The 60948-nt window shown below is 40.4% G+C and overlaps 6 protein-coding genes and 1 pseudogene across 9 annotated transcripts; 1 reads left to right on the forward strand and 6 right to left on the reverse strand.

Annotated features, from left to right (window-relative positions):
* Positions 1 to 12628: 12628 nt before the first annotated feature.
* LOC103970269 (uncharacterized) lies at positions 12629 to 24990 on the reverse strand. The gene is made up of 13 exons (XM_009383986.3): positions 24834 to 24990; positions 24665 to 24760; positions 24205 to 24282; positions 17512 to 17592; positions 17211 to 17430; positions 17073 to 17131; positions 16536 to 16585; positions 16334 to 16421; positions 15994 to 16248; positions 15810 to 15902; positions 15239 to 15343; positions 14967 to 15083; positions 12629 to 12974 (listed from the first exon to the last, which is right to left on the reverse strand). Exons 1-13 carry the CDS (start codon positions 24906 to 24908, stop codon positions 12909 to 12911), a joined length of 1383 nt encoding a protein of 460 aa, XP_009382261.2. The 5' UTR covers positions 24909 to 24990; the 3' UTR covers positions 12629 to 12908.
* A 469-nt stretch (positions 24991 to 25459) lies between these two features.
* Positions 25460 to 26300, reverse strand: LOC103970827 (uncharacterized). The gene has a single exon (XM_009384759.3). It carries the CDS (start codon positions 26294 to 26296, stop codon positions 25646 to 25648), a length of 651 nt encoding a protein of 216 aa, XP_009383034.2. The 5' UTR covers positions 26297 to 26300; the 3' UTR covers positions 25460 to 25645.
* A 1480-nt stretch (positions 26301 to 27780) lies between these two features.
* LOC103970837 (protein RGF1 INDUCIBLE TRANSCRIPTION FACTOR 1-like) lies at positions 27781 to 30656 on the reverse strand. Its single transcript, XM_009384768.3, has 4 exons — positions 30281 to 30656; positions 28675 to 28749; positions 28444 to 28584; positions 27781 to 28356 (listed from the first exon to the last, which is right to left on the reverse strand). Exons 1-4 carry the CDS (start codon positions 30476 to 30478, stop codon positions 28060 to 28062), a joined length of 711 nt encoding a protein of 236 aa, XP_009383043.2. The 5' UTR covers positions 30479 to 30656; the 3' UTR covers positions 27781 to 28059.
* Positions 30657 to 31272: 616 nt separating this feature from the next.
* LOC135631520 (glyceraldehyde-3-phosphate dehydrogenase GAPCP1, chloroplastic-like) lies at positions 31273 to 34917 on the reverse strand (annotated as a pseudogene).
* A 626-nt stretch (positions 34918 to 35543) lies between these two features.
* On the reverse strand, positions 35544 to 38112 carry LOC108951157 (glyceraldehyde-3-phosphate dehydrogenase GAPCP2, chloroplastic-like). Its single transcript, XM_018822057.2, has 4 exons — positions 37971 to 38112; positions 37501 to 37571; positions 37346 to 37384; positions 35544 to 35771 (listed from the first exon to the last, which is right to left on the reverse strand). Exons 1-4 carry the CDS (start codon positions 38024 to 38026, stop codon positions 35599 to 35601), a joined length of 339 nt encoding a protein of 112 aa, XP_018677602.2. The 5' UTR covers positions 38027 to 38112; the 3' UTR covers positions 35544 to 35598.
* Positions 38113 to 44213: 6101 nt separating this feature from the next.
* Positions 44214 to 50230, reverse strand: LOC135631946 (probable potassium transporter 11). 3 transcript variants are annotated; one of them, XM_065140116.1, is made up of 10 exons: positions 49837 to 50230; positions 49598 to 49741; positions 48237 to 48462; positions 47359 to 47604; positions 46652 to 46702; positions 46132 to 46392; positions 45981 to 46033; positions 45793 to 45907; positions 45462 to 45716; positions 44214 to 45268 (listed from the first exon to the last, which is right to left on the reverse strand). In XM_065140116.1, the coding sequence occupies exons 2-10, from the start codon at positions 49715 to 49717 to the stop codon at positions 44253 to 44255; spliced, it is 2343 nt and encodes a 780-aa protein (XP_064996188.1). In that variant the 5' UTR covers positions 49718 to 49741; positions 49837 to 50230; the 3' UTR covers positions 44214 to 44252. The 3 variants fall into 3 exon arrangements, with proteins under 3 accessions (XP_064996188.1, XP_064996187.1, XP_064996189.1); XM_065140115.1 differs by having other exon boundaries at positions 49598 to 49754; XM_065140117.1 differs by lacking the exons at positions 48237 to 48462; positions 49598 to 49741; positions 49837 to 50230 and adding an exon at positions 47764 to 48228.
* A 7070-nt stretch (positions 50231 to 57300) lies between these two features.
* Positions 57301 to 60667, forward strand: LOC135631083 (MADS-box transcription factor 29-like). 2 transcript variants are annotated; one of them, XM_065138481.1, is made up of 7 exons: positions 57301 to 57632; positions 58393 to 58462; positions 58552 to 58713; positions 58973 to 59014; positions 59093 to 59134; positions 59214 to 59428; positions 59807 to 60667. In XM_065138481.1, coding segments are annotated over exons 1-7 (720 nt in total). In that variant the 5' UTR covers positions 57301 to 57444; the 3' UTR covers positions 59808 to 60667. The 2 variants fall into 2 exon arrangements, with proteins under 2 accessions (XP_064994553.1, XP_064994552.1); XM_065138480.1 differs by having other exon boundaries at positions 57302 to 57632; positions 59778 to 60667.
* Positions 60668 to 60948: the final 281 nt, after the last annotated feature.

A 60948-nucleotide genomic window follows, 5' to 3' on the forward strand; every position in this document is an offset into this window, starting at 1 on the left:
CCTCAGAGTAGGCCTGGAGTTTTGAGGAGCGTCGTCGCAACCCTGCTGTGTGGATCACCGCTAGAGAGGAGGACGCTTGACCTCCTTCACCCTCTCCTAAGGATCTGCAAGGAAACAGGGATATACGATCTCCCTAGGTGACACAATCTCTATACGCAGTTTTTTGTGTTTTTTGCGGATTTTGCGCACCAATCTTCGCACGACGATGAACATCTTTTTGGGAATCGGGGATTTTTGTTTTCTTGTTCTTCCGCTGCGCATATGATGTCACCCCCATTAATTTCCCAACAGTGGTATCAGAGCCAGGTTGTTCGTGCGAATGATTGGTTTTGAACTGCGTGTGTTGTGTTTAGGAAGAATTTTGACGTCAAAATCATTGACGCAAAAGCGAGGAAGGGCAGCAACTGTTGCTGCCCTCGATCTGCATGCCTGCAGCCACCTGCAGCGGCAGCCGCAGCCAGGCAGCACAGCGCCGTCGCATGCGCAAGCGCTGTGCCTGCAGCCACTGAGCCCACGGGCAAAGGCGCCGCGGGGCAGCAGCGCGGGCTGAGGCACCGCAGGGCAGCGGCGCCTGTGGCCGCTGCTCCCACGGGCAAAAACACCCGCGGGGGCGCCCACCTGCAGCGGCAACGCCGCCAGTGGGCGTGCCGTCCGCAGGCGAGGGCAGCGCCCCGCCCCTCGCCGCACAGGCCGCCGCCGACATGGTGGCGGCGGCAACAGCAGAGAAAGGGAGAGAGGACATTAAGGTTTTCTGGGCAAAAGACAGTTTTGCCCCTCGGAATTTGAGAAATTCCAGTTTCTGTCTTTTGTCCAAATTATGAAAATACCCTTAGGAATTGAGAAATTCCCTACATGTCCCTGATTTCAGAAAAATATTAGTTAATTAAAAGGTTTAGTTGATTATTATTTTTATTATTATCTAGTAGTCCTACATGATGATGATTATTTATACATGTGATGTATGATGTGTGGACGGATGATCATGGACCGTGTGATGTGTGTACTTGTGATTATTATTATTGAGGTCTGCGAACCTCCATTATATTTCTCGTTTATTGTCGGGCCTACGTGCCTATGATTAAGTTGTAATCACATGAGGAGGCGTAGCGGGAGCGTGGATGCGATAGCGGGACCCACGAGACGGACGATCGTGATGCATGGAGATGCATCAAGATGTCGACAGAATCGACGAGGACGAGATGGACGATCACAGGGCATGGAGATGCACCGTTGCACACATATATCTTGATGTAAGTGATTAGGCCTACTGGCTCGGGCCTAATAATATTAGGTTGTGGTCCATGATTATCTGATGTGATTGCTTATACACATACTAGATATGTATATATATTTGCATGCGATGTAGATATATATTAAATATGTATATGTGTGACATGTCATATTAGGAGACCAAATTATAGAAACATCTTTCGATAATATTAAGTCGGTAAACGTGAGGCAATTAGATTGACCCACGTGGCCTTCCATCGTTATGAGTAGGAACCGATTCCCGGTGTAGGTTGAGTTGGTCGAGTCCCTCGAGACTCACCTATATCGCGATTCGCTATCTTGCTTACGACATAGAGATGTCACCGGTGACCTGAGGGCATGGTATGCTTGGTCGAGTCCCTCGAGGGTATATCATCAAATCAGACTCATCTTGTAACGAAGGTGTTGACTTAACCGAGCATCATGGTTGGTCGAGTCCCTCGAGGCCATGGTGATTCGGAGGCCGAACAGGACGGGAATCACAAGGAGTTGTGATCGGCAAGAGTTGCCTACCTTTTAGGCTTAGTGTGATTGGTCGAGTCCCTCGAGGTTACACTAAGACGCTGATTGGATCCTGATCCCCACTAAAAGTCTGCCGGAGACTTCCGTTTTACGTGCTGAGGGTGTCGCGTGACTCGATAGTAAAATAGTGGGAGCATATTAAGATAGAAGTCCATATCTTGATTGTTTATTTCTTGCAAAATCTGCATGTTATTCATTTCTGCTACATCTTTATTTTCAGAAAATATCGCTTTCAAATCCCTTACGTGGCATACTTGATGTCAACCGCCTCACTGGTCCAAATTATACGGATTGGCTCCGTAACTTGAGAATTGTTCTCACAGCGGAGAAAATCGTGTACGTCCTTGATACAGTGATGCCTACGCCCGAAGAAGGGGCAAACGAGGATGAGATCGCTCGCTACGTGAAGTACATTGATGACTCCACTCTTGCTCAGTGCTATATGTTGGGCTCTATGACTCCTGAGTTATAGAGACAACATGAAAAGATGGATGCCAGATCCATTCTCCTACATGTTCGCAAATTGTTTGAGGAACAGGGAAGGGCTCAACAATATGAGATATCCAAGAGCATTTTCCACGCTAGGATGACTGAGGGGACACCGGTTCAGAACCATGTCCTAAAGATGATTGAGTGGATAGAGAAACTCACAGGTCTAGGAATGGTCCTAGAGGATAACTTGTGTGTGGACATTGTGCTTGAGTCCCTACCAGATTCCTTTTCATAGTTCATAATGAATTTTAATATGAACAAGCTTGAGGTGACTCTCCCAGAGCTCCTCAATATGTTGAGGGAGGTAGAGAGTACTATTAAGAAAGAGAAGCCAGTTCTCTACACTGGTGAGACCAGAAAGAAAAGAAAAGCAGAAAGGTCCCTTAAGAAGGGAAAGGGCAAGGGCAGACCAGGTAAAGCAAAAGTTGCTAAGAAAGACCCAGTAAAGGACAAAGGCCAATGCTTCCACTGTGGTAAAGATGGACACTGGAAGAGGAACTACAAAGAGTACCTTGCAGAAAAGGCGAAACAAAAGCTTGATGAAGCTTCAGGTACATTCATGATTAGTCTCCATTTGTCAGACTCTTATGATAACACATGGGTATTGGATACCGGTAGTGCTTATCATATATGCAATTCGTTGCAGGTTCTGGCAAGGCCTAGGAGACTAGAGAGAGGCGAGATGGACCTCAAGATGGGTAATGGAGCAAAAGTTGCTGTATTAGCTGTTGGCGAGGTCTCCCTACATCTGCCTAGTGGAGCTTTTATTGCATTAGATGCATGTTATTTTGTTCCTTCTATTATCAAAAACATTATCTCCATTTCATGTTTAATAGTTAGTGGATATAAATTTGTTTTTGAGAACAATGGTTGTTCAATATTATTAGATGATAAGATCATCACGAAAGGAACATTGCATAATGGTTTATTTATGTTAGACACTACTCCACATATCATGAATGTAAATGTGTCTAAGAGGAAACAAGATGAAGTGAACAGTGCATACCTGTGGTATTGTAGGCTAGGTCACATCCATGAAAGAAGGATTCAAAAGTTACTAAATGATGAATATCTAGATCCATTCGACTACGTGTCATATGCAACTTGTGAACCTTGCATTCGTGGAAAATTGACCAACTCTCCATTTAGTGGAATTTGAGAGAGAGCCACTGAGTATTTGGAACTCATACATAGTGATGTATGTGGACCTATGTCAACTCATGCCATTGGTGGTTACTCCTACTTCATTACATTTACTGATGATTTCTCAAGGTATGGATATGTGTACTTAATGAAGTATAAGTCTGAGGCCTTTGAGAAATTCAGAGAGTATAAGAATGAGGTGGAGAACCATACTGGAAAGAGTATCAAAACTCTTCGATCAGATCGAGGAGGTGAGTACTTAAGTACAGAGTTTACTCAGTTCCTCAAGGACCATGGGATATTATCCCAATGGACACCTCCTTATACACCTCAGCTCAATGGTGTCTCTGAAAGGAGAAATCGTACATTATTAGATATGGTACGGTCCATGATGAGTTTCGTTGACCTACCCATCTCATTCTGGGGATATGCCCTAGAAACCGCAGCTTACCTTCTGAACAGAGTTTCAACTAAGTCGGTAGTATCTACACCATATGAGATATGGAAAGGGAAGAAGCCTGATCTTAAGGTTGTTAAGATTTGGGGCTGCCCAGCCCACGTTAAAAGACACAACCCCGATAAGTTAGAATCAAGGACAGAGCGATGCAAATTTATAGGATACCCCAAGGAAACTTGTGGGTATTATTTCTATCATCTCGAGGATCAAAAGGTCTTTGTAGCTAAGAGAGCAGTGTTCCTTGAGAAGGAACACATTCTTGGCAGAGATAGTGGGAGAATGATAGAGTTGAGCGAGGTTGGAGAATCAAGCTCAAGCACCACTCTACAGCCCGAGTCTATTCAGGTACCTAATACACAAGTATCAACTTTACGCAGGTCTGATAGAGTATCTCATCCTCCTGAGAGATATGTGGGACATATTAGAGGAGAGGATGTAGAGGATATTGATCCTCAGACCTACGAGGAGGCTATTATGAGTATAGACTCCGGGAAGTGGCAAGAAGCCATGAATTCTGAGATGGATTCTATATACTCCAATAAGGTTTGGAACCTAGTTCATGCGCCCGAAGGTATTGTACCCATCGGTTGCAAGTGGATCTTTAAGAAAAAGATCGGAGTAGATAGAAAGGTAGAGACCTATAAAGCAAGGCTAGTGGCTAAGGGGTATCGTCAAAGGCAAGGTGTTGACTACGACGAAACCTTCTCACCTGTAGCAATGCTAAAATCCGTCAGAATTCTATTGGCTATTGCAGCACACTATGATTATGAGATCTGGCAGATGGATGTGAAAACCGCATTCCTCAATGGGAACCTCGAGGAGGAGGTGTATATGATGCAACCTGAGGGATTCGTGTCCAAGAACTGCCCAGATAAGGTGTGTAGGTTGCTTAGATCCATTTATGGACTAAAGCAAGCTTCCCGAAGTTGGAACATAAGATTTGATGAGGCAATCAGATCTTATGACTTCGTTAAGAACGAAGATGAGCCTTGTGTATACAAAAAGGTAAGTGGGAGCGCTATCACCTTTTTGGTGTTATATGTGGATGACATCCTCATCATTGGGAATGATGTAAGAATGCTATCCACAGTAAAGGCTTGGTTATCTAGACACTTCTCCATGAAGGACTTAGGGGAAGCATCCTATATCTTGGGGATTAGAATCTATAGAGATAGATCCAAAAGGATGCTTGGCTTGTCCCAATCTCGGTACATAGAAACCATTGTCAAAAGGTTTGGCATGGAAAATTTCAAGAGATGTCTCATACCGATGAGACATGGGATATCGCTTTCTACGAGTATGTCCCCAAAGACTCCAGAAGAAAGGGCAAACATGAATATGATACCTTATGCCTCAGCAATAGGGTCTATCATGTATGCCATGCTATGTACTAGGCCTGATATAGCGCATGCTCTGAGTGTCACGAGCAGGTATCAGGCGGATCCAAGCTTGGAGCACTGGAAAGCAGTAAAGTGTATCCTTAAGTACTTGAGAAGGACTAAGGATCTTTTACTAGTATATGGAGGTAATAGCCTTAAGATTGAAGGCTACACTGACTCAAGTTTTCAGTCTGATGTCGATGATAGCAAGTCAAATTCAGGGTATGTGTACACCTTGAATGGAGGAGCAGTGTGCTGGAAGAGTTCCAAGCAAGATACCACTGCTGACTCGACCACAGAGGCGGAGTACATTACTGCATCAGATGCAGCAAAGGAGGGAGTCTGGTTGAAGAAGTTCATTACAGATTTGGGAGTCGTGCCGGGTAGCGAGGAGCCGATCTCCCTATATTGCGACAACAACGGGGCGATTGCTCAAGCAAAGGAACCTAGGTCTCATCAGAAATCTAAGCATGTTCTGAGGAGGTTCCACCTTATCAGAGAGATCGTAGCCCGAGGAGATGTAGTAGTGGAAAGAGTTCCATCCGAAGATAACATTGCAGATCCACTGACAAAGCCGTTGTCTCAGATTGTCTTTGAGCGTCACAGGGGTCTGATGGGGATCAGACACATAGGAGATTGCTAGTCATAGGTGCCCAGCAAGCCAATCACGTGAGTGATGGCACGTGTGACTTGATACAGAATCTTTTTGCTTATTATATTTTGGCATATATCACTTTATAACTATTGCATAAATGCATACATATATTGTGATGTCCTTGGATTTGTGCAATGGGAATCGGATCGTGATGAGATCACGATAATGAGATCGATTCACCTTTAAACACATATCCTAAATAATCCCGGTCATAGGTTACTCGAGAGAGACATCGTGATAATCGGATAGACTGGTGTGCTGTATACCCGTCCATATGATGGATGCAGCTGGTCTCATAGCTGCTCGTGTAGGGACACTAGGGATACAATACAAGTGCTCATTGGAGAATGAGTTCACTGATTGATCCGCTTACGGAATGGTGGATGGTTGATGATGCCTTATTGTCAAACAGTGATTCCGTAGTCCTAGTGGTGTATCTGGTCCTTAGACTTGAGACACCAAGGATGTCATGTATGAGTGCTCCACTCTTTGATACCAAACTTATAGGTTTGGCTGTCCCCAGATCTAGTACAGCTGGTCATTGGGAGTGGTAGTCGACCTTACGAGGGCTATTGAGTGTCGATAGAGGATCATCCACTCTCGGCGTCATGAGAGGAATATCCTATGTGTTCTTGCTCAGACAAATCCCTGGCCAGAGTCATTCGGGTTGAGAGAGAAAGAGTTCTCCGGGAGAATCCGATTAGAGCGAGACTCGAGTAGAAACCGTATGGGTCTGACAGCACCATGCTCGATATACGGTCTCTGGGATATTAGATGGATGAGGGACTATAGGTACATGGTAACTGAGGACAGACAGGTCCAATGGATTGGATTCCCCTGTATCGTCTGGGGACTACGGCGTAGTGGCATAGTACGTCCGTAGTCGATGAGTCGAGTGAATTATTACAGAGATAATAATTCACTGTGTTAGAAGGAGTTCTGACAGGTATGACTCACGACCAGCTCGATATTGGGCCTAGAGGGTCACACACATATGGTAGGCATTGCGATGAGTAGAGGTTCGGATATGAGATATCCGACGGAGCCCTTGTCTTATTGGATGCAGATCCAATACCCACTAGGGAAGGACCCATTAGGGTTTGACACGGGATCTCTATAAATAGGAGGGATTCATAGCCTCATAGGCTAGAGTCTTTACTTGTCTTTCCTATTCTCCTCTCCCTCTCCACCTCAGAGTAGGCCTGGAGTTTTGAGGAGCGTCGTCGCAACCCTGCTGTGTGGATCACCGCTAGAGAGGAGGACGCTTGACCTCCTTCACCCTCTCCTAAGGATCTGCAAGGAAACAGGGATATACGATCTCCCTAGGTAACACAATCTCTATACGTAGTTTTATGTTTTGCGGATTTTTCGCACCAATCTTCGCACGACGACGAACATCTTTTTGGGAATCGGGGATTTTGTTTTCTTGTTCTTCCGCTGCGCATGTGATGTCGCCCCCATTGATTTCCCAACACCACCGAACCCCGAAGCCCCAGTCCCGTGCTAGTCATAAGTGCCCAGCAAGCCAATCACGTGAGTGATGGCACGTGTGACTTGATACAGAATCTTTTTGCTTATTATATTTTTGGCGTATATCACTTTATAACTATTGCATAAATGCATATGTATAGTGATGTCCTTGGATTTGTGCAATGGGAATCGGATCGTGATGAGATCACGATAATGAGATTGATTCACCTTTAAACACATATCCTAAATAATCCCGGTCATAGGTTACTCGAGAAGGACATCGTGATAACCGGATAGACTGGTGTGCTGTATACCCGTCCATATGATGGATGCAGTTGGTCTCATAGCTGCTCGTGTAGGGACACTAGGGATACAGTACAGGTGCTCATTGGAGAATGAGTTCACTGATTGATCCGCTTACGGAATGCTGGATGGTTGATGATGCCTTATTGTCAGACAACGATTCCGTAGTCCTAGTGGTGTATCTGGTTCTTAGACTTGAGACACCAAGGATGTCCTGTATGAGTGCTCCACTCTTTGATACTAGACTTATAGGTTTGGCTGTTCCTAGATCTAGTACAGCTGGTCATTGGGAGTGGTAGTCGACCTTACGAGGGCTATTGAGTGTCGATAGAGGATCATCCACTCTCGGTATCATGAGAGGAATATCCCATGTGTTCTTGCTCAGACAAATCCCTGGCCAGGGTCATTCGGGTTGAGAGAGAAAGAGTTCTCCGGGAGAATCCGATTAGAGCGAGACTCAAGTAGAAACCGTATGGGTCTGACAGCACCATGCTCGATATACGGTCTCTGGGATATTAGATGGATGAGGGACTATAGGTACATGGTAACTGAGGACAGACAGGTCCAATGGATTGGATTCCCCTGTATCGTCTGGGGACTACGGCGTAGTGGCCTAGTACTTCCGTAGTCGATGAGTCGAGTGAATTATTACAGAGATAATAATTCACTTAGTTAGAAGGAGTTCTGACAGGTATGACTCACGGCCAGCTCGATATTGGGCCTAGAGGGTCACACACATATGGTAGGCATTGCGATGAGTAGAGGTTCGGATATGAGATATCCGACGGAGCCCTTGTCTTATTGGATGCAGATCCAATACCCACTAGGGAAAGGACCCATTAGGGTTTTGACACGGGATCTCTATAAATAGGAGGGATTCACAGCCTCATAGACTAGAGTCTTTGCTTGCCCTTCCTATTCTCCTCTCCCTCTCCACCTCAGAGTAGGCCTGGAGTCTTGAGGAGCGTCGTCGCAACCCTGCTGTGTGGATCACCGCTAGAGAGGAGGACGCTTGACCTCCTTCACCCTCTCCTGAGGATCTGCAAGGAAACAGGGATATACGATCTCCCTAGGTAACACAATCTCTATACGCAGTTTTGTGTTTTGCGGATTTTGCGCACCAATCTTTGCACGACGACGAACATCTTTTTGGGAATCGGGGATTTTTGTTTTCTTGTTCTTCCGCTGCGCATATGATGTCGCCCCCATGATTTCCCAACATCCCGTACATGGCTAACATAAAAAAACCTCCCCTTCCACCCCTTGTTGCTGGAAGAGGCACCCCCGACTCGAAAACCCGTTCAGGCTGATAAGAAATAGCCCCACGAACCCTTGCAGAGGCGATAGCAGGAGAGAAAGAGGTTAAGGGTAGGGGTGATATTAGCATAATGGCATTCCCCCAGGAAAGCCACCAGGTAACGCCAAGAGTTCGACACCACCTGAGACGACGAAATCCGCCAGAAAGACAGGCAGGACACTATGAGGGGATGAAGAGGAAAACGTAAACCCGCCTCAAGGGCGTCAAGGGTCAGAGCGAACCCCTTCGGAAGCGGGTCATACGCACGTTGGCCCGACTCGGGAGCGCTAAGAATATGGTCCTCCGGGATACCGTAGCGCGCCCGGAGCTCCTCCAGCGAGGCCCCGCTCACGGTGGAATCAATGTCGTGCGGCCACATCAGAGCCTCAAGGGCTCGTGCCGCTTCTCCATCAGAAGATCCAGCGGGGGACGGAGGGAGATTTCCCTTCCCGGCTTCGAGGACGCAAAGGGAAGAAGAGGACGGAGAGGAAGGAGGGGAAGAAGGGGGCGACATCTCAACTGACCTTAAAGGAGAAAAAGAGTACGTAGAAGCCTAGGAAGGGGATTAGGGAGGCGACAGCATAACTCGAAGGAGAAAACACGGCGATGAAAAACAAAGGCGGAGTCGGACCTCCGCTATTTGAAGGGGATAGCTCGTCAGAACCAACGCCCCTTCGCTTCCCGAGAACGGGCGGCAGCTCACTCGCGCGCATAACCGTCCCGTCGCATCGGGAGACCCCCAAAGGCGCTCCGCATTAATGAAGGCCTGATATGGCAGCCAGTGGCAGTGCGGTGCGAAATACGAAGACACCCAATCATATCAGCCTCGAAAACTGGCAACCCCCAAAAGAGGCAGCCCGTCACTTTCCGAAAAAAAAAAAAAAAAAAAACCACACCTGTGCAGTCACCCCGCTTGCGTTGTGCTCCTCGGCCTTCGGCTCACCTGCGCGGTCACCCCGCCTGCGTTGTGCTCCTCGGCCTTCGGCTCACCTGCGCGGTCACCCCGCCTGCGTTGTGCTCCTCGGCCTTCGGCTCACCTGTGCGATCACCCCGCCTACGTTGTGCTCCTCGACCTTCAGCACACCTGCGCGGCCACCCCGCCTACGTTGTGCTCCTCGCCCCTCGGCTCTACGCCTCCCGAGACCACACCTGTGCGGTCACCCCGCCTGCGTTGTGCTCCTCGGCCTTTGGCTCACCTGCGCGGTCACCCTGCCTGCGTTGTGTTCCTCGACCTTCGGCACACCTGTGCGGTCACCCCGCCTGCGTTATGCTCCTCGCCCCTCGGCTCTACGCCTCCCGAGACCACAACTGTGCGGTCACCCCGCCTGCGTTGTGCTCCTCGGCCTTCGTCTCACCTGTGCGGTCACCCCGCCTGCGTTGTGCTCCTCGGCCTTCGGCTCACCTGCGCGGTCACCCCGCCTGCGTTGTGCTCCTCGGCCTTCGGCTCACCTGCGCGGTCACCCCGCCTGCATTGTGCTCCTCGGCCTTCGGCTCACTTGCGTGGTCACCCCGCCTGCGTTGTGCTCCTCGGCCTTCGGCTCACCTGTGCGGTTACCCCGCCTACGTTGTGCTCCTCGGCCTTCGGCTCACCTGTGCGGTCACCCCGCCTGCGTTGTGCTCCTCGGCCTTCGGCTCACCTGTGCGGTCACCCCTCCTGCGTTGTGCTCCTCGGCCTTCGGCTCACCTGTGCGGTCACCCCGCCTGCGTTGTGCTCCTCGGCCTTCGGCTCACCTGCGCGGTCACCCCGCCTGCGTTGTGCTCACCGGCCCTCGATTCCGTGCCTTCCGAGACCACACCTGCGCGGTCACCCTACCTGGTTTTGCGATCCCCGAGTCCAACTCTGCTCGACTCCCTGACTGAGTTGCGCGCCTCGGTCCCATGCTGCGCAAGACGCGTCCGCGCGGCCAGCCCGCCCGCATCGAACGTCCCGGATCCACACAAGCAGCCCACCTGGAGTGAGAAGCCATGCATCGGACTCCCCGCCTATAAAAATCGACGCATAGCTCCTTTTGGGGGGGGGGAGTATGATCGGGGTAAAAACTGATTTGACATAACATCCCGAGATTGGACGTAATAGACCCCCACGTCAGACATCCCTGTGCGGCGCACTGCATCAGGAAGCGAGCATTAACACAGACGTGACATGCACCCACGCCCAAACGACCTCCTCGGCCGATCCCTCATGACCGGTTGAGGCATGGGGGGAGGCGTCGACTGACACTCCCCATACCCTACAGCAGCTCGACCATCCACGCAACGCCCACGATGACGGCAGACGGCATCAGAAGTACGGACCAGCTCTGGCAGGATGGCACATCAGGTAACATCAAACCCGCCTATAAATACCTCCTGGCCCCCAACGAGCCAAGGGGAGAGGACCTCACTCAAAAACGCCACGCGCCATCGTTGACTTGATCGTCGGAGGGGTCGGGCCGAGCCACCGATCCGACCTTTGTGCAGGTTGACGACATCGCCGAACCTGATCGTCGCTGCGGACCTCCCAGCCAGACCCCCTGCGTCAGCCACCACAAGATCCCAAGGGGAGCTGTGTCTGATCCTGACCACTTGGAGCCCTGGACCAGCCGCGTTGACTCCGAGATCACGACTAAAAAAGTTACTTTCCGTAACATGTGCTTCGAAACCTACAGGGCGAGAAGAATCAATTATTCTCCCAGAAATCATTTCATAAGGTACATAAATTCGCATGACTACATTTTCTAGCACATCGAAACTTGCAATGGCAAAAAACTCGATCTTTTCTATCAGAAAGATACAACAAGTCCAAGACCGACAACCGCCACACCCGAAGAGCTTGTGGTAAAATCCAATCGAAAAGATCGAGCAAAGCCGATCCGACGTAGTTCACAAGTCGAGCGATCAAGAAAGGAACCGAAGGAAGCAAGATATTTACCTTTTCTTCGTCCTGCGTCTGCTTCCGCCTCGTGGGCCGTGCCGCTTCGTCCAGCTATTCCGCATGCTCGAGTTCGGGTTCCGCATCCGCCACCGGAGAGCGATGGATCGTAATCGAAACCCACGGGGAGCGAATCGTCGGGCTTCCAGCAAATCTAAGTGGGATTAACGAGTGAAGGACAGACCTCCTCCCCCCCCCCCCCCCCTCCGGCGGAGATCATGGCGGGTGATGATTGAATCGAATGTTGTTAGGGCCGAGTCGAGTTAGCATCGAGGCCAGAGAGACATTGGACCTGTTTCAGAGCGAACCTAAGTGGGATTAACGAGTCACGGACAGACCTCCTCCCCCCCGGCGGAGATCATGGCGGGTGATGATTGAATTGAATGTTGTTCGGGCCGAGTCGAGTTCGCATCGAGCCCAGAGAGACAACGGACCTGTTTCAGAGCGAACCTAAGAATTATATGACCAAACGGCGTTGTTTTCTTCAGTGCATCCAAACTGGTAATATGATCTTAGTTGGGCATTCTCCATATGCCTTAATAGGTATATGGAGGTAAAATTTAGTAGCATCATGTCAGACGTGAAATCGAGATATGAATGAAATAAATCGAACATTTCACTGCAATCAATTAAACAAAGTAGGACACCAAAAAAATTAAAATGCAAAACCCTACAACAGTGACGATCTGACAGAGATTAACTAATAATCATTGAAAAAAAATGGAAGAAATTAAGGAAATCAAAAGCAGTGATATGAATAGAAACCAAATTTTACATGCAAACATATGATACGAGACAGTTCAGAATTCTATCAAGGATATGGCATATTGTGACGATGTACTTGGGTTAAAAAAGAAGACAAGAAAAAGCAATAGACATAGATAAAAAGGGAGACAACAAAATGGAAATCTCTCTCTCTCTCTCATGACCTCAAAGCACATGGATGTATAGGCCGGAGTTCCGCCGAAAAAGCAAGCAATTGGGAAACCTTGTGAGAGACTTGTTAGCACTTATTTTCTTGCAAGCGATTCGGACTTGTGTTCGCTGCCAGTTGTGACAACATAACCAGCACCAACCTGATGGTTCAAGACAATGGAACAACCAGAGGAAATCAAACAAACAAGTCAGTAATAACATTATGTGATGCTAATAGTTATAGCAGTGTAAGGTACAGATTATTCAGGAACACAGCTTGCAGAAAACATGCAAGCTTGACAAATTTTAGGCAGCAGGGGGAAGTGGAGGACTTTTAATTTCCAGAACAAACTTAGAGACATCTACTTGCGATCACTGAAAGCAATTCATACTCATTCTGTTCAGCTGGAAGTATCATATAGAACATTACACGCAAGGTGCAAATTATCAAAGCAATACTCTAGTTTGATACCAGATCCCAAGAAAACTGGGTTTCTTTGTCTGCTCATAGGTTTAATATGAACATTTCAAATACCAACTTGATCGGTTGCTGGTAGCGAAGAACACTCAAAAGTGTGCTTGTAGTTGGAAGCTGAAGAGTTGGTCTCTATAGTTGGTTAAGAATTGTGTCTCTAAATGCACAGAATAATCTCGGCACAATTTTGAGTCTTTTTGGGCATCCCAACACTGTTCTTAGTTTACCGGCAAACGATGGGAGCTTGTGTCTAGAAAGAAAAATGACTAAAAAAAGGGTGGACCAGCAGTGCACAGGGAATGCAGGATTGGAGAAGGTAAATGTACTCATCCTAAAGAAATTCACTGTGAAAAGGTGGGGTCTTCCTTTTCTTGGAAACATCAGGATTGCCTGTGATGGAAGACGATTATAGCTTCCAACCCTTTCAACTTCCCCTCTCCAAATCTCTTCAAATAGAAAAAGCAATCCTCAGTTTGATATTTCAAATGGACAAAATCATCCAAGCAAGTCCACTCATGAAGGGTGAGATGTGTAATGTAACAGTACTTACGCAAGTAAAACCATGAATGCAGGTATAGGTGCAATTTTGATTAGATTCTATAGTTGTATGAGAACACGATGGTCCTTATAAGGCTGCACAAGGCAGCTGTTCAACAATGGGTCAGGTAGGTGCTTGTGTTGCTACAGAGAGCTGAAGGTGAAAACTCAAATATGATGATATAATTCTTAGTGGCATAATAATAGCCCAAGACTCAGGGCGACAGGAAATGATAGTACTCATTAAAAAAGAGATTAAAAATTAAGTCAATGTGAAGATTGTAATAAGTTGGTCTTACGATTCTAACCACTAAAGAAAGTGGAGATCATTGGTAATTTGAATTCTATTTTAGATCACTTGCATCTGGTGTGAAAAATGGGATAAAGAGATCAAAGCTCCTATTAGATCTGAACTTAGGTTAATCATAATCATAAATAAAAAGCCATTAAGGACTACAAGACTCATCTGGGCAACTCATATATGATGTTCGATGTGGATTCCTTCCTTGGGAGTTCTTTCTGATTCTAAGACCACCACTAGTGAACTTGTCTAATCCTTGTGGGCACAAGTTCAAAAATTCAAAACTATAAGCTGTAGGCCTGTGAAGTATTGCAAATGGGTTGTTCCATTAATGAGTTGCACATACACATGTAACTTGCTTCCTCGCATGTCTGTACGGTTCACAAAGTGGTTAGGCTCATTAATAAGAGACGGTTAGGACTGATTTGTACCTGTAATTACAGAAGCTCTATTGTATATTTTGGCATTATAGACATGCAGTTCCTTTATCCAAGATAACTTAATATTTATCACGCATAAATTGTTCAGTGAGGTGATCAGAGTGAGATTTCCTGCAGAGATTCTTGTTACAAGTGTTGGAGGTTCCACATGCAGTACTTAGGCTTTAAATTTTACGTAAATGTTATGTCAGAGGTTATAATTCTTGTACCCACAATAGAAATATTCTCAAACTCTCCCCATGGACTTAGACTATTGAGACAAAACAACATATCTCTATCTTCCTGTATGACTTGCACTTCATTGTAATGTATTCAGGAAGAGATCTTTGTAGTAATCCTTTTTTTTCTCATTCACAAATAGTAAGTTAGAGAAACAGAGAAGGAAAAAAAAATAGTGCACCTGACAGTCCTTTAGAACAATTCGCTCTTGAAGCTGCACATTACTGCATACAACAGAACCTTGAATAGAACAACCATCTTCAATAGTGACATGATTCATCACAATAGAATTGACAATCTGCAGTCCCAAACACAAATCATTAATATCATAAATTGAAGTAATGTCTTCCCGCAGCATATACATGTTTTTCATATATGGCTGCAAGAATTACACTTTTGATAATAACACATCAGAATTGGCTTGAGATCAGGTTTACTGCAGTGTCTATGTACCTTGACATTTGAACCAATCCTGCAGTGGCGACCAATGACAGATCGTTTCACGCTACATTTATCACCTAATTTTGAGCCTTCTGCGAGCATGCATTGTGGACCAACCTATATCACTAAGTTACATGAGTCATGTGGATAATAAAAAACAACACATGATTTTACAAAGTACAACAAAATATCAAGTACCAAAATGCATTGAAAATAAAATGTAGTCCAACAGAGAAAACTCAGTACAGAACATAACTCCAATGAACTTCAGTTAGAAAGTAAAGATTGCAAGGGCAGTAATACATGAAAAGATAAAAGCAAAATTGATTTTTGAAGTGGCAACAAGTTAACAATTCAGCCCTATTGGTTAAACAAGGTAACTTCTGGGGTTTTATATATGGACTGTTGTCTATTATATCATTAATCATGCATAAGAAAGTGACTCGATGATCACCTATGCCATACCAGAAGTATTATGCCATTTAGCGTACCTTTCTAATAAAATGCATGCATGAAAAATCAAATATATACTATACGCACCATAGGTAGAACAAAATGATACTAAGAATGTGCAATGGCTCACCGTAGTTTTAGATCCCAGCTCAGCAGATGGATGAATGATGTTGTTTTGTGCAGAGAAAGAATACCCAGAAAGGTGACTAGCCTCTCCTACCACCTATTTGCCATATGAAAATTTATTAGCTGTTACAGTACAAAGTTACTCAGCTGCAACGTCATGATTGTATTCTAGGTTTTTAGATTCTTACATCACGATTAATGTCACTATATGCCTGAATAGAGTTTAAACGAGCACAATACTTGCTTTCACTGGCGATATAAGCACAGCATTTATGGGTTCTTCGAGCATCAGGTAGCGGCTTAAGACTAAAAGCATGGGGCTCCTGGAAAGCAGAAGGAGCAATTTCTCGGTGTTGAGACAACCATCTCAGCTCATTTTGTGAAGATATATTATCCATCCCCAATTCAGATTTAATACCTCCATTATCTGATACTTCTGAATTCTGATGACAATGATGAAATTGTAATGTTAGCTAATGGTAGCAAAAATAAAAAATTACTAAGAAGTACAGATATTACTTAGCATACCAGCTGGGTTCTGATCAGATATGGTAGAATATCCTGTCTAATGCTATGAAATTTATCCTTTTGATCCAAAATGTCCTGCAGAACACTCCTGATATACGATAACTTGTTAGAGGACAAAGAAATGGATTTAGTGGTCAAAAGCATAAGAAAGATTTTATAAAAATATATATATAATAGTCACCACTTAAAGGAAATGCCAGACCTTTTAAACGCATACATGTGTGCATCCATGAGGTCAGCTCGAATTTCAATCTAAAGGCAGCCAAAAAAATCATGACATGAGAACAATAAGTGAATTAAATAGAGGATCTATAGAATTCTTTGAAACCCAAGATCAGATTGAGCACAAAAGGCAAAAGGTGGCAGCAACAATGACTAGAAAGCCAAATTAACAAATAAAAACACCACTTGACAAGAAATTCAACAGAATATTGATGAGATTCGCCTGTACAAAAAGCATATGATGGAGGTGTCATTTACACGCTAGTGACAATTAGTGTGTGGCATCTGATTGTACAGGTAATTGTTTTAACTGAGAAGTTAGAATATTTTCTATATCAGTTCCACATGATTTGCATGAGTATGTGGTTATCTCAGTCTCTTGTTAACAGAATATTGGAACCAAAAAATCACTCAAAAACTGAACCAAGAGAAAAGGATGCAACATGTAGTGAAAAGCAAGAAGAGGTTACAATATTATTATCCATAGTTATGAAAAATTATGAAACAGATTTTATACCTGTCCCACAGCCCGAAGAAGGCTCTTTTGAACTCGAATATCCTTTTCAACTTCAGCCCCTGTCAAGGTATTATGTTACATAAAAGGAACCAAAAAAGAAGCTAGGTAAATTATACTTGGCATGATAAATTTAACAACCTGTTGCCAAGTGTAATAAATATTGTCTTGTTGGATCCAGCCCCACAATATTGCAGCGGACTGGTTTTTTAGCCTTTTCCTTTCCTCCAGAAGTTCCTGTATCTGATGGACCACTAACAGGAGCTGGACACAGCAATGCTGTCACTACTGCACTATGTCTTCGGTGTGTTGCAGCCACAGCCCCAGGAGGCACATCAGTAACAAGGTCACCGCTTACAATCTACAAATAAACTGAATTAATACAACAGAAACCCACAGTCTTTTTTCTCCTTCAAAATCACCAAGGAATTTAGATGACTACCAGAACATCATTGGCAGTGAGGTAAGATGCCACAGCTCGCAAAGCTCCTGCAGTGCCAACACCCTCGGGCACAGCTGCCACCTATAAAGGGACAAATAGATGCTTTCATAGAGCCTCGACGAAAGTTAATCTTCACTTCAAGTAGTTGATCGAGTTTGGTGCGTATATAAGTAACCGCAGTAGTCATTCCAAATAAGTAATATTTTCTTACTTCTTTTTTAGCTATAGCTACGATGTTCACTATATAAAATCTTTACTTCTACATTATGTCCTGGAACCTGACATTTAAAGTTACTTAAAGGCTGTAACTATCTAAACTTCAACCTTTAATTTGATTATAAAGTATCATATATATAACTAACATTGTTTTTCTCAATCCATGGCTTACCAACAGAACATATGAATAAAGTAATACACACTCATAATTCACATGTACTTGTCCCTGTGCCTTTTGCTAAGACATTCAAACACTGCCTATATTGGTACCAAGCCCGGATAAAAAGGGTGGATGGTTGTGTTAGGCCATTGACAACCAACGCTCTACAACGGATCGCATGAACATGGATCTACCGATTTTACTCAACAACAGCAAAAGATGTATATAGCTGATACTGCTAAATAGTTGGGTGAGAAATTAAACTCCAACATTCGGATAGTCGGTGACATATCAGAAATAGCTATTAAGAGGCGTAACTCAGAAAACATACAACATCCATAACACTTGATTGTGATAGTGAAAAAAATCAGCAAATGGAACCACTTTTAAAATCAGCATATTTCAGGCAGGAGGCCAAATGGGTCTGATGCAAGATAGAATATTCAAATTGAAATTGATTTCAGACTTTGGTAAGTAGTAAATCTTAACTTGCGAGTGCATGATTGAGGAAAGGCATCAAATAGAATGCACTAATCCACTGAGCATGGTAGGTCATATAGTTGACAGTGGGCAGTATTGTAAGCACTAGTAGGAAAAAATTAGACTACACTATATAGTTAAAACCAAGGTATACAGTTTCGAATAATACCGTCCATACCGGGCGATACATACCAGTCCGTTAGTTGACTGATACACGGACCGTCCGTTACCGAACAGTATATATATATATATATATATATATATATATATATATATATATATATATTTATTTATTTATTTATTTATTTATTTATTTATTTATTTTTTAAGGCGACGTCGCGTCGCCTTGGTGACGTTGCCCCGAAGCTACGCGGCGTCGCCTTTTATAAAAATATTTTATATATAAAAAAATCTTTTATATATATATATATATATATATATATATATATATAATATCGAGCGATATGCAGAACTGTATACCGCTCGGTATACAGTATCGTAGTGTACCGAGCGAATATCGAAACGCCGGTACGATACGATATTTCAAACCTTGATTAAAACATAATGTAATCATATGCATTAGAAAATGACAAAAAAAAAGGAAAAAAAGTGGAAAGATTGCCTATACCACTATACTGTCATGAACAAATCTAGACACAGGGTGTTCGAATTAATGTTTGCGTATGTCTGTGTCTTTCGGTTTTGTTTATGTTTTGCATCGCATGTAGAGGGTTTGTAGTAGGCTTGATAGAACTATTTTGGTTGACTTTTGTGATTGTTTTAGTCTTGTAAACACAGGTTATGTGCAGTCATCATGTAGCGGTAAAACTGTCCAAAAATAAGCTATCCAAGCAGTCATTTTGAGGGTTTTCTAGTTCTGCAAAATGGTGCGGAGTGTCAACCAGCACAACACCCAAGAGCTATCTGGGTGGCATATGACTGGATGGGCCTTTGGAGTAGTGTTTAGGGTTGGTTTGTTGCCTTGTTTTTTAATAGTCTCATGTGGACACTTGTGGAGACTTTTGGCCGCGACGAACCACTTGAACCCTTTGTTGCACGGTCGTTCAAAGCTTTTGGAGTCTATGTTTGTAATTTACATTATTTATCAAGTGTTTGCCAGAATATCTATTTGTGAGATCCCGAGTTAAATGCTTCCTCTAGCTCGTCTTCTCTTTTGTAGGTCCTTAAGAGATTATAAGAGATTTTGGGGAGACTGACCCCTTACTGATAGACATACAATGATGCCACATGATTTAGATAAAGCTAACTAAGTCCGTGACAGATAATATTCGAGCGAGACAAACACGCTTAGAAGCACTTGGCATGCAAACGTAAGGGACCTAGCAGAACTATGTTAAGGGCAGACAGCACACAACCGTTTGAGGGAAACGAGCGTAAAGACACCACAAGGACAAGTGAGCTGGGAAGAACGCGTAACACATAAAGGCCGGGATGATTGAATTCGAGCTACAACTCGATGTTGGCAACCAAATTTGATAGTGCTCAAGGCAAGCAGAGTACTTGGCAAAGGATGAGACTATACAAGGAGGGATGAGTTGCTCGATGACCGAAAGAGTTGTGCAAAGCTCACAGAGGTGAGGAATTGCTAATTCGAAGAATTTGATGCTCATGAAATGGTTTGTATGCGAACGACGTATTATTCGTGGCTATCTTAAGGCACGACCGAAACTCGTCGCTATGGAGCATGAAAACTTTCTCAACATGGGAAGGACACGTCCGTAAGAGGCTGAAGTGTGCGATAAGTTCAGCATTTTCTTGACCTTGAGCGGCGTAGTAGCTATTGTATTGGCGAAGAGTCATAATCTAGCAAGTGCATTCGCGATGGTTAAATAATGCACAGTTTTTCAGCAAGGCGGAGTAGTCCAAAGGGATGGTGGTATCCGAAACTTCTAAAAGGAATGATACGAAGAGAAAAGTTGCCCCAATAGGACAGATATCCAGGAGTGATAAGTCTTGGTTTTCCTGAAGGAGAATCATGTGCAACGGATTGCACATGTTAAGGGGAGTACCTCAAGACAACAGTTCCATAAAGCTCAACGGATCGAGCGAGCGATAATGAGTCACATGATCTTGCACGAGGTAATGCGTTGGTGGATGCATTGTTAGATCAAGTGGGGGAACAACCTTAGGCAACACCAAATGAAGGTACACTTAGAACCGATGCGGAAATCAAACTCAATGAAAGGCTAATCTATGGAATGGTGGACATGAGAGCCACCATCAACTCAATGCAAACCAAGCGAAGCAACTTAGGTGGAACTTGATGAAGTGCTCGAGCCGTATGAAGGGAGTCGATATAGAAGACGAAACATGAAGTGAAAGCAGAAAGTTTTCCTTGGACAGAGGTCAAGGACATGAACTCTTGCAGAAGCAAAAGTGAAATCATGTCATTCCATGAGTCTCTCGTTCTAATGGAGCGGATTCATCTTGCATGATGCCAAAGAAGAAGGGAGCTTCGAGGCACATGCATCTTATCTCGACAAAGCAATTTATGGAGGGACTAAGTTGACTCAACTTGCGGAGGCGAAGTTCGGGTCATAATACTTTGGCATGAAGTAAGAGGACACAAAGACGGGTACTCTTGAAGAATATGCAACATTGCTTCAAGTTGTGCATAGTAGAGATTGTGTTGGGGGGCAACGGTCCAGTATCCAAACAATGGCACATTAATTTCATCGAAGTCGGTGGCCTTCGAGAGCTACTAGGCGATGGACTATCCTATAGTTGTGCTTCGTCCGCATGTGACCCGAGAATGGATGGACGAAGGTCGATTTCCAAAGGAGCAAATACAATGGAGGTGACGGAGGCCCTGTGATGTATTGGTAGACGCCACACATGGAGAGATCGAAGTCCGAGTTTATCCCACAAAGATTAGAATGCAATGGAGATGTCACCAAGAGGTGACATGGTACAGCGAATCGTGGTGGAACAATTCGAGGCAATACGACACACGGGAGAAGTCCTGTGAGGGACTTGATCATACGGAGGTATGATTAAGAGCTATTGGTAGCTTCACTTCAGTAAATAACACGATAGCAAGAAGGGCTATGAATTCAAGGAGTAAATGTCATGGCACTGAAGAGGTGGGCCTTTCATGTGTGCATCGAATTTTGTATCGGACGAAAGCCTTAATTATCAGCATATGGGGGTTGTGTACCACCGAAGGGGATTTCGAGTGCAAGTACCTGTAGTCCCATGGGGGGGACTTGATTATACAACGGTATGATTAGAGCAGTTGGAGAGTTGTACTACTCTAGAGCTCATATTCGCTTATGGAAGCCCAACAAATCAAGAGGCAAGGCTGAGTAAACAAACGTTGCTACCAATGATGCAAAGGAGAATATAATCGATACGAGCCTTGCAATATGATGATAGAGGCCATGCATGAGAGTTGTAGTCTATCTTTCCATCGACCAAGGGAAACTACTCGGAGAACACAAAAGTATTGAAGCAACTGATCGAAAGGGGTGACGAAGCGACGATGAGTCAGAGGGAGTTAGCTACCCAAAAACTAAACATCGATTAAGATGGAGGTAGACTCGAAGGAGCGCCATAATGCTGTAGAGACGGACCTACCGATCGCGAAGAAAGAAACATAGATGCGAGGCAACAAATAGTTAGACCATGGGCATGACAATATCATGGTACCACAGAGGTGAGACTTTCGTGGAGTCATCGATCCCTTGCTCTCATAGAAAGAGAACACATGGTCATGAAAAAGGTCGATGAGGTGGAGAATGCAGAGGCAAACTCCAAGTATTGAGACAAGACAGAAAGGCAGAGACCAGGGAACTTCACAAGGCCAATGTCGATGTGCTTCTCATCAAAATAACCAAAAGTGGAGGACTTCAGGTTGATGCAGGAGTACTCGACCAAGGAACGAAATAGACAATACGCGGTGTTGTGCCTTATCTACTCAGAGGAGCAAGTAATGAAAATGATGGAGAAAACGATATAATCCCAGAGGCGACCAAAGCTTTCAGAGATTTGCTCTGAGTCGGGACGAAATTTTACTCTTTTTAGATAAAACTTCTTATATTCCAGAAGTTCAATAGCTATGAGAAGGCGAATTGCAGTAGCTAGGAGTGCAAACACTTCGAGTGCTTCAGAAATATAAGCAAAGAGCAAACGAAGGCTAGTAATTAGCTTGATGCATGAAATACAATCCTCGAGGAGGCGAGTGCAGTCAAGTAATCTTTACCTTCTCAACTTTTAAAAGAATGGGCAAAACCGAGTACCCTGGTTCTCTGCACATGTTCAAAGACCCTTCGAAGAAACTTAGTAGGAGACAATGGTTGTCAAATCCTCACCAATGGTGATCAGTTATACTGAGAGTAGATTGTCTGCTTCATTTCCAAACAAAATACCAATCGAAATCGAAAGTGATATGAACCTACTTGGAAGCGACAAGTAAAAGAGAAATTGATGGGCAAATTTTATGGAGGAAAGGCCTAAAAATACTTCAAAGTCTGCGAGATAATGCTCGTTAAAGCTCCAATAAGCATCTACCCAGTTCAAGCAACACGAGACTTTTGACTTAACTGAGGGATCTCCGAGGTAATGCTCGTTAAAGCGCATAACAAGAAAGATCTTTTTCTTAATCTGAGGGATCTGTAGGAGCCAACAAATATTAGCACAACTCGACTGATCACACACCCGAGTCAAAATCATTTGTGAGTTGAAGTAGTATTGGCGAATCAAAGTTCGATTACTCAACAACAGTGGCGGAGAGCAGCTAAGAGCCCAGAGGTGCGTTGCAACTAAGCAGAAGATTGAAGATTCATTAAAGGCGAGGAAATGCCGTGTTTGCAAAGGCTTCAACAAGTATGTTAAAAGAAAGAATAAGTGAAGGAGAATGTCACGGACAAATCTATACACAGAGTGTTCGATGTAATGTATGTGTTTGTTCGTGTCTTTTGGATTTGTTCCTGCTTAACATAGCATGTAGATGACTCGCAGTAGGCTTCACAACCCTATTTTGGTTGGCTTTTATTGTTGTTTTAGTCTTGCAAACATATATTGTGTGTAGCTGTCACGCTAAGGCAAAACTACCCAAACATAAGCCATCCAAACAATCATTTTGAGAGTTTTCTAGCTCCGTAGAGTGGTGCAGAGTGTCGACTAACATAGCACCCTAGAGCTACCCGTTGGCATATGGTTGGATGGGCTTTTGGGGTATTGTCTAGGGCCGATTCGTTGCCTTATTCCGTAACAATAACATGTGAGCACTCATAGGGACTTTTGGCCTTGACGGACCCTTTATCACATGATCGTTCAAAGCTTGCGAAGTCTATGTTTTTAATTTGCATTGTCTATCAAGTGTTTACTGAAATATTTGCTTGTAGGATCTCGAGTTAAAACGCTTCCTCTAATCCAACTTTTCTTTTACAGGTCCTTAAGGGACCATAAAAGGTTTCGTGAAAGCTAAGCCTTTGCGGACGGATACGCAAGAGTGTCGCACGACTCAAGCAAAACCAACCAAATTCGTGACAATACGATGGAAGATAAAAATGAGAAAACAATATGAAACAAGAACAATGGTGACTGCAAAGTCATAAAAATAGGAATATGAATGTGAAATTATATTATAATATTATGTAAAAGAGGTAATAATTAATATTATGTGTATATTATCAACTAATTTAGAAGATGTGGTTAAAAATCTAACAAATATACCATCTTGGGTTGGCTAGTTACACTAGAAACCTGGGTTTTAACAAACTAAAGTATCCACATTAGCACAAAAGAATGAGTCCCGAAGTCTGGCTCCATCAAATATGAAGACCAAACCCCAATTAATCCAGATAGAGACTAACCTCAACATGAAGACGGTCAACGTAAGCACCCGATATCCATCCGCCAACGCGGAGTGCAGCATCTTCTCCCTCAACCACCTGTGTGCATTTGGCAGTCAATTCAGAAACACTGCAAAAGCTACAAAAATCCGACTATTGATACCTCAACATGTAAAATAAGGGAAACAAATTCGAGCTTATTCAAGCTGAAGTCACTTGGATAAACGGGCCACAACTACTCATCCGTTTGCATCTATAAATATACGATTAAAATCTCTAAAAGCCGAATCCTTCGTAGTCTCGAAGAGGGAAAAAGCATGGAAAAGAACAAAAATTTCAACCAACTTCGCAATAAAGCAAAAGCCCTAAAGAACTAAACTTCAGCCTTCCAAGGGAAAGGGAAAAGTAAAAGATCAAAGAACTCGAGACATCTCACTGTCAAATTTTCAGAAAGGAGAATCGGTGGGGAAACGGAGCTCACCACAATGAGATCCTTGAGGTTGCTGGCTTCGAGGAGCTCGAGGACGTAAGACAGGACGGGGCGGTTGGCGACAGGGAGCAACGCCTTGGGGACCTCCTGTGATCGAAGCAAAAACCCCAGATTAAGCGCACGCGATGGAGATCGAGAGACCGAGAGCGAGAGGGAGGACCTGGGAGACGAGGGGGTTGAGATCGCGGGAGGTGCCGCCGGCGAGGACGACGACTTCGAAATCCATCCTGGCCATCGGGACGAGACGGGTCGAATTCGCTGTCGAGAACCGCCGGTGCGGAGTGGCGAGGGTTTACTGCCATCTGATCGAACCGAGTGGAGACTCCAATTAAAGGGTTAAACCGGACCCGTCAATCTCGATGACCGACCCAACTAAAATAGGGATTCCGATCGAGCTTAAGTCAGACTCAATACGGTCGGTCGAGACTGGTAGAATTTTGAGTCACGATGAGCGTATATTAAATTGATTCGAGTCAATTCACCATTAATAAGAGTTAAACGGTTGAATCGAACCAAGTTAAGGAATTCAGTACACACATGCGGTACATTCCATTGGTTCTGTTGGTAGTGAGTTCAATCCTAATTCGATGAAAGCTTTACCCAATGAATGAATCCACGGGAGAGCTACGAAATCTAAGCGTCAAAGAAACGTGATAATGGAATTTTCAACCTCATGAGTCCAACATTTTCCTGTGGAAAATGTTGACTTTGCAATGTGTCGCTTTACTCCTTTTACACGCGACCCATTCAAGCGTGCATTTTTTCTGCGGCAAACAGCTTGTCCACTTGGAGACCAATTAATCACATCACCTCTTTCTGATTCGATACATATTGCATATGACTAGTAAGGATATGATGACAATGTATATGCACATGTGTTGTCGCCCGTCTCGCTCTCTTCCCCGTACACACATTACATACATAGAAGTATCGAAAGTGCTCTCTCATCCCTAATCCCGCCCTTATCCCGTCTCAAGAAAAGTACCCATGAGCCCTGTGGTCAGTGGAGGTTGGCCTTGGCATCATTTGGCTGTACGTACCATCAAAGAAAAAGTCATCGCCCACCTCCAAGGCAGTGCCGGAGTTGTTGAACCCTTGAAGAAGAAGAGCATCGTTGCTGTTGTTGCTACGATAAGCGCTACCGGCTGCGGTAAAGATGTTACCATCAGATGACTGATACTGCTGTCGTTCCTCCTGTGGGTACTGCAAGCTCTGCCCCTGGTACTGGTGATGCTGGAGGTGGTCGAAGGACGTGAAGGTTGTCTGGTTCAGTGGCTCATGCGAACTATAACCACCGCCCAGGTTGGAGATCGGGACGCCGCCAGGCCGGTACTCGGCCGAGTACGGTCCCGAAGGGACGCCGGTGAATTGCTGGACCATGGCGCGGAAATTGGTGGTGTCGGTGTTGAGCATGGTGGTCGGAGACCTCCGGGTGGCTCTCGACCGCCGCCTCACCGGCTTCCCCACCCGGCCCTCGATCTGTTGGTGGGTGACCTTGGCCGGCAGCCCATCGGCGGTCAGGTTCGAGTCCGATGCGGCGGGCGTGGCCGAAGGGTACGGCCGGGCGCCGCCGCCGAGTTGAGCCCACTGCGCTGGGCCGGAGACGGTGTCACCCATGGCCATCGATGGATGGAGTAAGCGGCCGAGGGTGGGCATATATAGGGGAGGACTCGGGCGGTCAATGGTTGCCTAAGATTTGGACGTGAGCCATCCGATTCTGACGTGTGAACAATGGATGGCTGCCACGTGCGGGCTGTCGCAGCCGCAGCGTCGGCTTTCTGATCTTAAAAGCAAGGTTGGTTCGCGGAAGCATCCTCCCGAATTGTTTGGTCGAGAAAGAAGGGGGTGTTGACTCGGTCGGTCGACCAAAGTCGGCCTTCAGCGCCGAAGCATTCCGCATGGTGTGCACAACACTAAGCATCACTGTTCATCATTTCACGCCTCCAAAAGCTCACGGTATGACGAAGGAAGATGAGTCAGCTGCATCAATCGCTTCTTGTTTTCTAGGCAGACCTGTCAAAGAGGGAGGAGAGTTAAAGAGATTAATCTTATAATACATTAGTACTTTTGAATCGTCATCATCCTTCTTTCAGCTTCTTACTTTCAATCTTTCAACTTCGACACAGCAACTCCGAACCCTATTTTGTCTCCCAGGCATACACAAAAGTGGGGGGAGAGAGACAGAGGTATATGTTTTGTTCAGAAAGAATACAGTAGAAGAAGTGTGGCACTTCGAGAAGTAAAGACTAAGATGCGTGTGAAGTGACCGCATGTTCTAAGTGGCCACAGACACCCTCTTTCGTTGTCAGCTGCTGATGCTGCAGAGGCCGAGGAAGGAGTCAACAAACGACGTAATTATATTTAAAGACATTAATGTGAGAGAGAGAGAGAGAGTCATCGACTGGGTTTTCGGAGGGCGGGAAATAGGACCCACCAGAAGAAGACTTAGAATTGGTCAACAAAGGAAAGGGACCCATGTAGACGTGGACTTTCCCACTGTAACCTATAAAGGTCTGTCTAATGCTACTAAAATAGATTTAAGCATTTCGAACCAAATTATACGATGAGGTTGAATTATGATAAATAACACTTTCAACTTATAAAAGACCTTAAAATTCAAATTATGAAGCAATTTCGATTTCAATTTGACCTATTGGTTCTGATTAATAAAATAAATAAATAAATTATTTCATCAAAATTTAAAGATCAAATTATTAGATTTTAAATTTGAAGTGTTAATCATTATATCATGGAATCCACTTATATTTTATTTTATTGTTAGTTGGTTTGGAATCAATTCAGACTCGTAACTCTCATTTTGGATTCAATTTGAAATCATCGAATTATTAACTCAATTTATTTCTTTCGGATCGATTCAACACTCTGTGCACTTATAATAATAATAATAATAATAATAATAATAATAATAATAATAATAATAATAATAATAATAATAATAATAATAATAATAATTCTTTCTGTTTATTACCCACATGAAGGCTGCTGAGTCAGTCGTACGAGTGGGAGACTTTGGTGTTCATTATTACAGCCATGTCAACATATAGCCGAGCAGTATGTATATGTATATATGTGGACAGATATAGATGCATTCCATTACACTGATACAAAACTGGTGGGCACAACTCCGAGCCACAGCGTCATCATCAACATTGGCCCATCGTCTCCACCTTGTCAGTAGTGGAAATGCTCGGCCACAGCCTCATCATCAACCGTGGCCCATCGTCTCCACCTTGACAGTAATGGAATTGCAGAGTCCTCTCGGACCAGTAAGCCACAGCTCTTTCACCCTCTTCTACGAATGACAACTTGTAAGAAGCTAAACCTAGATGCTTAGTCCTCTGGTAACATTAAGCTGAAGCATGACACTAAGAGAGAGGTGATCTATGCGGAGCTCCCTTCCTCCTGTTGTTCAGGGACAGCACTATCCGAGGGAAGAACTTGCTCTTCCTCGTTCCTGAGCTGCCGCTGCCACCGCCACCGTGGCTCGGCGGCAAGCATTCCTCCTTGCTCTGCGCTGGCTGTTCCAGGGTTGCATTAGCGGCGATCGGACCGTCATCCTCGTCCACCTGGAGACTCTCGAATCGAGAGAAGGCGAAGTCGGAGTCTTCGAACCTGAACAGGATGCTCGATAGATCCTCCCCACGTAGCAGAACATGGTCCACCTGCAATCCCAAACTCTGTACATCGTCATCTATGTCGAGTCGGGTTCAGCATGCGGAGAGCTCTCCGCGAGTTGTGAGAGTTGCTACCTTGCAAGAGAGGGAGCAGAAGTGGAAGGGTTCTTGGAGGATTCTGTCGCAGGTCAAGCAGATGTTGCTGGAGCCTTTGGAAGGCCGGGACTGTGGCCTTGGCTTCAGGAACACCACTTTGGCACTGTTGATGGTGTAAGGCTGCCACCAAGAAAGATGAAGCGTCATCAAAGAATCACATGCCACGATTTGCAGCACCAATTCAAATGCTCTAAGATTTTACTGGAGCACCTGCACAAAGCAACAGTCCACAAGCTTCTCGAGATCATCCAGTCGAACCACATCGTTGTAGACATAGCGGCGCACCTAAACAGGATCAAGACGGGTTGCTGTCATCGGTGATAGATCCAACTGTGGGAAGTAATTTTGCAAGGGAACAATTGGCAAAAGGGTTGCAGACAGATTTGGCCTCATTTGCTAATCATATAGCATCAGAAGTGATGAACTGGGAATACTGCAATGAATGCCAAGTTAAAGGAGTGTTGTAACGCTTTGACGACACGATCCTTATCAGAGGAAGCCACGAAGGAAAAGAGAGGACGGGAGATGGAAGACAACAGAGCACGGAGAGCATTCCTTGGAAAATGGCAGACTACAACCGGTAAATGTAGGAGGATTTGGAGGGTGAAAAGGGCCACACCATTGATTGGGACTCAGCATGGCATGGCTAATGGCCGTAAGCGTGGTCAAAAAAGTTACCATAGTAAAAAACAAACGGCAGGAAACAGATGGAAGGAGGAGTGAGAATGAGAGTTGTGTTTGTGGGAAGGGGAAAGCTCATACTTTTTGTGGTAAAAAGCTGCAAGTTATCAAAAGGAATCAGAAAGCTAAGGAGAAAAAGGAGCCAACCATTTCTCCTTAGAAAAGGCAAGTCCAGACAGGCCTCGATGAACAGAGAGAAGTGGTACAGGCAGCAGAAACTGGTTTTGCTTGCTGGAGAAGTAGATCAAGGCATGCAAACAAAGATGAAGAACAAGTGGAATTTAGAGCAGAGTTCAAGATTAGTTTGGATCAAGTGTCTAAAATCTACAAAAGGTGTTGGTGTCTAAATCAAGAATGATGATGACCTCAAGAGAAAATGAAGTGATATTTCAACTAGCATGTGAGCTTCTGCAGATGGGGCCATGACTACCACCACCACCATTCAGGAAAGCAATGCCTACAAATCCCATTTCTGACAGTTACTATACCCATATGCATTCATCTCTCTCTCTCTCTCTCTCTTTATCTGGAATAGATGTTGTGGAGAAAATTATTGGCATTGCAAGTATCAGAAGAAGGGAGAGAGAGAGAGAGATGTGCCGCAGCTATTCCCACCACTGTTGAAGCTGCAACAACTGCTGCTTCTCTGATGCCAAACAAAACCTGACCAGGATGGTAGTAATTTCCCCCTTTTCCAAATAAGAGATCCTAGAAAATGAATTGATCAGGGAATATAATTGCACAAACATGTGGAATTCTTTCTATATAGTGTCTTTTCTTTCCTATGACTAAACTGGAAAATAAAGAGAAAGTAGAACACAAAGGAGAGAAAGATACCACTGCTAGTCTCAAAAGATTAGTGTTGATATCAGTAATATCCAATCAATTAATTCCTGGAATAATCATTTGGAAGAATAATCTAACTGAGGAGCACAACATTATGAGAGAGAGAGAGAGAGAGAGAGTCTTTTTCTCACAGAAATTTCCTCTGTGCTTGCAGGGATGATTCTATATCTCAACCGCCGTGCTGCTAACATTAGTAGGAACAAAAGAGGAGCAGAGAAGATGGAAGAGTTGGGAGGAGAATAAAGAGGAAGAGGGGCACATCATGCAGAGGGAGAAGGATCATCATCACCTGGAGGAGCGGGTGGGAGCGGTGGGCGGGAGCGCAGTGGGTGCAGATGCTGGTGCAGCAGCCGAGGCAGAAGATGTTCTTCTCGTTCTTCCTCCTGCTCTCGTGGGCCTCGCAACCCACAAAGAAGCTCTCCTCCACCAGTCCCCCCAGCCACCCCGGCATTCCTCCCCCTCCTCCTACGTACTCCCTTCTCCCCATGTACGCGCGCCAGCGCACACACACGACTTGTTCTTTCTCTCTCTCTCTCTCTCTCTCTCTCTCTCTCTCTCTCTCTCTCTCGCTGTATGTAAATATCTATGCAGAAGAAGAACAGTTCTTTACCACTGCTTTACGCAGACTTGAGAAGAGGCGAGGAGAGAAGGAAGGCAGTGGTGCAGCAGGGAAGGCTAACGAACTTGCTGCGCCTATATATAGAGGAAGGTGACAAGATTAAAGAGATGAAGACAGGGGAACAATAGAGAAATGAGTAAAGAAAGGCAAGAGAGAAGATGATGGGCCCAACCAGAAGAGCAATTATGCATTTACATATAAATGTAATATATGGAATAATGGGATGATTTTAAGAATAGCTTTGTCATGTCACGCTATTTTTGTTTGGGAAGGGGAGTGGACGAATTGGTGGCTTTATCTTATGCGATTCACAAACCCCACTACTATTTCTTTGTACCTTTTCTCTACTATCCTGCATGGCTTATTCTTCTTCCCCCATTAAATACTAAGAATGGATTGTAGGTTGAGATTAAATGGAAATGAGGAATTTTCTATCTTATTTGTAGGTTGAATGAATTATATTTATATATATATATATATATATATATATATATATAAATGGTCGAAAAAACACACAAAAATCATATCATCCCAAAGACTTTCGTCATCAAGTGTTTGCCACCCCTTCGGTTTTGAAGGACCCTCTGACTTCACAATGAAGCAGCTGCTGCCACAAGACATCGCCAGGAGTTCACATGGTTGCTCCTCCACCCATTGTTTCTTCAGCTGGGGGACAGCCCATCCCCATCGCCATCCCCATCCCCATCCCCATCCCCAACCGAGAAGCTTTTCAAGTGACGACCACTCGCCTCCTCCTCCACCCGAGGATGGAGATTGCAGTACCTGCAAAGATGTGATGTCTCTTATGTTGACGCATTATTTCCTGGGAAAAGGTAGACTTGGTTTAGATGGTTGGATGACAGAGGTCAGCTATCTTTTAAGTGCGGCAGCAGGTAGAACTCGAGTTAGTCTAACCTATCATGGAGTAAAGGAGAGCTATCACACCTATTTCTCGAGGCACGGCCTCCGAGAGACGACCTCTCTGGTTTGCATCACATTATCTGACTCACAAAACGCTTAACTGGAGACAAAAAAAGAAGAGCAGATTTCCAAAACCATGCACAAGGAATTGGCGCCATGTCAGTAGGCAATAACTCTAACCGTGTGGTGGTACAAGCAACATAGGAACTCCACTGGAACAGTAGTGCTAAACCATCTGCCTTGACCTGTAGAAGTGGACTCGGTGCTTCCATTACAAACTCGCGTTTCAGCTTCGACCGTGGCTGCTACGGAGGATCACTCCATACTGTACACCTCGCCATCCCCTACTGCTGGATTCCTGCCAAGAGTAAATATCATGACAACATGGTGATGGATTGGACCGAAACCTTTGCCACTCACAGAAGATGAAACAGTTCACCATTACCCCTTCAGCCGCAGATTGAGTATAATAATAATCAGGCTTCAGATTATTATTATACAGAGCAACAGAAAACACATCAGACTTCAGATGTATATTGCAATCAGAACTCCTATTTATCTTTTTTTTTGTTCTCCTTCTTTGTCAACTCATAAAGATTGTAGCGATGGAAATAAGGTCGACATTAGCCACATTTTATTTTCAATACTAGGAACAAATCACAAATGAGTGGCATCAAAATTGCATCAATTATACAGTTGAAAAACTCCAAGCCTTGGGAAGCGGTACCATCTCTCTAGGTAGTTCCTCAGCACATTTCAGTGTTTGGCACTCACTAGAGCAATGTGTTCGATGAGGTCCAGCACCCAGTTACTGAAGTGAAAATTTCAAGTATCAGGTGAAAATTTCTAATATTGAAAGAAAAATGGATAGGTGTAGTGGATTCTAACTTGTAACCCCACTTAGTTATCATACCATGAGACTAGCTTCATGGAAGAGGCATTCAATCCAGTACCAACCTTAAACAAATGAACAGAATATAATCCATACGATCATGCAGTACCTCTCCTAGTTGTAAATTACATGCCGAAACAAACTTACCCTGAGTCACCAATGAAGTCATTGGAGACATCGTCTTCATCGGTGAAGCCAAGAATGCCCTTCGGTGAACCCTCTGAGGCACACCTGAATGATAATCAAAGAATAGGCATGCATCATAGAAAAACAAAAGCTTCATCAATCTTCACGTAGTTTCAGTGAACTGCAATGTGGTAGAGACAAAAATCAAACACGACAAGAGATACAACAGAAAATAGCTATAAGGTTAATTCAAAAGGATAAGAGGCAAAGCAGACTCCTGTAGCACACATCTCAATATATCAGCCAAGAAAATATATGGAATATAAGTGAGACAAGGGAAAGATTTGCACACTTAATTGCTGCTTTTACACCATCATATGATGCACTTTTCTCAAGTCAGCAAGTTAAGTCCACAACAGAAACATTAGGTGTAGAAACTCTGAAAGCCATCCCAGTGAGCTTCCCATTCAGTTCTGGAAGTACTTTTCCAAAAGTCTATAATCCAGGATAAAATCATTTTCATTTAGATAAATCAGAAGCACATAGTGTCTCACATATCATTTCAACCTCACCTTTGCTGCACCAGTCTGGGGATGATGTTCTGTCCAGCCCCACAGAGCCCGCGCCAATCTTTCATTGAAGGGCCATCAACAGTCTTCTGTGTTGCTGAAACAGAACGAGCCAAACTAAATTAAAAGAACAGTATAAACAATATGATATGATGATAAATGCAATAGCAAACTTGCAAAACATATTCTGGAAAATGTGTTCCTATTTCATCTACAGTTGATGTAAAAGAAGAAACCTGTTGTTGCATGAACAGTGGTCATAAGGCCTTCAGCAATGCCAAACTCCTCATGGACAACCTACAAGATATGAAATGGTCAATCATGTAGTGGCATAGCGATGTTCCACGTTCTATGAAACTTGGGATCCGAAAAGACAGAAGGAGAGGCAAAGCACACTAGAAAATCCTAAAAGGTCAGATGGTAGGGGACAAGCATAATTATAAACTATAAAGTACCACATGTCTCTAACAGTTATGACACTGCAGGTCATGCCGGGCAATCAGAGGAGAAAAAGACACATGATTGATAAAACAATAAATTCAAGCAACAACCTTGGCTAGAGGAGCAAGACAGTTTGTTGTTCAGCTTGCATTAGAAACAATATTCATGCTTGGCTTTTTTGTGTTCTCATTTACACCAACCGCAAACATGGGTGCATCAGCAGATGGAGCTGATATTGTCACGTTTTTTGCACCACCCTGCAGAAACATTTAAGAGGTAGCCCCTAACATTTTCATAGACATAAAAAGAAAAGCTAAATGCAATAATTGAGCATATGAAAAAGATGCAGCATGCCTTCAAGTGAGCTGATGCCTTTTCCATTGTTGTAAAAACACCAGAAGATTCAACAACAAATTCAGCCCCAAAATTACCCCCATGGGATATCAGCTGGATTTCTGGTAGAAGGGTGCATTTAGTCATTTGTTACTTCAAACAGAAAGTATTCATGTATAAGCAAAATATGGAGCAAAGTTGGTAAAACTTGAATTCCACTATTAAATCAAAACAAACAGTAATTTTTCTCTATATCACAAAACAAACAGAAATAAACCTGCAAATTCAGTTTAGCTCCTCCATTGCAGATAGTGTCTCTTAATAAATGTAGCACAAAATGGTAAAGAAAAAGTTTCAGATAATAGGCTAATCAGATGACGTATAGCAATCCAAACCTTATATTCATGTGCTCGTACATCCATCCAAACATATGTAGATATATTGATTCAATGCGCAACAATTAAAGAAAGAGGCAAAAGAGTATACTGCAAATACCATCAAGATATCCAATACAAATTTACATGCTGCTAAAATTTAAATATAATTGCAATACCTTTTGCTTGTGACTGCAATCCTTTTACCATTGATCTCTAAGTTGGATTCATCCAAAACCTTCTTGGTTCCCTTAAAGATTCCATGAGTTGAATCATAATTAAACATGTATGCCCAGCGAAAGTGATATGATCATTATTTTAAAAAAGATGGAAGAAATAGTAAGAACCATTTTGTGTAAATGAGCAGATAGGTATGATCTAGAGTAGACAAAAGCACTTCCAAATGAAAAATCAATATAACAAGGATTCAAACTACAAGTATATTTAAGATATTAATTAAGTAAACAAACACCTAAAAACACTAGATGGTTGATGATTTGGTTTGAGAAAGGTGAAATGTACCAGCATTTATTATCAGACTGAAATTTAACTGGAGGACCTTAGAGAAATCAGAATTCCATGCATCTCAGTGGTTGCTCCTCTTTGTTAATTGTTTAATTTACTCACTGAATACTTTTGCTTGAAAATTGATTTAATTTGTGAACCGATCTTAGCTATAAGATATATTTCTCTAGAATCAAAATCGTTGGAGCCCATATAATCATACATATAAATACCAATTATTTTCCATTTGCATGGGTGTTCATTTAGACCAAGATAAGTTGGCACAGTCATCAAGGCAGTAAAGTGTGTACACAACAGAAGGATTCCGTTGATAATTTCAACTTCCATTAATACCAGATACAAGTAGTCCATAAAAATAATCAAGTAAATATAGTTGGATAATCCTTTGACATAACTGTTTCACTGGGGCCTTCTCTTGGTTTACTATAGTTAATATCATTCATCTAACAAGTGGTAAGTTCTAGCTAAACTAAGTACTACGAGGATTACTGACTAGTTAAAGCCTAGATACAACTTATAATCAGGTACGCTATAAATAATTGAAACAATCTAAATTAACAGGTGATTACAAATTTATGCAACTAGAAATTTTAAAAAAAATCATCAAAAGTTATAGCACAATATTACTTGTACTATTGGCATAAAAGATACTTTTATCCTTATTGATTTACTTAATAAAAAGCAAGGAAATTTTAGTTCTATGCAAATTATGAGTATCATTATGTGAATAATATTAATAAAGATTCCCAGTTTCCTACCATATACTTGGCATCAATGAAGGGATCATTAACAGATACTGCTTCAATGTCATCTCTGGTTGTTACTATGTGCATCACAAGCCTTCCAATATGCCCAAAACCTATAATGTGAGTTTCCTACCATATACTTGGCATCAATGAAGGGGCCATGAACAGCTACTACTTCAATGTCATCTCTGGTTGTTGCCATGCGCATTACAAGCCTTCCAGTACGCCCAAAACCTATAATGTAATAACTTGCAAGATACAGTTACATTTAGCTTCGATAAAATAAATAAATCTTAAATCATTAAAGATATTGTAAATATACAAATTTAAGGCAAAGAAAGGTGCACTCGTATAGTTTAAATATCCTGAACAACTTGGATAACCATTCCTATGAAAGGACCTTAATCTTTACAAAATCTAGCACATAGCAATCTTGCACAGGAAAATGTTACAGACACAGATTGCACTAGTTTGGCACTTTTAAACTCTTTGGTAGTCCATTGACTTTTGAGTATCCTGATATACACAAAATGTCAGCGCTTATCTAACCAACCGTTTTGACTAAGAGCATGCTCTCAAAAGCTTATTCAAAACTAGTGTACTATATTAGTATATTCTTCTACACTGTACAGCTATCTAGGATATAAAAGGGTGAAATTAGATAAGGCATGCATTTTTCTGCTAGTCCTGGTCTATATAATTGGACATTCCATTTAAGTGAACAGTGGAGAAAAACTTTTAGATAACAACATATTTCGGCAGCTAACATCAGAATCATATATACACACAGACTACTAAGAAATATGCACACCAGAATAACAGTGCATAAACAATAAGTCACCATCAAATGTCTTAGGAAAAGCAGTGATTAATATAAGCTAAATGGCTCTCAAATATGGAGTTAAAAGTTATGCAGGATGTGATGCCTGCTGTAGATCAAAATAGGGTAATCCAGCCTTTACAACAATGGACCAGATCACGTATTGTTGCCTCTTTAGCATTCAAAGAAGTAGATTTTCTTTTCCCTCTTTGTGTATCAAAATGGATTTCTCATCAAAATACCAATTTGATATCGAAATGAAAATATCAACCAGCACAGCATAAACAATAGAGCAAATAATCAATCACACAGTGAGACCAAATCTTTTAACGTGGAAAACTCAATATGAGAAAAACCACGAGACCGTAGTCCACCTCAAACTTTCACTATCAATAATAATAATAACAGGTTTACAGTAGGTCTTCTCTATAATAACTAGAGGATTAGAATAACATCAAGAACATAGATCTTGACTCTAACATATTGATGGATCTCCTCAATAGAGAATTCTAGGTCTCACAGAGTGAATATAACAGGAAAGTACCTTAGAGAGGGTAAACTATAGATAAACACCGTTAGGATTGTAGAGTTTACTGTAAGGATTCTCCACATAAAATTTGGGTCAAATCTGACAATGTTTGACTACCGATCGTCAAACAGAAAAAAAAAGCTTTATTTTCTCTCTCTATCTCTCTCTCCTCTTTTCTCTATACGCCGCCACACGCTGTGCACACACTTGCTGTTCACTGTGCACCCTAACTGACTCTTACTTTTTAATTTCTTTAATTTGAGTTCAAATGGCCCAATTTATCCAAACCCACATATGTGGGCTCGACCCAACATCAATATCCTTCGGTAGATGCAAGTAAAGACAAAGGACTATTTGCCATCATAAAAATATGTGACAAGCAATAGCATCGATCACATACAATTCATAAAATATGAACAAACTGAACAGTGCAATGAGAAAGGTTGTAAGGGAACTCACCATTTATGCCAATCTTTGTCTTTCTCCCACTTTTAGAACCTATAGAAAGCAAGTATAGAAGCCAACGCCATAAAAAAGCCCTCACCATAAGCAAGTTACAAGCAGAGACATAAGTGACTCCTATTCTATTTTTAACTTCTCCCGAAAAGGATTACTTTTAAGTAAAGGAGGAGCTTCAGTCACTGTCGCTTTATCTGGCTGAATATTTCTCCTAGCATCACAGTTCCTGCACGATTCGCAAAAAGTCGAAAGATGGATGCTCGTTTAGCAAAGTCATACTTCAGATCACTAAACACATAGCTGCTAATCACTACTTAACGGGGACGAGCAAGCTTCCACGGAGCTGAGGGCAGAACCGAAAAAGTCTGAAGAAATCTGAGCCGAGTTAAGACTCCGGATGAGCAAGAAAAGACAGTGAACGCAAAACTTGGAATCGTCGAGTCAATTACAGAGCATGAGTGATGAATACAGAGACCATTTAGCAAAGACTCGATCGAACTGGAAATGGAACGGAGATGCCATAACCGTCAGTTTCCCAGTGAATCCACGTAAAATGGATCGAAAATGGACCAATAAAAAAAGAAGGATCGCCAAATAAGATAATTCGGGGGGAGATCGATCGGACCTTGGAAGACCCAGAGGGGAAGCAATCGCGGATCCGAGGATGGTTGAGAACGCCATCGGAGACCTTCCCTTCTCTCTCGCAAAGTGAAAAAGCCCTAAAGGCGAACGAAATGGCGTAAATGTGGGAGAGCAGAAGGTGATTCGGCGACTTTCTCTCGCTCTGTCAGGTGGGCGGTGACGTCGATGCTCTTCCGCGCCATTCTCATATGCCGCCTTAACCATCCTGCGTGTGGGGCCCGAAGCATCAGCCAATCACAAAGCAGGTAAGACTGGGGTACGAACTTATTGAACCAGGAAGAACAAGCGGGCGACAGAAATGCGCACGGCGGGTAGCGCCGTCCAGAGGAGATATGGTGTTTGGAGGCGGTTAGGTGGCTCGGCTGGGGCTCCAGAAACAGCGAACAGGAATTCCTACTCACAGTACTTCTCCATGCAATGACCTGAGGTCGGATCCTGGATCCTGGATCCTGAATCCTACAGAGACAGGTACAGAGGATCGTCCTAACTTCTTGGGGACGGGCATTATGTAATTGATGAAGTGTCTCTTAATGAGAATTAGTATAAGTTATTCCTCGTAAACAATATCTTCTTTTCTTCGAATTGAATCTCAACAACAATCCAGTCCCTTTCTTCACGGATTTGCTTCTCTATTTGATCGAATGGCATCAATCAGTGTCTGGTGCTTTCCATCGGTGTAGCAGTGCCTGAAGCAGATCCATTCGTAGATGTCTCAAGGACGTCAACTCAAGGAAGATTCGAGAGGGCGAGGAAAAATAAGCATAGATCAAACGTGAAAAACAATCATTTTGTTTAGTGTATGGAAGAGAAAGTGTCAAAGTCAATAATCTCACTAAAAGAAAAATTAAGTAATGAGAGTGAAGATCAATAATAATTCAGTAGAAAAAAATAAAATAATTATTCTCGTAGAGATTAGTGTCCTATTTCATAGACTCGATTGATTTGATACTCATAGGATTATAGATCAAAGCCTCTTTGTTTTTCGATACGAATGAAAGATCGAATTAATCTAATATAAATCGTCAATGATTTTTTCTTTATTTTATGGGTGGAGAAATGTTGTGAATGTTTTGAGTAGAGTATCTTTTATTTATCTATTATTGGAGAGAATGGAATGGAGCGAGCAGACCTTAACCTAAACGAAACGATCGAATCTATTTACGAAAGAATCCTCTTCTGGGCTATTTAAGGGATTCTCCTAATTTAAGTATCATGAGAATTCGGGTAGCACTTCCACTAAAACAATGGAAAGCATAGCATCATATCTCAATGAAAAACCCTTCTTTTTATTATTGTAGGCATCGATAATAAGAATTAAGGAAGTAATCAGCCCTCCACTACCTATGACTGGGCAGCTATCTAATCAAACCCCTTCACTCTCTCCTATAGAGAAGCCTTCTTCTATTCTGTATAAATATTCTTTTAATTGAAATATTTGAAGTTGACAGTTCTCTAACAAAATATTAATTGTCCTCTGCCACCCTCAGACAAGTATGTCACTAACTCTATATTTTTATTTCTTATTTCAACTCTAGAACTTAAGAAGAATACTACTCTCTGGATTATAAAAGAAATTACTAAATTATAAAAGAAATAACTCTTTCATATGATTTTCTTTTATGAATTCCACAATTACTTTGTTAGGACATGAAAGGGTCTATTATAGTGGAGCTTCTTTCTACTAATAATATAGGGTTAATTAGGGGTTCATAATTATCTTTAACTGTATATTTGCCTGTCATTAAGTATAAGTTCATTATTATATTTCTAATAAATTTTGTTGAGGCTCGATTTTTTTATCAAACGTTCTCTATCTATAATGTCTGAGTCTCACACAAATTAAATTACAACTCATCTATCGATAAAGATATAAATAATATGTATATATTATCATCTTACGATGTTTATACTTCACAAATATGATAAAGATATGCTCATATTTTCGACATTAAAGTTGAAGTATATGATTTCCAAAAATATTATTCACAATATTTTATGAAATATTAGTTGAGAATATATAAGAATCAAATATTTACTTTAAACATTTTTTTACAGCAAAAAAAGATATGGTCCTTTGACGCAACAAGCTTAAGCGTACAAGTATATTTGAGTATAAGATTAAGTTATGGTAATAGGCATGTTTATGGTGACTAAAAGTTGTGGCTGAATTATAATTAACCTTAAGTGAATCTCAATGCTTAAATAAGTCTGAACATAATTAAAGTAATAAATTTTAAGTTTTAAATATCACGTAATAGAGGATAATAAGTTACTAATGCATAAATGAAGCAACAAAAAATTAAATAAAAAATATAAATTAAAGAGAAGTGTTATGCTGCAACCTTATAATTATATTAGTAAAAAAAAACTTAAAACAAGGACCAATGAGATTAAACCCTAGAACTCAAAGTAATTTTTTAAATAACTCTATTTTATTTTAATCTCATCATCTTTACAAACTTATAGCCTAGAACTTTTTCTCTTATTCTTTGGTTATTCTCTTAGCTTTTCTCATGAAAGCTAGGTACTCCATCCTTAAGAATTGTTAAGAGAAGAAAAACTCAAATTCTTTCCTTACTATACCTAAGATTTTAATTTTATAAATTATATACTAATATTTTTATCTACTTTTGAGTAACCTAGATTTAAATTAATATTTAATTTTTAGATATATTTTATATAAATCTCCTATAGTCTAAGTCCTCTAGTATGACTTCAGTTTGAGATTAATGCATAGAGTTATAGGTGTCTCAATCCGTGATACTTAAAATCTCTTATTTTCTGAGAATAAGTTTTATTTGAGTTGAATTGATATACTTAGAGATATGATTAGACTTTATTCTTTTGATATATTTTAAAAGATTTCCTTAGAGTTCTATGAGATTTGAAAATAAGTGAATACCAACTTTGTGCACCAATATATAAAGTTTATAAGTTCAGATAATCTCAACCTAATTTCAACAGAATAAAATAAGTAAATTAAGAAGGTACTATAGCCTCCAAATAATTCTATTTTAAGCTAAAAAAAATTATGTGTATTTAGTTTGTCTTCTATTTTTTTATAAAATTTTATGATAATTTAAGTTTATTTGGTCAACTAAAATAGTAACATAAAATATTTTCACAAAATTATGTAATAGTTCACGTGATACTAACTACTATGGTGAAATTTTGATACATTTTAGGTTGAGTATAATCTATTTTATTAGAGATTTTATCAAAAAAATTTATAAAATTATTATAAATTATTATAAATCAATAAATTAAGATGTCTTATGACCCTAGGCTTCTAATTTAATAGGCGTACCACTCTCTAGCATACTTGATCATTAAGAAATATAATCTTTAATTGATATATTTATTTTTGAATTAAATAAGGTAAATATAAATTTAATTCACTATAAAATAGTGATCATAAAAATGAATATATATTTTATAAACACATAAATATATGAATTGAGATCCGCACATGCATGTTCACGCGCGCTCGCGCACACACAGTGTGAGAGTGTATAGATATATTATGACGTGCAATACATGTATATACTATGGCATGTTATGTTTCCTACATATGCATGCATATAAGTATTTTGAACTATTTTGATATAGAATTTTATCTCTTTATTTTGCATATGCTATGTTGTAGGGTAATGCTTACAAAAAAAAGTTATAAGACGAAGGGTTTATCATTAAATATATTTTGTCAATGATTTTAAAATATTATAATATAACATGATGCTTGCTCACCTAAATAAACCTATAAAAACTTATACTTATTAAGTAATTACTCACCATAGATTCTATTTTGTAGGTAAAGATATTAATACCGAAAGTGAGCATGTATGAGCCTATGCCAATATAGATATAAACGATAACCTATGGACATTTATATGTATATAACTTTTAGATATATTATATAGGTGTGTATTTCTTTTAGTTAGAACTTGTACTTATGCACATGTTTTATTTAGTAAATTAACATGTTTTACCTTTTAGATTGTCTATTATTTTGCTAGACTCATTGATAACAGTAAAAGAATTGAAAAGTGCCATCTTACTTTATATGTATAGTAATCGTGGGACCATGAATAACTAGTTGAGTTTTCTCTTTCCTTTCGTTGTTCATGTCTAACCTATCGTCAGTTAGAGAGGCTTTACAGCTAATACATATGCTTTTGAAGTATAATTCAGAGTTGATAATCATGGAATCTCCAAGTGGTGTCCTCTCCTTTACGAACTAGGAATGCAATTTCGACCACATTTTAGCAAAGTCTGATTGATGCAGGGACCTCTTTATGGAAAAGCCGTGCGAACGTGCTCCTCTCATGCTGAGATTCAATTCCCTATCAATAATCGAAGTTTTTGGTTTTTGTCAGCAGTTTGATTATGAGCTGATAGAAACTGCAAGAGAAAAAGGAAGTCAGCCTGTAGCCTTGGAAAGACAAGATTGCTTGGATTTACAATCAATCACATATTAAACCCCTCATCACTTGCCTTAAACCACCTTTGGATGTTGTTGATCAAATTCCACCACCTTATTATATAATAATGGAGTAATGGAAATCTTTTCTAAAAAAAAAAAAACTTGCTGATGTCATAACGACTTTGGTATTAAAAACACTTTTTTGTTTTCTTTTGCTTTGTATGAATTTATCTGATTAGTAGTAGCACAAAATAGTGGAGCTGTAAAATTTCTTTCTTGAGTCCAGGATATAGAAAATCAAATCTATAAAGAGTCGTCGAAATTGGTGCTACACTAAAGCATCGATTTGAATGAAGTGAGAAAACGTAAGGGTGAACATGGTCGTCAATCATTGATCTTCTTATTTATATATTATTATACTATTAAGTTAGAAAAAAATATTTATAGATGAAATTCATAATTCCTTATCATTATTAGGTTCAAGGAAGATTTGACCTTTATCTTTTATTGGTCAAATCACCAAATGTGATGTTTATCATTTATATTCATTTTGATAATTTTTTTTTTCACACATATATGATTTGTTCATATTATAATATCATGTGATTGAATAGGATTTCCGTTCTTTTCTTCTTTTTCAGCTAAATTACTTTTCTCACCGATTATTAGGATGATAATAACATGAAGAAACATAATGACTATATATATATATATATATATATATATATATATTAGAGCTCAGTTTAGTCACGTCCATAGCTTTGCTTAGACCCCATCATCTTCGTTCTTTTGGGATTCATCGATTTGATTGCTATCACATCTTCGTTTTTGTCCAAGACCTCCAAGAGACATTCATCTTTATTCTCAAGTGCAAGCTTAATTTGTAATTCTTATTTTATAGATTGATCTTTTCCTTTTTTTTGCAAGTCTTTATTTATGAACTTGAAGAAAACTTATTAATTCGTAAAAAGATAATTGTTCTAAGTTCTTATATGAGATGTCCTATCAATAGTTTCAATGCATTTGAGCTACATAAGATAGTCCTGTACGTGAAAGTCGTGGTGCAGCACTAAATGAGCTTTCAAGCTAAAAGGAAATAAGCTATTCTTAAAGTTAAGTGAGTCACGAAGCAAAAGGGAAGCAATGCTATTAGGTTCCTCACTCATAGCATATGTAGTAAGCGTTAGCACTCGACCAGAATAGGAACTCTACTTTACTAAGCGCTGAAGACAGAAAGCCATAATCTTCATAAAGCCAATAACCTTTTTCTATGATGTCAAGCCAAGAAATAACTGTTGGGACTTGTACTCTCTCACTAATGCTTATGGGAGAGTTTTCGAGGTGCCAACGTAAGCTTTGTTTTGCGTGAATCAACACAGACTATAGTTGTGATAGAATTAGAAAGTCAAGAACTCTCGTTAGGGATGAGATTGCCAATTAATGTAATTTTCTTAAAAAAGGGCGAAAGCAAGAGAACAAGCCAAAGTGTGTAGTAGAGTTTTGTCACTCAATTGTATAATAGAATAAGTGCACTTCTCTTTATATTATAGCCAGTAAGGAGTAACACTTGAAGAAAAGAATTAAGACCTCAGCTCAAGTAGAAGAAAACCATGCTTTTGGAACTCACATTCAATACTTAGTTATTGGGTTGGCAAAGGTTGAAGAACTCTTATATAAGAGCTCTTTAACCTCTATTCAACATAGCTAATGCAACATCTATCATTGAGGTACCTAAAATGTGTTGATCTTGATAAGACTTGATACTTGATATCAAGAACACTTACAAGTTAAATAAGTAACACATGCAAAAGAATATATAGCCTTATTTACTGGGAACATGAGCTATACATAAAACATCTGTCCTACATTCAATAGGCTCTCATGGGGAACATTAAAGATCACACTATTTTCCCTGCACACCCTCCTAAGGAAAGCATAGATGTAATCAACAGCAATCTTGTTCACGATCCCAGAGTTCCTACGTGCCCTCACAATTGTATTCCCAAGTATGTGCACCACCCCGGCTTCCTTACACCTGTTCAAGAACTCCAATTCATCACTCGTCGTGTTGCTAGTTTGCCCTGACGATCTCACTATACTGTTGTTCCCTCGACATGGAGATTGAGCAGGTACGATAAGATGGTGACAATTTCCATTCTCCCTCGCTGCTGTTAAAGCTATGGATTTGTCTGTTACCTGTGTAGCTTGTAGGCAGTTCTCATCCGAATCCGAGTATCCTTCCATCATGCTCTCCAGTCGAACAAAGAGGGACAGACTGTCAAAGAGCATCTTCTCAAAGTCGTCGTCTTTCTTGTGGAGATCCTTGTATCCATATCTGGTGACGCAACGGAACATGTGGAAGCTCTTTGGCCCTATCCGCTTCACCAAGAACCGCTCTTCGAGTGGCACGGTATAGACCGGGAGGTACTTGATGCAGATGAAGACGACGACGGAGTGGATAGCAGGAAGGTTGGTGATGAAGTGGGAGAAGATGTGGGGGACGCCACTGGCTAGCTCCGTGTACACAAAACCTATCCCGGGAACCCGGACTAAGCCCAGGCTGGGGCCGAGGCCGAACATCCATGCCATGGAGACTCTGCTGTGCACCTCAAGCTCGTATCGCTTGACCGTGCAATAATGCCAAACATACATGACGACGAGGAATGCTGCAGCAATGACGAGAGGTACCCAGCCACCTTGATCTATCTTAAACAGCACGGCGGACAAGTAGGGGAGCTCCACCGACAGGGATAGAGTGGTGAAGATGGAGACAAGGATCCAATGGCTTCGCCAGACCAACAGCATAATTGGGATCATCAGAAACGTAGTCACCACCATAACTATCACCACTGCAGTTCCTGTTATCAAAAGAAAGCAAACAGTCGTTCAGTAACTTTTGGCAGCAATCGGTTCCACATTCCAGGCAGTCATGAGAAATGAACATGCTCACTGTGCTCGTATTGTGGCACCATTATCATTTGACAACATCTATCTCTGTTCTTTGAGATGCACATATGGCACAGGTTATCAAGATCAATCAAGCTTGCTTACCATATGCGTTTCCAATCTGACTTTGATTTTTGAATCCAACAGTTACCGCTATGCAAAGAATCATAAGGACCCAATTAATATCTGGGATATATATCTGACCAAGAAAATTCTTTGATGTGTGCACAACTTTGACCCTTGGAAAACAACCAAGTGCATGGGCTTGCTTGATTATGGAAAATGTGGCAGATATGGTGGCTTGGCTGGCGACAATTGCTGCTGCTGTTGCAACAATAAACATGGGCCAGTACACGCCATCTAGAACAAGAGAAAAGAAATGTCATCACTAGGAAAAGTAATCGAAGAAATGCATACTAGAAGAGTCAGAAAGAACCTGGAATGGATCGATAGAATGCATCAGAGACGTGCCCATTGTGATGAATTATGTACGCAGCTTGCCCAGTGTATGCCAAAAGAAGACAAGGGAACACAATCAGAGTGAAAGAAATCTGCTCGAAAAGACAACATTAGTGCAAGAGGAACTTAGATTGATCATGATCATGACATGGTATTACTGTTTACCTGAATAGCTAGGACAGGGAAATGACACAGGTCAGCAAATAATGCTTCTGTCCCTGAAAAACCAAGAACAGAGTGATTCTGTCTATTGTCTGAAAATATACATGATATAACACCAATGTGTATCATAATTATTTGTCTGAAGATAGACAACCTGTTATGCTAAGCAAAATTCCTCCAAGTGAAATCCAACTATCACGCTTCCGTCGTCTAAAATATCGGTATATGTAAATCGGATAAAAAGCCTTCAGGACCGAGCTATCATATTTCCATATGTTCAGAGCACCAATAGCTCCAATCAACAGAAACCAGAGGAGCACAATGGGAGCAAAAAGCCATCCAACTTTATCAGTACCACAGTGTTGCAAGCTAAACAAACCAATCAATATGACCACCGCAACGAGCACAACCACATCTGAAACATTGGGAATTAAGGGAGAAAAAAAAGGCAATTATTCACAATGATCCAGACCTTGACATCAACAAGGACAAAGACACTAAATCTAAAAGAACTTGTTAACTATTCATTAGGTCCCATATAACGGAACATAATGATAACCTGCCATAATCTGTTTAGAACTGAGTGTAAAATGTTTCCTCATATGCATCTATGCAAATAAAAGCGCATAGAAACCAAAAAGAAAAGGACTCCAGTCTCAAGGTCGTAGACATACCATTACTCATCTTTGGATGGTTAACCTTTATGCCGCCTGATGCAGAAAGAACTGTAATGACATAAATTGCATAGGTTAGAAGATCAAATCCCGGATATGTAAGAGACAAACATCCTGGTAGGCCAGATAAGCATTTGCCAGACATATAAATAATTATGCAGAGAAAATTTAAGATATAATAAGCTCTGGAGAACAATAATTTATGCATGAGCAGTGGACACTTTGATGAGATGTAGAGACACCTGATCAAATTGTGTCCCTGTCAATAAACTTCAGGAGAGCTTTTTCTTCCTTTTATATGAATTTAGAAGATGTGGATCTTGCATACTTTCATTAATAGAACAATATAAACCGAGGAAACCGCAACAAAACCTTGTTATCACACCAAAAAAGAAACATTTTATAACAACTAATGAAAAATGTTGTAAAAAAGATGGTAAAGTAATTATGTCTAGAAGTGAGAAAAATGCCACATGAGATGCATGCCTTGATAGGAGATGATGAACCACAAAAGCAATTAGCCACAAAGTTACCAATGGTCATTACTGTAAAGAATGCACATTTAGTGAATAGGAAGAGAAACTATGGAATGAAACATTGTTTGGAAAGAACCAAGATACTGCAGATGATTAGGGAAAAGAAGGAATATAGAAATATAAGAAAAGTTACCTTAACAAATAGAAATATAGAAAAAGAAAAGAGTTCACCTGAGATGACAGGGGTGAGAATACCATCACCAATTGCCATACAAGTGCCAATGAGTACAAGAATAAGAAGAGCATTCTTTTTATAGGCATGCGACTCTAACCATCTCTTGACTGTTGCTGCGACTGAGCTCTCATCATATGTATGACGACTATATGTTGTCAGTTGTTCATCAGTTCTATGTTGGTTAGGAATGGTGCTTACTCTTGCATGGCGGCAAAGCAGGGAATACAGAGCAAACGTGCCACCTGCATATAACAATGATGTATGTACTTCAAACTTCATTTTAATTGGAATGTGTCAAAGGTCTCTGATGCAACTGTAGAGAGCAGAAACTTAGCTGGACTAAGACTTAATCATGGACACAAACAATTGACAGTACAATGGACACTCAGTAAAGAGAATACCTCGATGAGAACTCTTGCTCATCTATGTATGCAGCATCAATGTTATGTCTGAAATCAAAAACTGTTACCGGACAGTATTAACATGTTTGCTTCAATGTTCATTTACATACAGACTACAACCTGATTGGTATCCACATGAATACTACAAAGAATTTTCAATATTGTGCATATAGCACTGAATTTAGACATTTCAAGCATCTACTTTTTCAAGGAAGACCAATCCCATGTGCCTGAATTTTGCTTATTGTATGAAATTTTTCATCTTTTCATAGCTTTCCTTCAAACCAAAATGTCCATACTTTATGTGCATTATTTTTTTTATTAAACACATACTTCTGCTAGGAAGCCTGTTTTCACAGTTTCGAAAATAAAATGATTTTTGATATGCAATATACAGTAAAAATACATAGAGTTGTGCATATGGTATTAGATCATTCAACTTCATAACTAAAATTTTCAGAATGATGGCTTACCCTGACCATTGTCATTTGCTCTCAGAACAACAAAAACATATTTAAGAAGTGGTATGAGTGTCAGCGAGTATATGATCAAAGAAAGAGCTCCGATTACATCTTCTGCATCTTCAACCCCATGAGGAAATGTATTATAGAACACATACAATGGTGATGTGCCCAAGTCTCCAAAGACAACACCAAGACTCTGAAAAGCAAGTCGCATAACCAAAATGGCTGAGGATTTCTGCAGAAAAGAAAAATCAGCACAATCGTTGATTTGCTTAGATGACTACATTATGAGCACGAACAGAAAGAGAAGTAGAGAGAAAGAAAGCGAAAGAGAAGAGTGAGATTAGAAAGAAGAGTAAGAGATTAAAAGAGAGAAGATGGAATTCTTTTTTATTCAAATTCTGAACTGTTCCGTCCGTTGACAAACTCCACTATTTATAAGGGTTTAAAAGTCTTAGTATAAACAATGAAGACAATGATTTCTAGGAGTAATCAACCTCCTAGACTTCCTCCTTTGACTTATATGGAACTTGTATGCCTTTTGAAATCTAAAATATGACCTTTGAGAGACCTAAATAGCCTTAAAAATTTATCATATGAGAAGAAAAAAAGTGCACTTAATACAAAAATAGAGTCCAAAGATTAATACCTAGAAAGACCGAAAGGACTCTTCATTTTTTCACACAACTCTCAAGAGTTTTTAAGCTAGCTAATTGATGCAATTTTGCTGATTTCTTTGCCTAGAATAAACTTTTCTAAAATCCTTCCTAAACATAGGTGGTTCTCCATCAATTAGCTTAAACAGATGGAGGAAAAGCTTAATCCAAAAGAAGTGCTCACTTTCTGCTGATTCCATGATTGTCAATATTTCTATTTTCTGTTGCATATACCGAAAGAACAAGCAGCTCTAAAATCCAAAGACCAGTTTTTCCGCAAAAGAAAATGAAAATGAGAGCCTTTTCTCAAAAAGATTGAAAAGGCAAACAGATCAGTAAATCCTCACAATGAAAAGTTGGTAGTTGCCAAATTACCCAGATCAGTTTAAAGTACCTGCGTTTAACTTCACATGAATTCGACATGAAGTATGAAGAAAAGATTAAGACTAAAACCTATCAGTTATTATAAACCTCGATCAAGATGTACTAAAATTTAATGCAAAAAGGTGGAAATGATTTCCTAGAAAATGCACATTATTTCGGAAGTGTAATATTCTACAAGGAAAACCAATGCAAAACGACGATAGATGATCAATATGATTGAAACTTTTATCTTTCTTATCCCGTTACAGAAAGTACAAAAGAAAGAACAACAAAGGAGTATAAAACCTTTGCATAAATCACAATTGAGTCCTCAGAGCAATCGAATCACACCTTTTCTCTGTACATACTTCTCAATCTGCCAGCCTCTTCATCCATGGGTTGATCAAGATTCTGGTCCAGTTCCCACATACTTCCCCTGTTCATCCCCTCATTTACGGGTCCGGACGCCATGGGACACCACCAAGTTCAGCAAACCTGTTCACTTTAACTGTGACCCCAACCAATATCGAGGATCTCAATCTTGGATCTGAGCGAAAAGAAGATGCCACAAACGAACATAAGAATCAAACCTAGATAACGAGGCAGCTCAAACTCGAGATGCCCAGCACCCGGACCAACAGAGAGAGCTTCCTTCCAGTTGGACACCAAGATTATAACCCTTGAGATGAAACCTCTAGAGCTCGAGGTCGTTCAACTTGACAGAGACAACGAAACCAGCGGCAGAGACACCTGTTGAGCGATCGACCGAGGGAAAGGCGGCGCCTTGCGGAACTCGACGACCCCAGGCGAGGGTTTGGGATCGGAGGGAGGACACGCAGGAGGGAATTCCCTTGCCGTTTCTCGGCCGTCGGGTTTACAGATTGCAAAGAGAGAGAGAGAGAGAGAGAGAGGTGCTTTTTGGGTTCCACAACCTCTACATGCTGTCGGATTCCTATTCCCTTCGAAGAGATCAAGTCGCATTCTACTTCTTGCCGTTCCTACTCACCTGTGAGATAGTCTCGGTTCGCAAGTGAGACCTACGCACGCGATTTACGTACACCGGTCCCGACGTACTTCTCTGTTCCACCGCGAATACGCTGGCCGACCAAGAACACGTGCCCGGGTCCCACCAGCTAACCGAAGTCTCAGTGTACGGAAACCACGTGCCGCGTGCGGACTGCAGCGGTTGGGAGTTCGCTGTTTCACGGTCCATACTTGCACTCTTCGCGCGTCTTGGCATTGGGGCAGTCCATCATCTATCATTAAGATCATCATTCGCAGCCGCGCCGCGTGTCCAAGAATCGTAAACGTGGCCTGCCATGGTCTCCATGACAGCTCACAGCAGTCGTCGAAAAGGACATGTCGTTTAGGATACTTATCATCTGTGGGTGAGTCGAAGGATATCAAGATAAATCGCATTCGTCTTCTCTCACCCACCTACGTCATATTTTATTTGGTCATAGATTTTGAAGTAAAAATAATAGATCTATTCACTTATCTTCAAAATAGCATACAAAAATTAATGAATTATACGTAGCATGCATGCAACGGGCTTCACAAATTTATTTGTATATCTTAATAAATATTCTCGATTGCAATCATTTCATAGGGTTTATTAGGTAGAGTCAATTTTGATGTTAATGTAATAAATAATATATATTCCTTAATATGTAGGAATGTGACGCCAAGCTGCAGCAGATGAGATCTGATCTGATAAGACTGTCCAAGGATCACAAATTTCCCACTTTAAAATGGTGTTGGATCCCACCTAAATTCAGGACCACATGATTCAATGTTTTGGGTGAAACTATAACTTGTATTGGGGAAAATATCACTAACATCTTTTTCAACATGACGTGGTCATGATCCGTTTGTGCGGAGTCATTCAAAGTAAAGATCGTCTTCTCCTAAGCTGTCACTTGCACAAAGATCAAAGTTAGGATAAGCATTGATTCCTTCGATGCTTAAATTGGTACAAAGATCCTTTCCTTTTTCTCTGAGTCCTCTTTATCTAAAGTTGATAGTGTATTTTTATACATGATCCTGAAGAGACAAAATATCCTATAAAGATTATGCAGAGAGGATGATTTATAATCCATCCGAGCTATCTTGGATTCTCGAAAATATTTTCATGAATATTCTATATAGGAGATAGTTTGTAACCATCTTGAGTTTTCCTATGAATTTTCAAAAATATTTCTATAAATATTCTGTAAATAAGGTAGTTTAGTAACAATTGTCCGAATATTCTTAGGAATATTCTATAAGGGAAATAGTTTGATAATCGATTCGAGTTGTCCCTACATTCTCAAAAATATTTCTATAAATATTTCATAAAAAAAATAATTTGATAATTGATCCGACCAATCTCTTCATTTTCAATGTATATTTCCTGTCAACTTGAAAACTATACTGTGACATGATATGCCACCAAAAATTTCTTCCGTTGACGGGGACATGAGATTGATGCCAAAAGTTTGATTGGGAAGGCCGATCCTTGTTGTAGTACTACGTATCTTAATTTGCTACGTACTACGAGGAGCTGGGTCAAAGATCAAGTGGAAACACATGGATTTGTAATTAGCTTGTGGAGAGCCCCTAATTCTTACTATGTCTCGCTGATGATGATGATGCGATCCAGCAAAGAGTTCCGAGTACCTGTTTTAATCCCTGTCTCTTTTTCTTTGATTAATAGTTATATGGATGTTCTTAACATTTTATTTTATTCAACAAGTTTTACTCTTTACAGCCATCATTGCATATTCTTCTGCTAATTTTGTTCTGACAGTGAAATTTTTCCTGCCAATTTCTTCCTCAGGTCTTTGTTATTTCTGTTAAATTTTCTTTCTTTCTTTTTTCTTTCCTTTCAGTCTTTTTTTTTTTTTTTTGTCTCTGAGACTTCAATTCGATAATAAAAAAGACAACGACAGAAAAAAAAAAAAAAAAAAAGAAGATAGATGTTCATATCCTTGAAAAAATAATATAAATAGTTAAAATTAAATAAAATAAAAGATAAAAATTTAGATTAAGATAAACAGATGAGAGTGAGAAGATTTATGAGATATGGTAGATTTTTTTATTATTTTAAAAAACTTATACTCTATCTTTTGAATAATATAAATAGGTGTTTTCGATAAATCCAAACCATCATAGATGGGAAGTCTCCCTTGTTCCTTTTACTATCTTCGTTCTCTTCTCTCTAAAGTTATAGGGAAAGTTAACAAATGTGATATTAAAGCCTGGTTGGAAGAAACCCAACAAGAGTACATCGATTTAGATAGAAGAAAAGATGAGTAGATCTAGGAAAAAAAACAAATAAAAAGATGACAAACATTGGGGTAAGTGTTTCTAATCAATTTCTTTCCATTTTCAAAGGTAAAAATTAGAGTCATTAAAAAGAGAACTCTATTTATTTCATAAGGATTATGGAACCTAGTAAAAAACAATTTTATTGAATATGATCTACAGGATCATAATATTATTGAAAATAAAAAAATCAAATAAATAAAAATATGCAGAAAGCTGTAAATGCCCTTTATATGCTACAATAAGTAATAGATGAGTCTATATTTTTCTGAATCATGATGGCATTAATATCAATAGAAGCCTGAAAAATATTAAAAAATATGTATGGAGGCATAGACAAGGTGAAAATTTTAAAGCTTCAAATTCTTCGATGTAAATTCGAAACTCTTATGATGAAATATTCTGAATCTATCGCTAGTTTTTTTCTCAAATATCTTTTGTATTGTGAACCAAATGAGATCTAATAGTGAAAATCAAAAAGATCAAATTATAGTAGAGAAAGCTTTATGGAATTTATCTTCAAAATTTGATATAATTTCTAATGTTATAGAAGAAGATAAAGATTCATGTATATTATATGTTAATGAATTAATGGTCTTGTTTTTAGTTCACGAAAAAAAAATATGAATAGATCTTCAGAGAAAACTTTATAATATGCTCATCAAATGAAAATAGATCGTACCAAAAGAAAATTTCGAAAGCCAAATCTCAAGGGAGGATCAAAATAATATAGGTCGTGGATGATCTAGTGCTTGAGGCAGAGGACAAGGCCAATCAAATGAGTGTCAAAAGAACTCTAATGAAGGTAACAAAAAAACCTATCAATATTTTTATTAAAAAAAGATAAATTAAAAAATATTATTGGTACAAAAATAAAAATATAAATATTCCTCTCTGTTCTCATTGTAAAAAATATGGTCATCTTAAAAAAGATTGTTGGAATAAAAATCAAGCAAATTTTTATAAAAAATAATAGTAAAAAAAAGGATGAAGAAAATATTTTCTTTATAGCATCTAATAAAGAATATTTTAGATCTATTTGGTTTTGGGTAATGGATGCAATAATCATATGATAGAAGATAAAGTTTATTTCAAAAACTTAATGATTAATCAGATCTATAGTACAGATGAAAAATGATAGTAAGGTTCAAGTGAAAGAAAAAGAAACAATTGTTGTGAATATCAAATCTAGTAAAAAAATTATTAATGATGTGATGTTATTCCTAGTTTAAAATAAAATTTCATTAGTATAGGGCAACTGATGAGAAAAGGATATTATATTATTTTTATAATAAAAATATTTAATTTATTATAAGAAAATAGAAGAATTGATAGCAACTATCAGGATGACAAAAAATAAAGTATTTCTCTTATTATTTTTAGATTTTTCCTTACATGCATTTATTGTTATTATTATTGATGAATTGACTTTATGATATAAAAGCTATGATTATTTGAATTTTTATGGATCTATGCAAACTATCTCACATAGCGACTATGAGATGAAATATATAGCACATGACATGGTAGTTAGGGAATTGTAGGTAATGAGACACATGTATAGGAAAAAGGATGAGGTCCTAAACTCCAATGATAACAAGCTTGCAACTGAGAAGTCACAAAAACAGAAAAAATCAATATTATTTAAAGAGACCAAGGATAACAAGGAAGGTGCAACTAATGATCCAGAAGAAAAGTAAGAGGATAAGGAGATGACTCTAAAATAATATAAAAGATTAAGGAAAAAAAAAGAATGATCTTGCTTGCAATGAAGTGTGAGAAGAGAAAGGTCAAAATTAATAAGGAGTTGTAGTCTATGTAGTAACTATCTTAAAAAAAAAATTGACTATTTTTATAAGTTGAGTTCTCACAAGGATTCAGGAAAAAAAAAGAAAAACATTGATCGTGATGAACGAAGCAAAAACTCATTGAGCATCAATGAATTCCTAAAATTAACTAAAAAGTTCTTAGATACATCAAGAATTATGACATTTGTTATAAGCAGGTAAAGGATTTTAAATTATATTATTATATTGATAGTGATTAGGCTAGTTATGTAGATGATAAAAAAGATATTTCAGGATTTGTGCTCAGCCTCGGCTTAGGTATGATTTCATAGACAACAAAAAGACAAGAATATAATATTCTCTTAAGCTCTAAAATGAAGTATGTTGTGATTATAAGTATTACATGTTAAATAATTTGGTCTTGAAGAATTCTAATATATATTCAAGAAAAATAAGATGAACCAAATAAAATCTACTTTGAAGAATTTGTCTTTCATGGGCACACCAAACATATCGAAGTTCTACATCAAAATTTTTATTTTTTCTAAAGATAATTTTAAGTTACAATTATTTTGAATTAAGAGGGCATGATAAGGTTGATTCAAATAGTTAGAATCCGATGAAATAAAAGATAAAAATTAAGATTAAGATAAATAGATGAGAGTGAGAATATTTATTGGGATATGATGGATTTTTTTATTCTTTTAAAAACTTTATATTTTATCCTTTGACTAATATAAATAGTTATTCTTGAATGAATCCAAAACACTCCAACACCTTGTTCCTTCTTGAAATAAAAGATAAAAATTAAGATTAAGATAAATAGATGAGAGTGAGAATATTTATTGGGATATGATGGATTTTTTTATTCTTTTAAAAACCTTATATTTTATCCTTTGACTAATATAAATAGTTCCTTCTGTTATCTTCTTCCACTTCTTTATAAAGTTCAACAGAAAGTCAACACTCGTTTCCTACTCAGCTCACCCAAACCACGCCTCTTTCTGCCCCTGTCTTAACTCCAATATGAACAAAAAATTAGAGTTCATCTGAAAACGGTGTTTGATGTTAGCCACCCAAACCATCCTCGCCAAGCTCCGCAAGCTGAAGATGGTGGAGGCCGTCGTCTCTGGCAGCTGCAAGCATGTGATGCAGAACTATAGGAAGAACATGATTCACTTTCTTGGAACATGAAGCTATCAAAATTTGCACTCTTCACTGGAGCACACACCCAATCACGCAACACATGCAAGAGGAAGAGAGATTCCTGTGTTTTCGGGAAGCCCCGGCCCTTGCGTTTTAAATGTGAGTGCTATTTATGCAGTGTGCATGGAACTGCATGTAGCTGGAAGGAGGAAGAAATGATGGCGTGGTTGTTGAGGTGTTTGGTGGGAGATGGCGAGGGTGGCTGCTGCATGATTCAATGAAATGGCCACCTTCTGGAATGCAGAGCAGCAGAGGACATAAAACCCTAGGTTTAATTGACACCTTGGATGAAAACCTAACCCTAAGCTCTCTCTTCCACACCAAGGACACTCATCATCACATACATCACGACAAAGAGAATAGGAACTACTTCATGATTATATGAAGTTTGTGAAAGTATCCGAACCCTAGAAGATGAGAGATGGTGAACAGACATGGATGAGGATTGGGTTGCTTGAGGATACTGAGACTGATCTGGTGATTACCTAACAAACGAGATAGTTTAAGAACATAACTTATGATCGACACTTACATTTGTTACGGAACTTTAACATATGGTCTTGTAATTGGATGTAAGCATATCAAATAGACCCAGAGACAACAGGAAAACTCAACTGAGGTCAGTGAAAACACAGCAGAAAAACTCTAGGATTAATTCTGCCATTAAAGACAACATCAAGTACCTTCTTTAACATCGATATCTCTCGACGCACATAATTCATGCTTTGGGTCAGTGAAATGGGGCAGTATATATGAGGAAACCTAGTGGGTCACTTGCTACTAAAGAAGGAAGAGTGTTGGAGTGCTGAAGCACCATCGTCCAAGACCGCTCCATGTGCTCATGCTCCTGAGAAACTTAGCCCGCTTACCTGCTTCCATCTCCTCCATTTTCCAGTGTAGGCAAATCAATGGTTTGCTAGCACTTGCAAGAGTTTCCATATACAAGCTGAACAGAAGAGGAAGAGTTGCAAGGGGCAGCGCAGGTTGGGGCAGTTAGCTGTCCATATCACCAACCTTCTCTTTCATGCCCCCATTTGGAGGACAAGCGGAGAGGAGTTTGATTTTGATGAGGAATAACTATAAGCTCCGAAAACAATTGAGATGTTAGCATCCCTTCCTTCGATCTTAAGCAATGATCCAAAGTGGCAACTGCCTTGGAGAAAGTTGCATGCTTCATGCGTGTACTGGATAAGGATTTCTGACTCATCCTTTTCTCTCTCTTAAACACATGAATGCACTCACTGTCATCTAGCTGACCGGTTAGCATGCAGAACACTGTCTCAAAGATGTCTTAGTTTCATTGCCAAAAGTTACCAAGAATAGGCAGCCATTATTCATGCCAGCATTCTCTCTCTCTCTCTCTCTCTCTCATATGCGCAGATATATATTACAGTATTGTTCTTGTTGTGAGGTGTTAAGTGAAGGAAGAGAAAGTTATTAGGTAGAGAGCTTAGAGTCTTGTTTTTGTTAATATACAGCAAATTATAGGTTGTTTTTGAGTATTGTTGGGTTCTTTGTTAACTGCAAGAGGCTATGCAACATAATGGCCTGACATTGCTCACTCTTTGTCCTCAGACTGCAAGCCAATATTAACAGGTAGAAAAATCAGTCTATTTCTTCATCTCTCTGTCTCTCTCTATACCACCTTGGCTCCAGGAAAAAGAAGTATCATTTGGATGCCTTTCATTTCTACTTACTGATGACAGTAAGAGTGTCTCCTAATCCCTTATATAACCTGATCCTGTTTGACGAGCTTATTCAATGCATCCAAGGCATATAAAAGGTCTTTCTAGTTCATTTAGTCACTTAACTCATTCAGACAAAAGCCGGTAGTTTCCCCTTTTTTCGCCAAGGGGAAGAAGAGTGGGAGAGAGAGAGAGTTCGACAGTACTGGTGGCGATGGGTCGTGGAAAGATAGAGATCAAGAAGATCGAGAACCCGACGAACCGCCAAGTAACCTTCTCCAAGAGGCGGGGAGGGCTGCTCAAGAAGGCCAATGAGCTTGCGGTCCTCTGTGATGCACAGGTGGGGGTCATCATCTTCTCCAGCAGTGGAAAGATGTTTGAGTACTGCAGTCCACATTCGAGGTTTGCCTGTTCATAGCTCCTTTGACTCTTTTTAGCAGATTCACAACAATTTCTCGTTGTCATATCATATTCTTTTGGTGTCCCTCCATCTACATTTCGTAATATAGCTGGTTTAAGTCTGCTCTCATGCGGATTAGGTTTTGTTCTTCTTCTTTTTCGTTTCTTTTTTCCCTGCTAATGGATAATCTTATGAGCTTCCATTCTGCTCACCAAAAGAAATGATCTATTCGATTAGACAAAGAATGTCCATTCCCTTGATAAGAAATTTGCAATGATCATTTATGGCATGGCAGATCTGATGAATACTATTCTGCCTTTGTTATTAGTTGTTGCCAGCTATACCACTGTGGTGAATTCTTCATGTTTGACTTGTCTTATTGCATTAAGATATGCCTTCTTGTTCAAATACACCTATGCATATGAATATGATCAGCAACCATGTGATGCGAGGTGCGTTCTCTGTGGCTTATGATCATGAACCCTAATTTAAGAGAAACCTATATGTGAGTAGAAGCTTAAGAGATTGATGTCGGGCGAAATAATCTACAAATTTATCCTGTAAATATTCACTTTTAACTCCAACACATCATATCTACTATCCATATTTACATCGGAGAACAACATCAGAAGAACTCTTTCTACAATTCATCAAAATGACCGTCTCCGCAAGGAGCTAAAGAGATCTAGCAGCTTAATATTTTCGCGGCTCAAGTTCTTTGAAGAACAAATTCTTTTTACTATCAGTTAATTTGTGCTGCAGTATGAGGCAAATCATGGATAGCTACCAGAGAGTCACAAACACTCACTTTGAGGAGATTAATACTCATCAGGTACATATGACATTTAATTAACTCTTCGCAGCCGTTCATAAATAAGTTGCGGCTAATCTGAAATTTTTGTACTGTGTTTTCCACTTCAGCAAATATTTTACGAGATAGCGAGGATAAAGGATGAGAAGGATAAGCTGCAGGAAAGCATGAAGCAGTATGTCGGCGAGAACTTGACTTGTTTAACTTTGAATGAGCTGAATCAACTCGAAGAACAGCTCGAATCCTCCGTAAACAAGGTCAGAGTAAGGAAGGTAATGAGACATGCTTGAATCATCAATGCCATTATAACTACATCTATTTTGAAGCTGCCTACTGATATAATAGAAATTGATGAAGCTGTAAAATAAAAAAAACGAAAACTCCTAAAGAAGCTTACAGAATTAGAACTTAGCTGATGACAACTTTTCTACTCCAATTAGCTCCATGAACTGCCCGATTGATACTCATCACATTACTTTAAGATTCAACACTGATGACCAACTACAAATTTTTGATCCATATCATCTTCAGCACCAGCTGCTGCACCAGCAACTGGACAATCTACGTCGCAAGGTAACATGCAGCACCAGAAGGCTCAATCGTTCATATACGTGATGCATACATATTACGCTTGCTTGTGATATTGATCAGGAGCACATCTTAGAGGATCAGAACAGCTACCTATGCCGCATCGTAAGTGACCATATATACCACATCTTAGTCTCATGGCTTCATTTTTTGCTTGGAGTTTATGCATGCCGTGGTTTTGTAGCTGTCGGAGCACCAGGCAGAGCTGGAACACACGCAGGCTGCCATGGAGCACAAGGTGGGTGATGTGCCGATGCTGGAACACTTGGAAAACTACTACTCCGGGGAGCCATCAGAGAGCTTGCTGCAGCTTTCACCTCAAACGCATGCTTTCCGGCTGCAGCCAACACAGCCCAACCTGCAGGAGGACAGCCTCCAGGGCCATAACCTGCAGCTCTGGTAAGACCACATCTCCTCTATCTCAACCCTAAGTTGATGGAGTTCCAGAACAAGCTCCAGTTGGCCGTAAATTGACCAACAGGATCGAATGTGAACCAAATAATATTGGTTTTCATGTCATAAACTGAGTAGTTGTCGGACCTTCGTGTTGCTTTCTACATCATCTTTTCTTTCCAGCTCTTTTTTGATGTAATTCTACTGATAGTTATAGCAATACAATCATAACAATCATCAAAATCACTTTGGCATGTATGATGATGCTCTGGTGATCGAGTCTTTTGCTACATCAATCTATGTAAAGATTGGTTCCTGTGCAGTCAAGTTATGCGCTAATTTCTTATCTTTATAGGTCTTGACTTTCTACATGGACTTCAACAGATTCCAAACTCGAAGAGAAGAAACAAGCAGCAGGAAAAGAGAATGGATACCGAGTCATCACTCTACTGAAAACAACTCATTTTTAGATTAATATACTTCTTCTTTTCTATATATCTGTTGGAAATGATGTTTGCAAGCATGCTTCCATGGACAGTTTAGGCATCTTTGATGTTGTTGTGTCTGTGTGGCTATCTATCCATATATGTGACATATCATCCAGTTAAATACAGTTGGGTCATATACGTGATGCCATCAAATATGATGGCATGTTGTATGGCGTTTAGTAGGCTAAATAGAGTTGTGCGTGCTAATCCAACTATTTTAATGGAACACCAGACCACCTGGCGTAGACTATGATTCAGATGATTCTGAGTTCTTGATATGATCTTCAGCAAATCATGTTCTTTCTTTTGTTCCTTTCTGCCTGACCTCTGTCGACCAGAGAAAACTTCCACTGTGCCCTCTATGTGGTCTCCTCTCTATCTCTCTTCCATGCGATCGATCTGAGGGAGTCGTCCTCTCAATCATGGTGAGGCGCCATGGATGGCAGCTTTTTCCACATGCCTTGCGGGCCTTCTTCTGAAGATTTCCTGTACACGCCTTATGTTTGCCTCCATATCTACACCGAGAAATGGCTTTCTTTCCAAAGGCCTTCTTGCTTTTGCTATTATCTGTTTTCGATACTAATGGATTTCTTGGATCTTGCAGTTTGTGTGACCATATAAGGCACATTTGACCTCATTTTTGTTGAGAGAAAGGGAAGTTTTTGATCGGGTAAGTGGTGCCACTCTGATTCCCGAAGCCCGGAGAAGCTCATTTGCTTTGACCACACAAGATCACACCATAGAATTCTTTCCTAAGTTGCTTGACCCATTGATTGTAGGAACAATTAAGTCTTTCAAACAATGCCAAGCTTACTTGTATGATATTACTGAGTGCTCTGAAGGAAATCTGAAGTCCCATGATGTACAAGTGATTTCAAAGAAATGCTATTCATGAGATGATAATGCAACGATGGGATAAAAATATAATTTTATATATGAATAAATATAAATAGGTTGTAACACATAACGAAATTAAATAAAAATCACAATCAAATATGACACTAATATTTATATGAAAAACCTTTCTAATGTGAAGGG

The sequence above is a fragment of the Musa acuminata genome, chromosome BXJ3-2 (assembly GCF_036884655.1).
Source record: "Musa acuminata AAA Group cultivar baxijiao chromosome BXJ3-2, Cavendish_Baxijiao_AAA, whole genome shotgun sequence".
NCBI classification, from domain to species: domain Eukaryota; kingdom Viridiplantae; phylum Streptophyta; class Magnoliopsida; order Zingiberales; family Musaceae; genus Musa; species Musa acuminata.

Bases quoted from the DNA above. Each gene is read 5' to 3' on its own strand.
- LOC103970269 (XM_009383986.3), bottom strand. From the start codon at position 24,908: ATGGCCAGGATGGATTTCGAAGTCGTCGTCCTCGCCGGCGGCACCTCC. The intron at 17,593-24,204 runs GTTAGTCTCTAT...GTCCCTTTATAG, and splicing joins TTGACCGTCTTCATGTTGAG to GTGGCAGCTGTGCCCGAGGG. The intron at 17,431-17,511 runs GTAGTCATCTAA...GTTTATTTGTAG, and splicing joins TCACTGCCAATGATGTTCTG to ATTGTAAGCGGTGACCTTGT.
- LOC103970827 (XM_009384759.3), bottom strand. From the start codon at position 26,296: ATGGCCATGGGTGACACCGTCTCCGGCCCAGCGCAGTGGGCTCAACTC.
- LOC108951157 (XM_018822057.2), bottom strand. From the start codon at position 38,026: ATGGCGTTCTCAACCATCCTCGGATCCGCGATTGCTTCCCCTCTGGGT. The intron at 37,572-37,970 runs GTCCGATCGATC...CGAATCGTGCAG, and splicing joins TCCCCTCTGGGTCTTCCAAG to GAACTGTGATGCTAGGAGAA. The intron at 35,772-37,345 runs GTGAGTTCCCTT...ATTACATTATAG, and splicing joins GACAAAGATTGGCATAAATG to GTTTTGGGCGTACTGGAAGG.
- LOC135631083 (XM_065138480.1), top strand. From the start codon at position 57,445: ATGGGTCGTGGAAAGATAGAGATCAAGAAGATCGAGAACCCGACGAAC. The intron at 58,714-58,972 runs GTAATGAGACAT...TATCATCTTCAG, and splicing joins ACAAGGTCAGAGTAAGGAAG to CACCAGCTGCTGCACCAGCA. The intron at 59,015-59,092 runs GTAACATGCAGC...GATATTGATCAG, and splicing joins TGGACAATCTACGTCGCAAG to GAGCACATCTTAGAGGATCA.
- LOC135631946 (XM_065140116.1), bottom strand. From the start codon at position 49,717: ATGGCGTCCGGACCCGTAAATGAGGGGATGAACAGGGGAAGTATGTGG. The intron at 46,393-46,651 runs GTATGTCTACGA...CCAATGTTTCAG, and splicing joins CCATCCAAAGATGAGTAATG to ATGTGGTTGTGCTCGTTGCG. The intron at 46,034-46,131 runs GTTGTCTATCTT...TTGGTTTTTCAG, and splicing joins AATTTTGCTTAGCATAACAG to GGACAGAAGCATTATTTGCT.
- LOC103970837 (XM_009384768.3), bottom strand. From the start codon at position 30,478: ATGGGGAGAAGGGAGTACGTAGGAGGAGGGGGAGGAATGCCGGGGTGG. The intron at 28,585-28,674 runs GTGCTCCAGTAA...TCTTGGTGGCAG, and splicing joins TGGACTGTTGCTTTGTGCAG to CCTTACACCATCAACAGTGC. The intron at 28,357-28,443 runs GTAGCAACTCTC...TTGGGATTGCAG, and splicing joins TCTGCTCCCTCTCTTGCAAG to GTGGACCATGTTCTGCTACG.